Source organism: Periophthalmus magnuspinnatus, chromosome 5 (genome assembly GCF_009829125.3).
Source record: "Periophthalmus magnuspinnatus isolate fPerMag1 chromosome 5, fPerMag1.2.pri, whole genome shotgun sequence".
Classification (NCBI taxonomy): domain Eukaryota; kingdom Metazoa; phylum Chordata; class Actinopteri; order Gobiiformes; family Gobiidae; genus Periophthalmus; species Periophthalmus magnuspinnatus.
Genome location: NC_047130.1, coordinates 1398485 through 1470573, shown reverse-complemented (window position 1 = coordinate 1470573; position 72089 = coordinate 1398485). Strand labels below are relative to the sequence as shown.

The 72089-nt window shown below is 40.7% G+C and overlaps 1 protein-coding gene across 1 annotated transcript; it reads right to left on the bottom strand.

Moving 5' to 3' along the window:
- Positions 1-23607: 23607 nt before the first annotated feature.
- dag1 (dystroglycan 1) lies at positions 23608-66311 on the bottom strand. Its single transcript, XM_033966124.2, has 4 exons — positions 65897-66311; positions 43196-43915; positions 27362-27823; positions 23608-27251 (listed from the first exon to the last, which is right to left on the bottom strand). The coding sequence occupies exons 2-4, from the start codon at positions 43589-43591 to the stop codon at positions 25425-25427; spliced, it is 2685 nt and encodes an 894-aa protein (XP_033822015.1). The 5' UTR covers positions 43592-43915; positions 65897-66311; the 3' UTR covers positions 23608-25424.
- Positions 66312-72089: the final 5778 nt, after the last annotated feature.

Genomic DNA, 72089 nt, shown 5'->3' with positions numbered 1-72089 from the left:
TTTAAGAAGAGAAACAAGTCCATTTACAATTTGTTCAAAGCTGCAAAACTGATTTATTTATATCGAAGTTTCACAGTAACAAGCGGTTTATTTTTATTTACCAGTGTTTATATCATTGAAAACTGGATCCATGACATTTTTAGCTCTACAATTATGACCCAGAATCTGAATTATTGTATTTTCCGGACGATAAGTGTGACTTTTTCCACAGTTTGTCGTTGGTGCGACTTATACTCAGATGTGACTTATATGTGAAATGATTCAAATCTATAATGTCACATGTTGGTTCTTGTCACAGTGACAGTCGTGCGAGGGGCTCTAGACTTGGACCAGTATCTACTCCTCCTGAACCACTCAACATTTAAAATATCAACATTACACTCATTTAAAAGACAAAGACAAACACTGAACGCTTCATCTTCCTCTGGAGTTGGTGGATTTGTTCAGAAGCGACACCGAGGATGAAGAATTCAATGGATTTATTGATTTGGAGTGAGATCCAGAGTAAACTTGTTGTTTTTTCTGCTTTATTTATCTGATTAACTGTTAATATCTTACGTTAACAAACCAGACACGTGTTCAGTTCTGTCTGTGCTTCATGGAGCTGAATAAATATAAATGTGTTACGTTAGCGTGATGTACTGATATTCAGCCTGTTGGTCCACATTTTATTATTATTATTACAACTTGACTTTAAAGATAAAATGTCTGTTCTTGGTCTCGGATTTTGTAAAATAAATTTCCCCCAAAAATGCGACTTATATGTTTTTTTCTTCATTATTATGATTTTTTTTGGCTGGTGCGGCTGATACTCCAGAGCGACGTATAGTCCAGAAAATACAGTATAATCACAAATAAGCAGAAAGTGGGGGAAGATGGGAGTAGTTGAAAACATCACTTTTTTTTCTTTTTTTTTTTTAGCTCTCAAGCCTCAGATGTGGGACAATTTTGATTATTTTATTTTTTTATATTATTAAAATATTATGTACTATTTTATTATTATTATTATTATTATTATTATTATTATTATTATTATTATTATTTACATTGTATTATTTCTATATGTTTATTTTGTATTTATTGTGTATTTATTATTATTAATATTACTATCTTATTTTTCTATTCTGTGTATATGCCCATCGGGGGGAAAAATATAATTGGATTTTAATCTGTACAGCTGCAGTTCAGAACAATACTTGAATAAAAATTTGATTTAAAAAAAAAAGATGTGTGCTAATGCATGAATCAGTCAAAACCAGGAGTGCATTAATGATGAGATGGCGTCGTTATAACACGGTTAAAATCTCATAAAAGTCGGTTTTACATAACACGTCCCTTTAAACATATATTTAAAAAACACAAGCGCTCGCTCGTTTATTGTATCTGTCCTATTTTAAGATCTGCTAAAAACTCCTGCCTTCATGAAAGTTTTGAGATAATTTTAGACGTTTCGAGCTCTGGTGAATTACATAACGACTGTTGGATTGTTGGACTTTGGGTGGTATTTCTGCGGCTGTTTTAATTATAGATGTCGATGGCGGTGCTATATGTGAGCTGTCCTATGGCGCCGAGGGAGGAAACTATAACAATGACATGGATGATAAAACATTAGCCCCACTCCTTTTTAATCACACTGTATGAAATTTAATTACAATGAGGAATGATTTATACGCCGCTGAGAATGCCCCGTGGAGCCGCGGACTTCATAAAGGATTTGAAATTTCATCTATTAACGACAAAGTTGGAATATTCTTACAAAAACACACTGATATTACCGTTCGTACCGTGTCATTAAGCATAATATGACCTTGAATTTGAGGCGTGTTCGTGACGCCACTTCGCAAACCGTACAGAAGAAAACAAACAGAAGACGACGCCGCGCAGCAGATCAGACGTACAAATTAGCGCGGAATTACAAACGCACTTAAATAGATGATAAAGTGTTTGAGTTGACATGTTTTATTCAGCGTGGTGCCTCAGGGTTGCGCTTTGTTTACTCGAGACACGTTACAGTTTGTCATAAGACGAGATAACGGTGGAACAATGGATGAAAACGGAGCTCGGAGGGAACAGAAAAACCCGTAAATAAAACAGAACAGTCCCGGTTCGTTGGAGTTTTGGGTCGTTGAGTAATAAGCAACGCAAGACAAGTGCTTTACAGAATGAGAAAATAATGGACTTTTTTTTGCGCTTCTTTAAAGGTGTAAAGCGTTCCCTCGTTTATCGCACTGTCAGCTTTATTTTTTACATTATTCTCTATGTTTTTGTCTGTAAAACCCCTCACCACACACTTTATACACTTTTCTCACACAGGCGTTAACATTTTCTCACATTTCTCTCTCGTTTAAACTCTCTCAAAGTTCAAACCTTCGTAGGCGTCTTTGTCGGTGCAGAACGTTTCATCGACATTGTGGGTTTTGTCGGGGAGAAAACAAATTGCAAACGTACAGCACTTCAGAGTCACACTGAGATCCAACGTTTATGTAAATTTGACTCTAATATTTTGTTCTTGTCTCTTGAGGCTGTGGTTTGTCACATTTAGATTTAATTTGATGTATTTTCTTGCTTCTTCTTTGCTTAAATCGACCAACAGCAGGACAGTTACAGCTCGTGTGCGCTCCTCAAATGTGCTGTACCGGAACAATAAGTAGGAACCAATATTATTATGAAGAAAGAAAATAATGTGTCCAACATAATATAATAAATAATATTCATTGTTAATAAAATAAATACAAAATAATAAACAAAATACTAATGAGCCAAAGAAATGTTAATACATAAAATAAAATACGTCAAATAAATCAAAGGTTACATAAATTTGTCTGAACACATTCTGTACTGTACAGGAGACACGGCACGGAGGAGACTGATGGACAATGGTCTACAGTCCAACAGCCAATCAGGACGCACGACACAATGGTCTACAGTCCAACAGCCAATCAGGACGCACGACACAATGGTCTACAGTCCAACAGCCAATCAGGACGCACGACACAATGCACGTTCAGACGCTGTAAACTAAACATAACTCACATTAATTCAGTTGCAGGTGTATTTATCGCTCAAAACACCTCAAACATTTTTACTTTGAGTTTGCTCGCTTCTCCACAGATCTAACCAACTGCAACTTAGCCTCTTGGCGTCACCTGCTTGTGTTCTTTTTGTTCTTTTTGTTTTCTTTTTGTGATTATCATTTTATTTGCACAATAACAAAATCAAGAAGATAAAACAAGATTCTTCCCTTCCTTCCACACAAAAAAAAAGCTTTTTAAAATCTTAAAATTTAAAGCCACACTACGGAACTCCAGGCGACCAACAACATCTCCATGGAAACAACTGTCCACAGGAAAAAATCCCATAGTGCACGTTTAAATCCGGCCTCCGATGTCAGCTCTAAATTGGTCATCGTCTTCGCCAGGTCGCCAGGTGGATTCGACTTTAGGGAGTTCCCTGCGATGAGATAAGAGCGCCCCCTGTCGCCCGCACGCGCACGCACAGCCTCGTCCTTTAGTCTCGCATCGATAAGCCATTTCTCCGTCCCTCTGTGTCGTTTGTCTGGCCGCCACAAACAATAGGAATCCATTTTATCGAGCGGCGGCCTGATTTTAGCTGGAAGCCTGCGCTCTCTGTGGGCTGACAGTGACCAATGGCGCTCCGAGACACACTCCTCCGCCCGACGCTCCAAGGAGAAAGAGGGGAATGGGATTGTTAATCGCCAATAGACTCAGTTGCAGATTCGGCTCTTTATCACCTTTCTATCTCAGCCAAACACTTGTTGTTTAAGTCTCCGTGTTGGACGACGTTTGAACGATTCGATTCTCCAACGATCGCCTGCTGCTGGGGTCGAATAAACGTTTACTGATCTAAATCTGAATATACGTCGTGGATTTAAAGCGGATAAACGCCAACTTCAACGCGCTGTGCCGGATTGTTCTCTAAAAAAAAAACTTGGAAAACAACTAATGACAGTCCTTGGGCGACAGTAGCTCAACGTTTGTCCACAGATCTGAAGGTTAACGGTTCGAATCCCGCGCTCTCGACATGAACATTATTCCAAGTATTCTTCTATTATTATTATTATTATCATTATTATTATTCACCGTGATGAGTTCATAAATGCTTTTCACGACTCTCGGAAACCACGGAATTTTGGTGTGACAGTAAAGCTAACAACGACTAGTATGTTACCACGCACTTCCTGATTATCTGACACTATACAACATGGAGACAGTGACAGCGGATGTATCTGGACCTCAAGAGCGGCTTAAATTGTCCTTTTTTATTTATTTATTTTTTTTAAACACTACAAAATTCTCTATTAACTCACTTTTTTAACACTTTAAAGATTTTTATATTATACAAAAAAGCATCATGACAAAAGTTATCACCTTAACACAACGTAGAAGCTGACCCTCCCATGCAGAAGACCCCAAAAATAAAATAAAATAAAAAATAAAATAAAATAAAATAATAAAATAAAATAATAAAATAAAATAAAGTAATAAATAATAAAATAAAATAATAAAATAAAATAATACAATAAAATAAAATAAAATAATAAAATAAAATGAAATTAAATAAAATAGTAAGTAAATGAGTAAATTAAAAACTACAAAAAAATTAAAAAATATTATACAAAAACATAAAAAAATCAATAATAATAATAAAATGAAAAAAAAAAAATTACATGCATTCTCTGAACTGCACAGACACATCTGATCAAATACGTGGGAAATAATTGTGTACAGGACCTTTAATGATACTTAAAGGGAAGTATCTACATATTTCACCTCCTACAATCTTCATAATATCTGATTTCATATCTCCTAAATTATTTTTGACCTGCAATGTCTAAATGAATCCATGTAGATTTTAATTAAACTCATGATCTTTTCTCTCACAAAAAGAATGCAGCTAATTAGATTATAATTGATGCCACGCTGACATGTTTGAGAGTCAAGTCATGGTGTAAAAGTGATTAAATATGTGAATGTGGGAAAATGTACCTTATTGCAGTTTACTAAGAATTGTTTATTTACAAAAAAAAAAAAAAAAAAAAAAGGTAGGACAGAGCCAATTTTAAAATACATTCAGTTTTGTTTTAGTTTCTCCATATGTCCTGTTTACTGAGATACACATTTGCACTGGTAAAGAATAAAGTTATCGATGAGTTCTATGTAGGCCTGTTACGAGAAAATTAGAAAAATATTTAAAAAAAATATGAGAAATGAAAAATAGAAATAGAGGAATGTAACGATAAACAATAATATTGAAACTACTTTATACCAGTGACAGTGACAATCCCACTGAACCTATGTTTCTATTTACAGTCTCCTTAAAAGAGGGTGGCCGAGGTGGGTTTCTGACCAGGAGCTCAGTCGCACCGGATGAGCTCGGAGTAGAGCCGCTGCTCCACACGAAGCAGAAGCAGTTGTCCTTTTCGCTCGTGACGCCGCCGTGCGCCTGTGCCGAGCCGTCAGGACTAATGAGCAGAACTCCACGTGTCTCTTGACCTTATTTAGTGCATCATAAAAAAGTCAGAAAGCAAAACAAAACAAAAAAAAAACTCACAAAAACTGTAAGACGTCGGCGGCGGCTCCGTCGTTGCGTGGCCATCTTTGATATCCAAACAATCCGAACGCTCCGACTGACGGCACATCTGTACATTTACATCGTTCGTCCTGTTTTTGCTGTGGTTTTGAGTTATCGCTCCAGAGTAATTGTGTTTGTTAGTTTGTTTTGAAAGAATGCATCTTCGCTGCTATTCAAGTCGACAGGAGGAAAATAACACATTCTATATCAATATAAATGTCACCTGCTTTATAACTGTCTTTTTTCACTTTTCTCTCTCCGTTGCGGGATGTTTTTTTTTCCTCTTTTCTTCCCTGCGCTTTCATTCCCCTGGTTATGTTTTCATTTTGCTCCAACCTCTTGATACAGGAGCCAAGGGGCAAAAGAACCTTTCATAAGAGTTTGTCTGTTTGGCACCTGGAGGAAAGGATAAAGGAAGTTACTCTAAAAAAGACAAGACGGCGAAAATCACACGGCCGCCCTCCAACATCGTCGTTTGTAGAACACGACGCAGGACACGACTCTGAACACACCGCAGCTCCGTCCTACAGTTAAAAGAATCATTTAACAGGATGGTTTTGTATTTTTCAGCTGATGTTTCATGTCCACGCACAGTTTGTGACATTTAAATGAAAAATACAAATTAAAAAAATATGAATCATGTGAATTGGCCGTGTAATTGTCGTCTTGATCGTCAATGCCAGTGTATGTTTTTGGTCCAACCCTGGCAGAGCAAATCGGCACAATTCATTATAAATTCATTTATCACAAATGGCAGAGAATTATGTGTACCGTCTAAAGTACAAAGAACGCCTCATCTCCAACACTTTGGAAATTGGAAAACCTCGATTCATTGGCTCTTACACGACGTCCTGTGCCAACGACAAGGAACATTTTGTCTAATCAATTCATTTTATCACTAAGAACAAACTTGACATTACCACAGATTCTTTTTGGAAATCACTGACAAAGGAATAGTTTGGACAGCAGTGGAAACGTGACATTCTGACCAGTGAAAACACGACATTCTGACCATGGAAAACAGCAAACAGGTCGTCTCCTCCTGCAGTTGGTCCGGTCGAGGTCCAGCAGAGTGAGGTCAGCTGACACCTGAATATACTGAATGACCAGGTTATTCCATCAGTGGATTTTTGGGCATATTCCAAGACGACAATGTCAGGATTCATCGAGCTCAAACTGTGACAGAGGATCAGGAGCATGAGACGTCATTTTCACACATGGATCGTCCACCACAGAGTCCAGACCTTAACCCCAGTGAGAATCTTTGTGCTGGAGAAGCTTTGAGCAGCGTCAGACTCGACCATCATCAATGAAACGGGTGAAACATTAATGCAACAACTGGATGGAAATAAATCTGTGACGTGATCAAAGCGAAAAGGACGAACAGACAAATATTAGAGTGTGGGACCTTTTTTTGGGGGGTGGTGTTTATTATTTACAGTTTGGGACATAGTTTTATGTGGAAATTTCAGTTTGAGGCAAATTCACAGCAGGATGTAATTATAAAATAACAGCCTTAAGAACGGCGCAGAGTTCAGACACGACGTTATAATCGAGTGTAATTAACCGACTGGTCCGTGATTTAAACCTGAAGGGCTCATGACTCACTTTGTCTGACTCACGGAAAATAAAGCTGTGTCATAATAAAATGCTGAGTTGTAAAATGTGTTTATTCATTCCTGTTTATTCCAAAAAGTCCTCACACCTGTCGCCGCGGCGGCTCAGACCCTGAGCATAGATTAAGAGAGCGGCAGTGTGAAATCTCACACAGTCCAGTGAGGAAACACTTCAATTACAAACAGCCCACGTTTGAAAAGGTCACTGTTTTTCTGATAACACAATTACACTGATGACGCAGCCGCACGCCGACCTTGTGTCAGACACGGCGATACGTCTGTCCTTGTGGCACAGGCGACTCCATCACGTCCAAACACTTATATAACACACATTATGGAGCATTTCATTGTTTTATGTGACAAATGAACTGAACAGAAATGAGTCATGGGCAGATTCTTGATCATTTTGTTTCTAGAGTCTCAAAGTACTGAAGTATCACTGCAGTACTTCAGTGATCTGTCAGTTTGTTTGTTCAGAGTGAAGCTGCAGGTGAACTGTTTAAGCCCCTGTGTGTCCTGATCATTTATGAATGTCATGAATAATCTTAAACATATTAAAACTTGATATTTTTTGTGTAAAGTGCCGCACACCTCAGCAGACACATCCACGTCTCCACTGAGGCCGGGAGAGCGATGTGCGGCTTGGCATTCTGCAAATGTCACTGGGATAGTGTTCACAAATACAAGCCGGCACCTTGGAGATTACATTTTATCAACATACAAATGAGGTGGTTTGAGACTGCACCGGGCGCTCACTGTATGTATATGTATATGTATATGTATATGTGTACGTATATATGTGTATGTATATGAAGTACTGCCAGAGGAGCCTTGATGCTTCAGTTCGCTTCAAGAATAGATCGTTTAAAACTGACCCAGAGAACAGAATTTGCCGTTTCACCGTCAGATTGAAGGTGTTTTGTAATTACTGGCCCCGTCCACATGAAACAAAAACATGTTCAGTGTCTTTTCTGTCGACATAAATAACAAAAGGGACATTATTTTTCCACAGTAGCAACAAGAAAATGGTTTCATTATTCAAACATCCAAGATATTAGATTAATCACAGGGTCAATCCATAAGAAAAATGATAAGTTTAGTATTTGTGGGTCATACATTTGTGGTTGTAGAGTTCAGACTGAGTGCGAATCAACACAAAAACTGAAAACATCATCCTAAGTAGTGCTGGATGATACGGAAAAAAAATCATATATCACGATAACGATATATATCACGATAAAGTTTGTTTTCAGTTCGACAAAAATTTCATCGCTTACTTTTCTCCAACTTTATTTTGAAGCGACATTTAGCTGAACTGTCACAGATGAGAAACAGACGTCTTAGTGCAGTTGTGTAAATGTGCTGAGGCGTTTACGATCGGACGGGACGGACCTCGGATCAAGGACTTTGACGAGGTCCCAAAAACCGTCCTTCAACTGCAAACACGGGAGCCTTTAAATGTAACGTGAGGTGGCACATGTGGTTCGTTTATGGTTTTATCTTCGGCTGGATATCGTTTTTGCTCCCGCTGTTCCACAACTTGGTTTAGCGCAGATGTTTTAGATTATTATGTACAGTTTTCCGTCACTGTATCGCGGTTCGCCTTTCGCAGATTTTCCCAGTGCGATTCTACTCTTTTTTACAGAGTATGAACGTGCATTGTGTTGTGCGTCCGGACCGGCCAAGGCACTGCAGACCACCGGCAATTAAGCTCAGAATGTGTGGGAGACAAGTTTAATTCATATATAATAATGCTGCAAATTTAGTGTTGATATTTTGTTATAAATCCTGTTTTACGTTTACATGAATCATTTAATATTTGATTTATAAACATAAGATACATTTATTTAAGACCTGTTGTTATTTAAGTTTCACGTAAATATGTTACCGTCACTTTAAGAGCGACAGCACGCACGAGGAAAAGAGCACACGCCTGGGAAACGAGCTGAGGCGGCGCGTAAAGACGGAGACAAATGGTTTTTCTTACTGTAGTTTTGTTTATTTTTGAGACTTGGTTTGATTATTTCTGTAAAAAAGGATTTTGCAAAGCTGTGAGTTTAAATTTCGTAACTCTCTTTTCACGTCGGAGTCCAGTAACAACAACGGACGACACAAAACCAGACCTCAACCCAAACAAAATGCAACAAATTTACATAAATGTTTGATTGACACGAAGAGGCAACTGTGAAATACACCTGAGTCACTATTAATCAATTAAACGAGAGAGAAATGTGAGAAAATGTTAACGCCTGTGTGAGAAAAGTGTATAAAGTGTGTGGTGAGGGGTTTTACAGACAAAAACAGAGAGAATAATTCTAAAAAATAAAGCTGATACTTCATGGATTTCGCCTATTTTTGGGATGTGACCCCCGCGATAAACCAGGGACCAGTGTGTTCTTTTTCATGGACCTTTTTCAGACGATAGAAGAGGTTTGTTGTGTTGGCGTCGGGTGCGGGGAAACTCTTTGCATATGTTTGTCTTCTGCTCAATGTCGAACGTCTTGAACCCAAAATGAAACCAAATCACAAACTTCTTCTTCTTCTTCTTCTAATTCCAGCGCTCATGAGTTATTTTTTTTTAATGTTATGCATGTTCTTATTTGTATTTATTCAGTGTTTTGTCTTCTTCTTCTTCCTTCTTCTTCCTTCTTCTTCTTTCTTCCTTCTTCTTTCTTCTTCTTTCTTCCTTCTTCTTCCTTCTTTCCTTCTTCTTCCTTCGTCTTCTTCTTTCTTCTTCCTTCTTCTTCCTTCTTCTTCCTCCTCCTTCTTCTTCTTCTTCCTTCTTCTTCCTTCTTCTTCTTCTTCCAGCGCTCATGAGTTATTCTTTTTTAACGTTATGCATGTCCTTATTTGTATTTATTCAGTGTTTTATGTTGCACTTTATCAACAAAGAAAGTTCCTAGTTTGTGCTTTATGTTCACAGATATTTGAAAAGGCAATAAAATAAAATTCTGCTTCTGATTAAGTAACGTAAAAACAGCGTCATGTCATGAGTTTATTTTCTTTATTTCCATTTATATAAACTTAGAGCTATACATTGTGACGAGACAACACTAAAACAATCACCGCGGGCTGTTTAATGATGTATTTGCTGTAATAACTGATCAAATTTGGGTCGAAATGATAGAAACGATAGACGAGAAATGGCACGACGGACACTTTTCTATCCTAAACAGTCCCTGACCCGTCATCTCCAACTGAAAAAAGGCAAAATTATAACGTAGAAAGATCAATCACCTTCATAAAAACAATGCTCCATCTGCGTCGGTGTGTTCTGCAGTTGGACTTATATACATATTTATATACATATTTATATACATATTTATATCCTCCTGAGACCCGAGCTCTTGCAGGACATTTGCAAAAACTATTAAGTGGTTGAACACATATATTGTAAAAAGCAAAATGACAATAACAATGAAAAAAAATAATAATAATAATAATAAAACAAATAAAAATACAAAAATATAAAATCAAATAAAAATAAATAAATACAATAAGATAAATTAATTTAAATACAATAAAAAATAAAATGAAAAATAATAAAACAAATAAAAACACAAAAATATAAAATCTAATAAAAATAAATAAATAAAATAAAATAAATAAATTAAAATAAAATAAATTAAAAAACAAAAAAATCTAATCAAATAAATAATAATAATTTTTAAAAATCAAATCAAATAAAAATAAATAAAAAATAAAAATAAATATTCTAAACTCCTAGAAATATTCAAAATTGTTCAAAATGTTCTTGTTGCTGTTCTTCTAAAAATTTGCACTGTGGCCTAAACAACCCAAAAGGTGTTGTCCACAGACGAGGACACCAGGTCTCAGGAGGATATACATATTTATCAAGTGGAAGGGCCTGAGGTCATTTCATCTATACAATCTCATTAATTCCTCTTTTTGTAGCGCGGTGATAACTCGGCCGCTCTGTCCTTCATATAGGCCTTTGAATGGGTTATGAAACGACTCGTTATTTCCATACATAAATACTCTGAAGATGAAAGTGACGCTCCTTTTCTTTTAGATGTTCCCGTGAGCTGCACCTCTTTTCAATCGCTCACATTTACATACGATGGACCGATAGAAATCCGGTCATATGCATAAAAAAACGGGAGTCGTCGGGGGGAGGGACGTGACCGAGGAGAACCCCACCTGTGAAAAGAGCTCGGGCGTAAAGTAACATCAATATCTCATCTGTTTGCGGCGTCGCTCAACAATTCTCCACCGAGACATAAGCAGGATGCAGTTTCCTACAGACTCTGCTCTTGTAGTTACAAAAATCAATACATTAACTTCAGCAGAACGTGACCTTCAGCGGCGTAAGGATAATCGTCACGTCCCGGCGGTCACTCCCTCTGTGTATTTGGACTTTATTAGACTGGACTTTTCTTAAATCACCTGTGTGTATTTCATTTCTGGGTTTGTTTTTTCCAATTTGACAGTTTATTTGTGCGTTTGCAGCTAAAAAAAACACAAATAAACTGCTAAAATGCTCATAATCACAGATAATTCTTTAATACTTCCATTCTTTTTGCGTGATTTAGGTTATGGACGCACAAATAACACAATATTTGGCCTCTCTGGAACTTCTATAAGCTTTTAATGTTGTATTTGGACTTTATTAGACTGGACTTTTCTTAAATCACCTGTGCGTATTTCATTTCTGGGTTTGTTTTTTCCAATTTGACAGTTTGATTTGTGTTTTTTTAGCTGCAAACACACACAAATAAACTGTTAAAATGCTCATAATCACAGATAATTCCTTAATACTTCCGTTCTTTTTGCGTGATGTAGGTTATGGACGCACAAATAACACAATATTTGGCCTCTCTGGAACTTCTAGAAGCTTTTAATGTTGTGACGATGTTCAAAATCCATTATCCTCCTGAGACCCGAGCTCTTGCAGGACATTTGCAAAAACTATTAAGTGGTTGAACACATATATTGTAAAAAGCAAAATGACAATAACAATGAAAAAAAAAAAAAATAATAATAATAATAATAAAACAAATAAAAATACAAAAATATAAAATCAAATAAAAATAAATAAATACAATAAGATAAATTAATTTAAATACAATAAAAAAATAAAATGAAAAATAATAAAACAAATAAAAACACAAAAATATAAAATCTAATAAAAATAAATAAATAAAAAATAATAAAAAAAATAATTAAAAAACAAAAAAAATCGAATCAAATAAATAATAATAATTTAAAAAAATAAAATAAAATAAAATAAAATATAAAATAAAAATAAATATTCTAAACTCCTAGAAATATTCAAAATTGTTCAAAATGTTCTTGTTGCTGTTCTTCTAAAAATTTGCACTCTGGCCTAAACAACCCAAAAGGTGTTGTCCACAGATGAGGACACCAGGTCTCGGGAGGTTATTGTATCTGCATTGATTCGTGCGCACTTGAATAATCCTGCATTAGAGGCTTGATTATTCAGAAAATATCAGTTTCCACCTTGCCCCAATCCCCGCCCACTGCACCTCTCCACAAAAATCAGACTGTGGTTCATGCGCAGGGTTAAAAAAAATCCCACGTTGCCATCCATCCGTGTTGTTTCTCTCATCCGGGGCCGGGTCGCGCGGGGGTCAGCGGTCTAACCACGGACTCCCAGACTTCCCTCACCCCAGACGTGTCCTCCAGCTCCTCCAGTGGGACCTCAAGGCGTTCCCAGGCCAGACGAGAAACATAGTCCCTCCAAAATGTGTCTTGGGTCTTCTCCACATAGACATTTTTCATAAACAAAAACATGTAAAAAATTCAAGTATTTAGGTTTGACTTTGGATCCGACTTTGACATTTAAGAAACATAAAACAAATGACAAACACAATCAATTTTATCCTCCTGAGACCCGAGCTCTTGCAGGACTTTATTTGAAAAAACTATTAAGTGCTTGAACACATACATTGTAAAAAACAAAAACAAAATTAGACACAATTTTGCCTCTAGGAACAATGTGTCTCATTTGTGCTGCTGACAGGAGCAGGAAGACTTGTGCCTTTAAATAAAAATAAAATAAAAATAAATAAATAAAATACAATACAATAAAAAATAAAAGAATAAATAAAAGAATAAAAATATAAAATTAAATTAAAAAATACAAAAATAAAATTAAAATAAATGAAAGTAAAATAAAATTAAAATAATAAATTAAAATACAATAAAAAATCAAATCAAATCAAATCAAAATAAATAAAAAAAAATATATATTCTAAACTCTTAGAAATATTCAAAATTAAACATAATCTTGTTGCTGTTCTTCTAAAAATTTGCACTGTGGCCTAAACAACCCAAAATGTGTTGTCCACAGATGAGAACACCAGGTCTCAGGAGGTTAATGTGCGAAATTTTAGACACGTAAGGCCTTTTATGACACAGCACGTAGCTAAACGTTTTTTTACATTCAATGATTTTTTCTCATTTTGAATATTCCATAACCACCTGGTCACTTGCTGCTGGCACAACACAAAAAACAATGGAATCCCTCTTTAAAAAAGCCATAAAAATCTTTGACAAAAAACCCAGCTCCTTTCACCATTGTATTGTTTTAGAAAAATATAACTGGTTGAATTTTGATTATTTTACACAGTTTAAAAATGCTTGTTTTATATTTAAAGTTCTATACGGACTTGCTCCTCCTCCGCTGAAAGACTTTATCAAATTAAAGACAGTGACTGGGATGAACCAGGGCCACATCTGGAGGAGACTGTGATGTCCCACACAGACGCACTAAATGTGGACAAACCGTGCTCTGTTAAAGGGATTTATATTTGGAATCGTCGTCCTCTGACAATAAGAGAACGTTCATCTCTGTCCACATTCAAACTGCACCTTAAACTGTGGCTGAAGGAAAACCAGGTCTGTGAGAACTTTTAGCTGCTTTTATTGTATTTTTGTAATGTCTATGTTGTATTTGTTGTATTTGTCTGTGGACCTGCCAAGGGACAACAGATGGAAACGAGTATTTTTTGCTATAATCTGACATATTTACACTGTGTTTGCAGATGTTCATTAAGATGCGCGGTCCCTATCAAATAAATAAATAAAATAAGTAAATAAATGTAGATTAAAGTCGACGTTTGCTGCAGGTGTTACGGACGCGGGCCTCTAGCTCCTCCTACAGTCGTGCGTGTCGTCCCTGCGGTCTCTCTCTCTCTCGATATGCAAACTTTGACGCCACGTACGTCCTCAAACTGCCATGTGATTGACTCCTGGGCCTGGCGGGTGATTGGGGGCGACTTCCCAAAGCTTCAATCAATCAATCAATCAATCAATCAAACTTTAATTCTATAGCACCTTCTAACAACCCAGGCTGCCCAAAGTGCTGTACAACGTTAAAAAACACGATTAAAAACAATAAACTTCATACAAATCAACAAAGCATATTACATCATTAAAATAAAGATAAAGAATAAAGCTTTTAGCAACTCCCGGCTTTCCACCTGTGGCAGCCACGCCTTAAAAAGCCCCGCCCCCTGCCGCTCCTGGCTGCTGAGAGTTCTGTCAGTTACACGATTTTACAAGGATTAGCGTTGAGACCGAATAGTTTTGATCTTTTGTGTTTTACCTTAAACCTGTTTTGAACTCGCCGAGCCGTGTTTTGTTTATTTTTATTTGCTGTAATTCTAAGTTTGTCGCTATTGCCCCACCCCCATTTACCTCATTATAAAAAGAGCTGCTTATTATTTACCTTTTTACACCCGGGGTCGTGTTACTTCACCTGTGCACGTCCGACAATAACACCCTGAAAACTGAACTCACATTTCTCTGCTCCTGTTTTAAGATCGATTTTTAGGTCAGTATTGTGGTTTAAAATGGACAAAATGTAAAATAAGGATCTACGTTATTCTCTAATATTAAAACAGCCAAAAGAGTCTTATATGTCGCCTCAAATGGAATTAATTTGGACAATTGCAGGTTATTTTTAGAACATAACCCCAGCGATAAACGAGGGACCACTGTCTTACATTTTAGTGTTTAAAATGTCATTTCTGGATTTATTTTTCGTAATAGAAATCCTGCTGCTCATGTTGTCACGTTTTATAGACGTTAAAATGTAACTTGGTGATGTTCCACTCCACCCACGGCAAATATGTGAAATGACACGGTGGAGGGCAGGGTGGGGGTCTGTGACGGGAAAAACAAACTGCAGTGAATCGACCAGATGAACGATAAAAAGCACGGCGTTTATGCAGCTAGAAAAGTACGGAGCCCCACGTATGACGGAAAATAAAAATATATTATCTTGAGGGAACGAGACTTTATTTTGAGGGAACGAGATGATATTTTGAGGGAACAACATATTTCCTTGAGAGAATGAGATATTTTGATGGAACGATATAAATATCTTGAGGGAAAATAAAAATATATTATCTTGAGGGAACGAGACTTTATTTTGAGGGAATGAGATAATATCTTGAGGGAACAAGATATTATGTTGAGGGAATGAGGTAATATTTTGTTCCCTCAAAATAATATCTTGAGAAAATGAGATATTTTGAGGGAATGACATAATTATCTTGAGGGAACGAGATTTTTTTGAGAGAACGAGATATTTTTTTGAAAGAATGAGATATTATTTTGAGGGAACAACATATTATCCTGAGGGAACGAGACTTTATTTAGAGGGAACAAGATAATATTTTGTTCCCTCAAAATAGTATCTTGAGAGAATCAGATATTTTGAGAGAATGACATAATTATCTTGAGGGAATGAGATATTATTTTGAGGGAACGATATAAATATCTTGAGGGAACATAATCATTTCTAAACATATATTTTCATGAGCACACAAGATATTTAACTTAAAAGCCAAAAAAGAATCTCGTTCCCTTGTGATATTAATTTAATATTTTGCAGATGTCCTACGCCGGGCTCCGTACAAGGTGCAAACACACAGATAATAAAACATTCTCTAATCCATCACGTTAACACTTGAGTCCAGGGGTATTTTGCAGCTACTTAAGTGAAACCGTGATTACATAAGGTGTTAAGTATAAAGATGTTGACACGTCTTTTGAGCGCGTTAGCCGTGTTTAAGCGTGTGCACAGGCCGTACGTTGTATAATATTCTAATGAACCACGCGGGAACAGAAAGCATCTCACCTTAACTAAATTATGTTGAAAAAAACTCAAACTAAACACCCCTGAGGCAGCCGTGCAATTTGCTGAGAGAAATAATTTGTGAGAAATGACATTTGTTTACGAAGCTCTTCTGATTTAATTTATTTCCTGCTCGGCGCATTCCAAATAAGCCCTAAAATATGCGGCGGTGAAGAGGCTGTGGGAAACATAAGCGGATGTCCCATCAATATGTCAACGCACTAAGCCTCGCTCTACGAATAGGACCAGAGACTAAATATATATATATAAAAGGACATAGCTAAAGTGCTAGTTCCAGCTGGTGAGCAGGAAGTGAGCATAGGCGCACTTTTGGCTCCGCCCCTTTCTCCGTAACGTTTATTTTATCCCCGCTCTACATGATCCTGGTGTGTTTATTCTGCTATTTTATCCATAAATCAAGATATAAACATTAAAAATAGACAAATCAAGCGCCTTGTTTCTCTGAGTTTGCTCCCACTGGCGTTAGCAACAGGTTTGATTGACAGCGTTGCTAAGCTCCTGCTCCTGATTGGCTCTTTGGTTGCTATGATACTCGTGGTCGAAATTCCAAATATGGAACCAGTCCACTTCTTTATACTGTTTTTTCGCTTCACATTTGGGAGTGCGGTAAAAAAAATAAATTAAGAAAAGACGACTCAAGGTCAAGATCGCTGGAGGTGACGGGATGAACGGTTCAGTAGAGTTTGGATCTGAAGGAGGAGCGCGGTGAACGTCTCTGTATCACGCCGACAGCTCGCAGCGAGAGCACAGACACAGTGGGGTTTATCAATCACAGCGGGTGAAATATGCTCAGGAAGTTTAGGAACGTGTATGAAATCCCAGGAAAACGCTCCGAGAAAGTGTTTCATAAAATGTACGAATGTGATAATTCTGCTTTGTGTTAATGAGCAACGCAACAGTGGGAAAGTAAAGGGATTTTACCACGTTTTAATATCTCTGTAATCCCTCCGTCGTCCAGGTATGATCCAAAATCCAATCTATAAATAAATAAAAAAAATAAATAATAATTTTATCTGTCAACTGTCAACATTTTTTCCAGTCACAGATGTTATATTTTATTTTATTACACTTTACTGCACCATTTTATATTTTTTCTTTCACATTTTTCTTTTACTACACACATTTTAACGGAATAAAGTACAATATTTTTCGCTTCAGTACAGATACATCGTAAAATTAGCTCTTAAGGTCAAAATACGTCGGCTGTGTGCTGCCTTAATCGGACTCCTGTGTGTTCTGAAGTGTGCCGTTTGCATGCTAGTTGTTGGTCAGACAGAGAAACTCCACTTGACTTAACACAAAACTGGCCCCTAAACTTATAAACTCATTGCGGTGAATATTTCGTATTCTAGTAATGCATTAGGAAAATAAATATAGTAAATATAAATGGACGTCGCTAACCTGCTAGCCACCGCCGCGTTCCAAACAGGAAGTGATCGTTGGTGCGCGTCCGGATCCATCGACTCTGGCTCCAATTCACTTTATATTTTGGTTTTAAATGTTCGTATTAACCCTCTACATGATCCTGGGGTTTTTATTTCACTTTTGTGTCTGTAAATCAAAATATGAACATTAATAACAGACGAATAAAGCGTCTTCTTTCCCGACGTCACTCCCGCTAACGTTAAGTCCTTTACACATTTTCGCCCCCGCTCCAGAGGAATCCGTGTTTTTTTTTCCATTTTTCGCGACCGTTTGTCGTCTGTTGGGTTTGCACCACTGTCTCATTATCGCTGTCACTTCTTTTCACATCTACCAAATTCCATTTTGTTTCTCAATCGCGGCGATAACAAACCTGTTTTCTTGGACGTTTCCGCATTTGCCGCAGCCTCCAATGCGCCGTACAAACAGACCGGTTAAACTATGATTTCTGTTGGCGTTTTATTGCGACCAATGAACATGTAATTGTAAAAACAGTGTAAAACTCCCGATGCCAGGTCACTTCTACCGAGCAGCAAGGGTCTGGCTCAATTGTTTTCTAAATGGCTCTCCAAAGAACGGAGAGTCAATTTATTTTCAATTTGAAGCTTCTATTCTGGTGCAGAGAATGTCTATCCAAACGCCGCAGTTCGTAGCGCTGGTTTTATACAGGCGGCTCTGTGCGTTTTCAGTAGGTGCGGGTAATGTGCGGTCCGTGGTCTGGCTCTCTAGTGACGCAGGAGGCAATCACAAAACACTCCTCAAGTACTTCAGGTGCACGTCTAAAAGCGGTACGGCGGCGCGATCTTACAACAGTGAGCGTGTTGGGCGGCGGGGATGGGACGAGCGAGGATGGATCTTGTCTAAACACCTGAGTGAGGAGATAACGCGCAGAACTTGGCTTAGGCGCGGCCCGAGTCGAAGCTGAAGGCGTTTATGTATATTTCCTATAGGCTGATGTAATTTAGAAACACCGTGGATTATATTCTAGACTCCTCCGTTCATTGTGATTCCCAAACTGTGTTGCAAAATGGTATAGTCGACTCTCAACGTGTGGCATCATCCAGCGCCCGGGGCCACTCCATATGAGGCCAATGGTTTATAGGTTTTACAAGAGCATACATCACTTTCCTGCAGGGGCGGAGGGTTCAGGCTCTGGGTAATTTCCACTGTTAAAAACTGTACCTGGTTTGTCTCGCCCCAGTGCAGAAATATAAGCGGCACTTTTAGCATGCTAGTTGTTTGCGCTGGCCTTCAGAAGCTGTGAAGTGCTTAGAAAATTATTGTGGTGCTTGTTTTTCACATTTTTAAGTCAGAAAAATTCATGTACAGTGCACCTTTAGCATGCTAGTTGTTTGCGCTAGCCTGTGGAAGTTGTAAATTGCTTATAAAATCACTGTGGTACTTTTTTCCACGTTTAAAAATCAGTAAAAATCATGCACAGTGCACTTTTAGCATGCTAGTTGTTTGTTCTGGCCTTTGGAAGCCGTGAAGTGCTTAGAGAATCAATTTTTTTCATGTTTTTAAGTCAGAAAAAATCATGTACAGTGCACTTTTAGCATGCTAGTTGTTTGCGCTAGCCTTCAGAAGCTGTGAAGTGCTTAGAAAATTATTGTGGTGCTTGTTTTTCACATTTTTAAGTCAGAAAAATTCATGTACAGTGCACCTTTAGCATGCTAGTTGTTCGCTCTGGCCTTTTGGAAGTTTTGAAGTGCTTATAAAATCACTGTGGTACTTTTTTCCACGTTTAAAAATCAGTAAAAATCCTGCACAGTGCACTTTTAGCATGCTAGTTGTTTGCGCTGGCCTGTAGAAGTTGTAAATTGCTTATAAAATCATTATGGTACTTTTTCCCCCATGTTTTTAAGCCAGTAAAGTCAATAAAATTCATGTACAGTGCACTTTTAGCATGCTAGTTGTTTGTTCTGGCCTTTGGTAGCTGTGAAGTGCTTAGAAAATCCATTTTTTTCATGTTTTTGAGTCAGTAAAATTAATGTACAGTTCTCTTTTAGCATGCTAGTTATTGGTGTTGATCTTTGGAAGCTGTGGAGTGCTTTTAAAATCACTGTGGTACTTTTTTTCACATTTTAAGTCAGAAAAATTCATGTACAGTGCACCTTTAGCATGCTAGCTGTTCGCTCTGGCCTTTTAGAAGTTGTGAAGTGCTTAGAAAATCATTGTGGTGTTTTTTCACATTTTTAAGTCAGTAAAAATCATGCACAGTGCACTTTTAGCATGCTAGTTGTTTGCGCTGACCTTCAGAAGCTGTGAAGTGCTTAGAAAATTATTGTGGTGCTTGTTTTTCACATTTTTAAGTCAGAAAAATTTATGTACAGTGCACCTTTAGCATGCTAGTTGTTCGCTCTGGCCTTTTGGAAGTTTTGAAGTGCTTAGAAAATCATTATGGTACTTTTTTCCCCCATGTTTTTAAGCCAGTAAAGTCAATAAAATTCATGTACAGTGCACTTTTAGCATGCTAGTTATTGGTGTTGATCTTTGGAAGCTGTGAAGTGCTTTTAAAATCACTGTGGTACTTTTTTCACATTTTAAGTCAGTAAAAATCATGCGCAGTGCACCTTTAGCATGCTAGTTGTGCGCTCTGGCCTTTTAGAAGTTGTGAAGTACTTATAAAATCATTGTATTTATTTATTTATTTTTTTCCATGTTTTTAAGTCAGTAAAGTCAATACAATTCATGTACAGTGCACTTTTAGCATGCTAGTTGTTTGCGCTAGCCTTCAGAAGCTGTGAAGTGCTTAGAAAATAATTTTTTTTCACCTTTTTATGTCTGTGAAAATCATGTCCAGTGCCTTTTTCAGGATGAGTCAGGTCTCACACAAGCGTCAGACTTATTCATGTACCTCACACACCAACGCCATACGGTCCATCTGCTTCTGTTCACTGAGTAATGCGTCCCTCTGGTTTAAGTAACATCTTTGATATGTCTTACAAGTCAACGGTATATTTAAACCCCCCGGAGTGTAAATAATAACAAAGATATGAAGCACAAAAGTCTGAGCCGATGCATCTGGACGACAGGTCTATCGAGATACAGTCGTCTGTCGCTTTAATGCGGTTCACCTTTTGGGTCTCGCCGTTTCGTGGATTTTTTTTGGTCAAATTTCACATGCTTTCTTACAGCGTGTGAGCGTGCACTGTGTTCTGCATAAACGTTGGATCTCTGTGTGACTCTGAAGTGCTGTACGTTTGCGATTAGTTTTCTCCCCGACAAAACCCACAATGTCGATGAAACGTTCTGCACCGACAAAGACGCCTACGAAGGTTTGAACTTTGAGAGAGTTTAAACGAGAGAGAAATGTGAGAAAATGTTAACGCCTGTGTGAGAAAAGTGTATAAAGTGTGTGGTGAGGGGTTTTACAGACAAAAACAGAGAGAATAACTGTAAAAAAAAATAAAGCATAGCCCCACGATAAACGAGAGACCACTGTTCTGTCTTTTCAGGAGAATATTAACGTGACATATTATTGGAACAGAAGCAGTACATGATGTCTCTTGGATTTCTACTCTATATTTGGCGGATCGAGTTGTCCTCCAGCTATATTCACTTTGTTCAAATACAGATGATAAACAGGAAGCGCCGAACATCAAGAGCCCTTCCACATTTAGTCTCAGACGTTAAGATTTAACACTGCGCATAAAAGGCATCAAAGTCCTTCAGCTGCGATCGGTTTAAACCTTAAAACTCCGACGCCAACACCAGCAGAGAGGGACTCCGTTATGCTAACATGTGGTATAAAACCCCGCCAAGTCCCTGTGTAGTTGTTTTACCGTGACAACCTTTGATAAAAAGTTGATAACACATCCTAAACATATTAATCACTTCCCCACATTCTCCTACGCGAGCGACCTCAATCAATCGCTCATCCATCTCCGCCATCAGATCATCTCACCCCGGGGGGACGCATGCTATGGTCCCTCCTTATTTCTAAATTAAACTCCGTAATGAATTATTGCTGCTGTGTCATAATGGGAAACTGTTTACTTTTAATCAATATCCAGATAATTAGTGGAAATTATCTGTTTGCTGACTGTGTAATGAGAGATGAAGCTGCGCCGAATTATACAACATAACCTTTGAGCACACAAGGCTAAGAATAAACGGTTACGGAGAGATGTTTTGCAAAGGAGGGCGGTGGAAAAAGTGACAGCGGTTCGACTTATCAGGGCTGCGGAACTGTTGTGCGGAGGCGTGAAAGGGACGGTCACAACGGCGGGTAACAGCGAGATCTTACCTACTGCAGATTGAGTCTTTTCGGGGCAGATCTACAGTTTTGTTTGTGGTTCCTTTGCTCTTTGGTCTTGTCCATAGTGGAGTTTGGAGTCTGACTGTTTGAGGTTGTGGACAGGCGTCTTTTATTCTGATAACGAGTTCATTAATAAAGGTAACGAGTGGAGGACAGAGGAGCGTCTTAAAGAAGAAGTTACAGGTAGTGATGGGCAGATGAAGCTCCATGAAGCATCGTCCAATCGGTTCCCTCCAGCACAAAGCCTCTTGAAGCTTCATTTGCTCTTGTAGGACATTCATTGGACGCAAAAATATCACTTGGCATGAATTTGAAGTGTGTGGCATTTGGCAGAAAAGTAAAGAAGTTTGTAAAACATGTATATTGTAGTGATGGCAGTGTAATGTGTGTATATTTAATGGCAGAACGGAAAATGATTATCTGGAAATGATGAAAATGTAAATGATCCTTTACGGTGACGTGAGGGTTTGGACAATGATTGTGCTTTTGTAATGTTGAGGTATGGACTGTGATAATGATTTAGGGGAAAGATCATTGGTTCTTATTTAAAAAACAAATCTCCAAACTCTCCAAACTATCTCCAAACTCTCACTGACCCCATCTCTCCATCAAACCCACGTTTTGATTGGAGCCCGAGGGGTTTATATCCCTGTCAAAACTCGTGTCAAAATCCGAACCACTTCCTGAATCTTTTCCCGTCGTGCAGCCGGGCAGTGAGGCTTCGGACGTCATCATTTTCAGCTCCTCCCCTAAATGAAGCGAGCCTCGATACGCACGTAACGGAAACGCTCCCTCCCCTACTCGGCACACGCTTCCAAGCCTCGATACAGAACGTCAACACGAGAGACAAATCTTGCTCGTTTGTAGGTGACCAAATACTTATTTTACCGAGGAATTTACCAGTGAGTTCATTAAAAATCAGAAGACAATGTGATTTCCTGGATTCTCCTCATTCTGTCTCATGGTTTGAACTATAAATACGATGAAAATGACAAGCCTCTCATCTTTTTAAGTGGAAGAACCTGCAAAATCAGCTAAATTGGCCGACTGTACATCCCATTTCTTTGCATGTAAACAAATGTATTCTTAGACACACTTTGTACCATGTAACGTCGCTTTTTCGAGCAGCTTTCACCTCCATTTCTGCAAACTATATTTAGTGCATCCCCTTCTCTAAACCTGAGCTGAATGTTTACCTTCACTGGACTTATTCCCATCATTTCAGAGGTCGAGGTTGCACCGAAAAACATATGCTGCATTTTCCAGACACCTATATCATTTTAAGTTGTGCAGTGTCCCTTGAAACTGAAAAAAACAGTATAACGCACAATTTATGACCTTTAAAACACTGTCACTTGTTGACTACGATACTGTGATACTCAGCCAGAGCGTACAGCACCGTGTCTCCAAAGTACGGTCTTTTTTTACGTCTGCAGGAGGCTTGGAACGTGCCGGTTTTAACTTCATTATTTAAATAAACTTCCGCGTGAAACTGGATATATCTGCGTTAGTAAGAGTAGTGGCTGTAAACTAAAATTATCTTTATAAAACAGAAGAAATGCCGTCTATTTTCGTACCAGTTGGTTTTATTATGTCAATGCACACTTTAGAAGCAAAAAAAAAGCCTTGGCATCCTGCAAAAAACCAACATTTGAACAATACAAGTCATTCGCTCGAGCCCGCGTCCTCCAGTCGCCGAATGGACTGCATGTTACATATTATTGCAAAGGGTCACTTTTGTTAAAACTTATCAGCAAAAACAAAATAATGGAGCTAAAAATAAACTGTGTGGTTACATAAAATATGGGTCATTTCATTGTTGTATAGTGGAAGATACATTTTCATTTGCAAACACACGCAATAAAATAAAACAACTGAAATATGTGACCCAAAACAAAAAGGTGTACATAACTGAATCAAACTTCTACGCTAAGGGTATTCAAATCACAAAAGACTAATCATCTGTTGGTTTATTTTAATACTCAAACTATTTGAGGCTGTATCAAAAACTTTGTAAAAAATTAGGAGATTTATTGTTGATCATTTCCAGTGATTATGTAAGATGAGAGTTTAATAAAAGTCCTCCTCACCACCTGATCAGTAATTTTTGTTGCTTCGTTTTCCATCTGAGACATTGGCACAAAATAGAACTTGGGCAACTGGAGAGAAGAATTACCTCGATAAAATACAAAGTACAAAAATAAAATAATATCCCAAAATAAACTGTAGGGCTTTCATTTCCAAATATGTACATTTTTGGTGTTATTTTGCTACGGTTTGGATCTGTGCTGACCCGATTATTTAGTTTAGATTATTAAAATGCACGTCACTTTATCACACTGAAATACACGACTAATAAGTTAGTGAGATAATTTATTTATTTTAACCATATTTATATATTATTCCCAAGTGAATGGTGTTAGCTTACAGCCTTGAGGATCGCTCTGTCAAGGCTAAGAGTTAAATTCATGATCGGAAAAGCTCCTGCAGGTTATTTTAGTGAGGCAATCCTTTCCTTCAGGCTTTCCTCCCCTCGAAATGTAGATAATGCTACCTGAAGATCATCCATATACAGTGAACAGAAGACAAAATCATCAATAAAACAAACTAATTATTTATGTATTCGTTTCTAAAATCATCTTAGGCTACACCTTGTTACTCTCTTCAATACTAAACATCGTGAATAAAGACCAAAAGAGACAACAAGTGTTAAAAGGCAAACCATAATGAATCGGATAAAACACAAGCTCGTTCATTCACCCACGCGCAAGGCTCCCATTCTTTTGTCTTCTAGAGTTATTTGAGATCAGTGTGTAGCTTTTTTTTCTTTATTTTTAGCCAAACCCTCATCCCTCCTTTATAAAAAACATGACATATCGCCTGTAGTAGTCTGATGGCAGTTCACCGTTTTCTCAGATTAATCAAAAGCAAGACAAAAGAACAGTTGTTAGGCAAAATGATTCAGTTGAGAAAAAAAAAAAAAAAAAATAGAGATGTGAAATGCTATGATAAAATTATTGTATCCAAATCAGAAAAGTAATCAAATGCTGGGAAGGGAGAGCACACCTCCCCTTTGACCAAAACTGGCCTAGAATCGGAAATCCAACGTGACAAGCAGTTGTTTGTCTTAGGCCACAATAGAAGCCGGGCTACTACTAAAAACAGTAGTCCATCCCAGCTGTTTCAAGCAAACATCCCCTCGTCCGGCTGAAAATCCCCACCCAACTCCCTGACTCCAGACCCTATAGTTTTATATTTTTGTACTTTAGCACCTCTTGTCATTCCTCCAAGAAAATGTCCAGACAGACAACACCAGAAAGGAAACCGTCGCAGTTCTTCAGGCATCCGCTCCCTCCACCCTACAACGGGGAGGGATATACAAGTCTTAGGGGGGCACGTACGGGGGCGGGGATCTGTAGGGGGTCATGTTCTTGGGACGGGAGCCCTTTCCTTCCATGGGTGTAGAGAAGGGGGGAGGAGGCTGGTAGGGCGGTGCGTTGGGATCTTCGTCCCGCAAAGCCGTGTACTCCCCCAGCAGTTCTTGGTTTAGGGGAGTTGTCTCTGGGGTGGCCATGTTGGGGTATTCCGGGGGTGGGAGTGGGGGCTTTTCTTCTTGGAGAATCAGGGGCATACTCGAGGACGGAGGAGGTTTGGAATCGTCCAGTTCATCCGCAAAAATGATAGGCACACCTTTCTTGATGAAGGTGGCCTGGTCCTCGATCGTCAGCTTTCCCTTTCGTTTCTTCCTGTAGCAAATCATGGCAATAATCCCCGCAATGAGCAAGATGGCTGCCACCACCACTGCGGGGATGACCGTGTGCAAATACACATCATCCGTGCTTTGGCGGCCCGTTCCCAAAGCGGGGGTGACGGCCGGTGGCTCCGGTATATCGATCTCTCCGGGGGGAATAAAGGAATGTGTCCTGCAGCTGGCCCGGCCCTTCACTGTCACATCCAAAGGTCTGAACTCGGGCTCCATGGCGTAACGGAAGGTCTGGGACGGCCTCCCGTCTGCACTGGCCAGGGTCCGGCTCATGGTTATGAGCTGCTCCCTGGGACATGGGTGCTGCGGGAGGCTCGTGTTTGTCCATTCGACCACGATAGATCCTTTGCTGATGTTCCTGATGCTCACAGTACTGCTGTTGCGGTCTCCCAGGGCATACGCCAGCTTCTTCACCAGGAGGATTTTCTTATGAATGTCGTTAGTTATCGACTGTGGTTCACCATCAAATCGAGCAGTAAAGATGACGGGAGTTTTGTCATTTGTAGGCCAACGGTTTACACGTACTTCAAAAGCATCGATAGCATTAAGACCGCCCTTGTCTGTTGCCTGCATAAAGTACTCGTGTTTTCCGACATGTTTGACGTCCGGAATACCATAGAGAAGTTGGCTGGTCGTATTGAACTGAATCCAAGAACCTTCTCCAACAACCTCATTGTGATTCTGCCTCAGAGACAGGCGTAACTTGTCCGTTGTACCATCCTGATTATCAAAGAAAGTGTCTGAAGGAATCTTGACCTCAAAATAGGTACCGACCAGGGCATTTACCTGGTCTATCGGGTTACGCAGTTCAGGTTTCTCATTGAAAGGATCCGGGATGACGCCTGGTGATTGTGTGCTTATCGGCTTAGCAGTTGTAATCTTTGGTTCTTTTGGTACTGGGGTTGTTTTGGGCTTTTTTGGTTTTCCGGGTTTTTTAGTCTTGGGTGTAGTTGTGGTAGTAGCAGTGGGTTGCACCAAAGGAGGTCTGGTGAAAGATGGCTGGATAGATACAGAACTGGTGGTCTCCATAACCTTTGTTGGAGGAGGAAGTTCCTGCGTAGGCGTGTGGGCGATGGTGTCACGGAATCTGACGGTGGGTTTTCCAGGGAGAGGGACGGGGCCTCTGACGGGAGGGGCAGCACTTTCAGTTGGTCCGGCGATAGAAGGCGAGGAGAGAGTCGGGACAATCCTCACAGGGGGAGGCTCCACCGCTGACGTCGGGGGAAGAACAGCAAGAACAGGTGTCGGGGTGTTGTTTAATTGCCTCCTCACTCGTTTGGGGATATGCGGTTTCTTGTTGGCGATGTGCCAGCCGACGACAGGGTAGCCGAGTTTAGCCGACATCGTACCCTCTTTCGCGGGGCCCTGGACGCTGTCGATGTTTGGGACGCTGCTTTGGTCCAACGAGCAGCCTAGTTTCCACGATAACAGGGCTCCATTCTCCACAACCTGAAGAAAAACAAAACCACAGAATTTTAAGTTAAAAAGTAGACCGTCAAATGTGTTTTTTCACTGACTGACTTGCCAAAGATTAATCTCGCAATAGAACCATTACTGACCTTCTTGGCGTTTCCAGGACCTGCCATAAACGCAGTCATGTCAAACAGCCTGTTGTTGACGACCGGGAGCATCTTCATGTGCTCAAGTTCCACTCCTGAGAATTTCCTCATCTTATTCAGCAGCTCCACTCTCTCTGCTGAGCTCATTTTGGTCAAATCAGCGTCGAGAATGACGGTCAGGACTGTAACAGGATCCTCATTGTTACACGAGAACGGTTGGACTCCCTCCTGCCCGGAAGTTTGGCTGGATGCTACTTGGATTGACTCAATATCCATATGGTCCTCGGGATGTACCACGATGGAGAAGACCTCGGATGAAGAAGAGGACTGTTTGTCGTCTGCGATGGACACAGAGATGTAATGGACGCCTTTGTCCTCCTCCAGCGGCAAACCCTGAAGGATTCTGCTGTGGGCGTCCCAGTGCAACCACTCGGGGAGGGAGTCCTTACCCATCTCCGTGATCTACAACACAGAGAAAAAACACAGGATTATTATTTACGAAACGAGACAAAATTAGCAAAGTATTATCACATGTAAACTGGTCCCTAATATACATCACTGTCCTTCCTTAACTGGTGAGGCTGATACACACAAATGGATCAAATGTTTACACATAAATCCAAAATAAAGAACCAATATAAGCTGCTCCTCAGATTCTACCAGTTCATTTTGCGACTAATAAATCCTTGTTGATGAATTATGCAGAGGGCGTTTCTCACTAGACACATCATTAATGCTCCGAGCAGCACACGAGGCAGAGCTGAGGAACATAAACACTGACACTAAAGCACACAACACAAAAAACACAAGTGCTCAAGCGGTTTACAACAAATGGACAACACAAATGTAAAGACGAGATGGTGATTTAGTGTGTGGCGTCGAGGGATTCAAGAAAAACTCTGACATTTTAGTGCCATTTCAATCATTTCAGACTCTGTGGACTTCAGGGAGCGGCCTCCTGATGGTCAGAGTCAGGACTAAAGCGGGACTAAACCAGGACTAAACCAGGACTGAACCAAGACTGAACCAAGACTAAACCGGGACTGAACCAGGACTAAACCGGGACTGAACCGGGACTAAACCAGGACTAAACCAGGACTGAACCAGGACTGAACCAGGACTGAACCAGGGCTAAACCAGGGCTAAACCAGGGCTAAACCAGGGCTAAACCAGGGCTAAACCAGGACTAAACCAGGACTAAACCAGGACTAAACCAGGGCTAGACATGGGCTAGACATGGGCTAAACCAGGACTAAACCAGGACTAATCCAGGACTAAACCGGAGCTAAAGCAGAGCTAAACCAGGACTAAACCAGGACTGAACCAAGACTGAACCAAGACTGAACCAGGACTGAACCAGGACTAAACCAGGACTAAACCAGGGCTAAACCAGGGCTAAACCAGGACTAAACCAGGACTAAACCAGGACTAAACCAGGGCTAATCCAGGACTAAACCGGAGCTAAAGCAGAGCTAAAGCAGGACTAAAGCAGAGCTAAACCAGGACTAAACCAGGACTGAACCAAGACTGAACCAGGACTGAACCAGGACTAAACCAGGACTAAACCAGGGCTAAACCAGGGCTAAACCAGGACTAATCCAGGACTAAACCGGAGCTAAAGCAGAGCTAAAGCAGAGCTAAAGCAGAGCTAAACCAGGACTGAACCAGGACTGAACCAGGACTGAACCAGGAATAAACCAGGACTAAAACTGGGACTAAACCAGGACTAAACCAGGACTAAACGACCATCAAAAAAACAAAAAAACAAAAAAACAAAAAACAGTTACTTCTGAGTGAGATTCAGTCAGATTCACTCATCGATTAGAGACGAGTTCTGGAGATACACGGTTTTAGTGCTGCAGAAGTTCCAGCTCAACACAGAATATAATAATTCAAACTTTTATAACAATTAGACGTACAGTTTGGACTAGAAAACACGTCCAAATGTTATTTAACACTGTTCCCAAAAGCAGTGCACCAAAAAAGACATGAGATCTGAGCCGTGCAGAAGGTCAGGGATTCGGTAAGTGAAATAAATAATAAAAAAATAAAATACGACGCACATTACCCATGCTAATTCTGTACAGTGACAAACGGCTTTTCAGACAGAAGTGACACGTGACTTAAGAATAATTACGGTTCTTTAAGTCGCCCGGTTTTTCTGCCCCGTTATATAATACCTGTGTTAATTCTACACATTTTATTTCTCTTTATTCTTTCTTCTCATGTCACCTCAGCCCTCCTTCCCCACACGGAGCTTTAGTTCTTTTGCCACCGCTTTGAAATGTCATTATCAGAGTATGACGGGCCTTTCAACGTGCGGATAAAAAGCGCATTTCTGGTTTTAGCGCCGTCAGGGAGACATCTCACACTTTGCTCTGAATATTAATCCACGTTTGAAAATAATTACCGCATCATTTGCAATTAACTAAGAGCAAGTGAGAAGAAATTATCAAAAAAACATGCACCGCTGCCTCTTCTGGCATTTCGACAAAGTGGTGATTTCGTTCGATTTTGGCGTTTAATATGAGACAATGTGCAACTATAAAGTCAGGATTGCACACTCTTTGTCTGTACGTAATTATAATATCGATTTTTTTTGTGTTATGTGGCCTCCTGGTGCATTTTTCCTCTCACACACTGAATACTCCGCCTCTTGACGTGACAAATTAAATCACAGGAGGCACAATGAAAGGACACGTAGGTTGCCGGGCTGTAATCTCATCATAAATTATCTAATTGCCTGGTAAATTACCGAAGGGTATCTGAGGATGACTTAACGGGTGGGGACAGGGGTAGGTTGCGTCTTGTGTTAATGGTTTTTAATTTGTCTGAGTCCTCTGCCATGCCATTTCTTGTAACAGAATGAAAATAATAATCGTTTTACAAGTATTTGCGAACCACAGAGAGCAAAGAGGTAACGCTGAATTAGAAAAGCGAACATTCTCCATGGATTTTGCTTTGATTTAACGTCTAATTTTACAAAGAAACGTCATCAATATCTGGGAATATCTAAGTTCAAAACGGCTGGTGCTTGTGCGTTACTCGGAAATAAAGAACATTTCAAAATATTCATGTAACCGGTTCATACACGTGTAGTTTTGTTGGTGCTTGGCGTTTGTTTTTATGTGCAGCCTTGGTCCTCCAGACACTTCTTCTTCTGTGTTTTTGTTTCGTCTTCGTGTGTCCTTCGCCTAAATTCAGGGTTTGACCTCCGTCTTTTCACTTTACAAATCCAGTATTGGGGAAAAGTTGAGTATTCTATTATAATCCCAATATTAAAGCGTCCTTTCGTTGTTATTTTTGCTTTTATTTACACGTGTAATTATATTTTACTTGCGTTTTGTGTTCTGTCGTTTTCATTTATTCATGTAAACGAGTGCGGGGAGATGCTAACTTTGTCGTGTCATTGCGTTCTCTCGTGTCGCGTGGGCTGGATCGACAAATTGAAGAACATATTTACACAGTTTTATACTTTTGTGACCGTCTCTAAAAGTTCCCGCTGTGTCTCGTGGCTCCTTTGCGCTTCACAAAAACAACAACGCAAAAGTCCAGTGGTCACGTTCAGTCTTAATCTTGCATTTCTCCCAAAAGAACACAATAAAATACAATAAAAATCCCCCCGTGTCTTTGCGATCATCTCCATTCTACTATTGTATGACACATTTTTACACATCTACTGCCACTCTGCACAAAACTATAATTATAAAACGCAGCACACCGAACAATAAATCTTTCACTTTTCAGCTTTTTTGATTTCTTTCTGAAGCAAACTCATGTCCTGGTCGCCTCTGAACGAGACGAAAGTGACTTAAAAATCAAAGATGACTTGATTTTTTATGTAAGAAGCCGTGTAAAATAAATGCCAATACGACTCCTCTGCTGGAAAATGAGGTTTGACGTAAAGAACAACCCGAGAGGTCGATGCTAAAGCTGTCACAGTTTGCCCCTCCAACCAAAGACAGCTAATTAAAACACAAAGAAACGAAAATCTCATCAAAGTAAGAACTTGTTTGATCATCTTTTAACAGCGGCGCTCACATAACGGCAAAAGCGCCATGACTATCAGAGTCCTGAGCCGCCGTGATGGGCCCAAACCAGCGTGTTTTTATGAGCGACAGGCATGAAATATTATGTGACATTATCGCACATCACTGGCCTCATCCTTATTTTACTCTGCATCGCCGCTCTGCCGCCTCAGCTTTTCTGTACTTTAGAGTTACAGTCCCCGATAGAGGAGGAAGGGGATCTGCAATTTTAAGTTATGCAAGAAAAAAAATGCACTGGCACAGTCGACTTCAAGGGATTTCTGCAGATTGTGTTTAAAATTCGGATTGAGGAAAGACTCCACCAGCTGCATTTGTTTTATTCTGAACAAAATAGGTTCTTTTGCACAATTTTTAAGCATTTTCTATTAAAAAATGTGCTGAATGTTGGTGCAATTTCCGCACAAAACTCTAAGTTCTTCCAAAATGTCGCAAAAAGGTCATGAGAAATGGTCCCAAAAGGTTTATGGTTTGGTCAAATGAAGACAAAATCCTTCACTACAACTGGAACAAGGCAAGAAAAACCTTCTGAAATACTAAAATATGTTTCCTTTGTACAATTTCTAAGCAATTTCTATAAAAAAATGTGCTGAATTTTGGTCCAGTTTCCTCACAAAACTATAAGTTCTTCAAAAATTTGGCAAAAGGTCAAGAGAAATGGTCCTGGACAGTTTATGGTTTGGTCAAATTTAACAAAATCCTTCACTGCAACTGCAACAAAAAGTTATTAAGCTACTGTACGGCAACAAAAACCTTAAAAATTGTACAAAGGAAACATATTTTAGTATTTCAGAAGCATTTTCTATTACAAAATGTGCTGAATTTTGGTCCAGTTTCCTCACAAAACTATAAGTTCTTCCAAAATTTGGCAAAAGGTCAGTAAAAATGGCCCCAGACAACTTTTTGTTCCAGTTGTAGTGAAGGATTTTATTAAGCTACTGTACGACAAGACAAACCTTCTGAAATACTAAAACATGTTTCCTTTGTACAATTTCTAAGCATCTTCTATTAAAAAATGTGCTGAATTATGGTCCAGTTTTCTCATAAAACTAAAGATTCTTCAAAAATTTGGCGAAAAGGTCATGAAAAATGGTCCTGGACAGTTTATGGTTTGGTCAAATAAAGACAAAATCCTTCACTACAACTGGAACAAAAAGTTATCAAGCTACTGTACAGCAAGAAAAAACCTCTGAAATATTAAAATATGTTTCATTTGTACAATTTTTATGCATTTTATATTACAAAATGTGCTGAATTTTGGTCCAGTTTCCTCACAAAACTATAAGTTCTTCCAAAATTTGGCAAAAGGTCATAAGAAATTGTTCCAAAGGGTTTATGGTTTGGTCAAATAAAGACAAAATCCTTCACTACAACTGGAACAAGGCAAGAAAAACCTTCTGAAATACTAAAATATGTTTCCTTTGTACAATTTCTAAGCATTTTCTATTAAAAAATGTGCTGAATTTTGGTCCAGTTTCCTCACAAAACTATAAGTTCTTCAAAAATTTGGCAAAAGGTCAAGAGAAATGGTCCCGAAAGGTTTATGGTTTGGTCAAATTTAACAAAATCCTTCACTGCAACTGGAACAAAAAGTTATTAAGCTACTGTACGGCAACAAAAACCTTAAAAATTGTACAAAGGAAACATATTTTAGTATTTCAGAAGCATTTTCTATTACAAAAATGTGCGGAATTTTGGTCCAGTTTCCTCACAAAACTATAAGTTCTTCCAAAATTTGGCAAAAGGTCAGTAAAAATGGCCCCAGACAACTTTTTGTTCCAGTTGTAGTGAAGGATTTTATTAAACTACTGTACGACAAGACAAACCTTCTGAAATACTAAAATATGTTTCCTTTGTACAATTTCTAAGCATCTTCTATTAAAAAATGTGCTGAATTATGGTCCAGTTTTCTCATAAAACTAAAGATTCTTCAAAAATTTGGCGAAAAGGTCATGAAAAATGGTCCTGGACAGTTTATGGTTTGGTCAAATAAAGACAAAATCCTTCACTACAACTGGAACAAAAAGTTATTAAGCTACTGTACAGCAAGAAAAAACCTCTGAAATATTAAAATATGTTTCATTTGTACAATTTTTATGCATTTTATATTACAAAATGTGCTGAATTTTGGTCCAGTTTCCTCACAAAACTATAAGTTCTTCCAAAATTTGGCAAAAGGTCATAAGAAATTGTTCCAAAGGGTTTATGGTTTGGTCAAATAAAGACAAAATCCTTCACTACAACTGGAACAAGGCAAGAAAAACCTTCTGAAATACTAAAATATGTTTCCTTTGTTCAATTTCTAAGCATTTTCTATTAAAAAATGTGCCTAATTTTGGTCCAGTTTTCTCATAAAACTATAAGTTCTTCCAAAATTTGGCCAAAGGTCAAGAGAAATCACCCCGAAAGTTTTATGGTTGGGACAAATGAAGACAAAATCCTTCACTACAACTGGAACAAGGCAAGAAAAACCTTCTGAAAAACTAAAATATGTTTCATTTATTCTCTTGTAGAAAAGCCTGACATGAAATCAACTGTGGTTTATTCACAGCAACGCAACTTTTGACAGAACCCATCTATTTATCCTCACTTTCAAACACGCTCCCAGTGCATCCAACGCTTCTGACCTCGCACTTTTCAACCCGTTTTGAGTGCCTCCGTTTTACCCGCCGTGACACTTTGCACTGGCACTTGTTTCTTCCCCGGAGGCTTCGCGACGTAAAAGCCGTTTTTGCAGACGAAAAAAAACCACACGAGGCGAGGGGAAGCGAATATGTAGAAAAAAACACGAGTAGCGACAGAGACAAAGACGCAGAAGTGAACGCGCGAGATGAAAGAGAGGTCAAGCAAGAGGAACGGGCGCCAACCAAATCTCCAAACGCCAATATGATGAGGCGGAGAGAGTGTCTGCGGCCGTGGGAAGAAAGCCGATTATTGTAGCGGCGCGGGGGGACATGAAGAAAGGTGGCTATTGTTAACAGGGACCGGGCTGACAGCTCCACTGATAAGCCTCATATATTGGCAGACGACGGGATGAGGAGGACGAGATGGGGCATGCTGGGATATGGGCGAGCGGATAAGAAGCTTGATGTGGAGGAAGTGAAGATATATGGGCCGATGGGAGAGGGCAGCTGGGAGGGAGCGAGGAAGCGACGTAATGAGAAAAAATAGAACCGGGCTACGGCAGGAAGCAAGGAGATTTTTTTTTTTTTTTAGTGGAAGAACATGAGAGGGAGCGCGGGGGAATTGGCATCGTTGTAGTGGAAAAAAAAAGGAGCAACGGGCAGGATGGATGCCGCCGTTAGACGAGCGCACGAGCAGGGTGGGGGGCTTATGGGTGGCCAAGAGGCAGGCGGATGTTTACGAGGGGAAATCCATCTTACAGCCCATTTTCTACCGTTAAAAATTCATTTGCGGCACCGGGACCACAGCAGGCGCGTTCACTCTCTTAACAGTGCGATCTAGGAATGATAAAAATACTGTGCGAACGCGGAGTGACGCCAGCTCTGCAAATATCAACATATAAACCAAACACGACAAAGGGCGATTGTTTAAGTTGGCCCTCGTTTATATAAGCGCAACTTTTACTTTTATAGGCGTAAGCGAGCAACAAATCACGCTTTGTGCTTTAAAATGACGTACAAGTCCCGAATAACTAAGAGTAAGAACAGAAAAGCCAAAAGTGACAAAATGAAACAAAAACTGAACGCTCTAGGGATGGGAAAATACACAATATTATCATTGATCGTGATAAAAAGGGTAAAAGGATAATCGTCAACAAAGATGATCACCGTTATATCACCAGAATGTGCAGGAAAAAACAATTTATCCACAGGGGGGTTGACAAAAGGGCCCAGAATTGGAGCCTCTTCCTGTTAATTTGTCTTAAAGGGGGGGCCCGTGTGAGGTTTATCGCCCTGGGCCCCCAAATTTCAGGTGACGGCCCTGCTCATCTATAATATTTTCTGTTAAAATTGTGTTTTTTTTCACTGATAAAACTGTTTAAACATGGAACTTAGTCATTTTAGACTGTCAGCTTTAATAATTATCGTGACATAATCATTAATCGTAATTACTTTGGCCACGGTAATCGATATTGTGGACATGGGATGATACTGAAACGCAAAATTTAAATATCGTCCGACGTCTAAAACGCACAAACTCCACAGTAATCCCGATGTTTATTCCTGGATTTATAGGTCGCCCTGCAGGGACATTCTGAACAAACCCAGCGCAAAATGTTTAGAGGGAAAAACATTTTCATTCCTCTGACAAGAAATTTGAATCTTTATAAACCAATTATTGTACAAAATGTGTTTCCATAAAAAAGACGAACAATGATTTTCATCTTTTCATCAGCCATCGTCTCGGAAAATGGCGAGTGAAGAGTGAAGAATGCTGCACATTTCAATCAATTCTAAAGCTGAAGTCAATCGAGGAAAGTCATTGTCGATATTTCAAACAGAAGAAGCACGAAAGCAGAAATAGTAAAGGGTAAAAGTTCTTCTGTAGGTCGACTCTCTCTGTAAAACCGTCCCACTTTCTGTGTCATTAATCACATATGGAAAACATTTAAGTCTGTGGGATGGACACAAATATTTAAGAGTCCCTGATGTGGAAACTGATGAAACGAGCTGCACGTCCCCAGTTCATACAGAGGAGGTTCAGTTTTATTTGCCAAATGTTACCTCGGTGGATATTTTGTTGCTGCTGCTGCACAAATCCTCCCAAGATATATATTTTTGTGGTGAAATGACTACTGAGCAGCAAACAGAAGCTGGTCATTGTGTGCCTGCAGCAGTGTGGGTGAGAGCATGAATAAAAACATCAGTGTGTTTGAAAGGCAGAGATAGAGAGTAATTCTGGTCAGGGCTGCAGTATTAGTCAGAGCTAATGCTAAAAGTCTGCAGAAAACCAACCACATGCTCAGATACAGATGACACTCTGTACTCACAACTGTACTAAACCACGCTCCAATCAAAAACAAAACGTCCCAGCGTCGTATCGTGACATTATGCTCTGCTCGTCTTTACGTTTGACCTTCTAAACTACGCGATGCAGCTCTTCAAACGCTGGTAGCACTCAAAGAACGTCAAGATCTTTCATCAGTGGACTTCTGCAGACATTTAGCTTTTGTTTTTCAGAATTAGAACCAAAAAGAAGTGCAGTTTGTCCACGAGACGCAAATCCAACCCGGCCTCGTCGTCGTAACACCGCAAAGACTAAACTACACGACGCAGCACTTCAAACGCTGGTAGCACTCAAAGAACGTCAAGATCTTTCACCAGTGGAGTTTAGCTTTTGTTTTTCAGAATTAGAACCAAAAAAAGAAGTGCAGTTTGTCCACAAGATGCAAATCTAAATCTCCTCGTTGTCGTAACACTGTGCGTCCGCAAAGACTCTAAACTACACGACGCAGCACTGAAAGAACGTCAAGATCTTTCACCAGTGGACTTCTGCAGACATTTAGCTTTTGTTTTTCAGAATTAGAACCAAAAAAGAAGTGCAGTTTGTCCACGAAACGCAAATCTAAATCTGCTTGTCGTCGTAACACCGCAAAGACTCTAAACTACACAACGCAGCACTGAAAGAACGTCAAGATCTTTCACCAATGGACTTTAGCTTTTGTTTTTCAGAATTAGAACCAAAAAAAGAAGTGCACAGTTTGTCCACGAGACGCAAATCCAACCCGGCCTCGTCGTTGTAACACGGCGCGTCCGCAAAGACTCATTAGACGCCCGATGAACAGCAGGGATGAGCCCCATTTGTCGCTAGGTCAGCAATTACACCATCTTTTCTTTCTTTGATGCCACGTGAATAAAACATGAAGAATCATTATTGAGCTAACTAGCGCTAGCTGCAAACCATTAGCTGCTGGGACACGTCTGTGGGGTAATGGGAGCCTTGATGTCTGAATGAAGAGACGGGGAACGGTGGGAAAAGTTCAGCAGTAAAATAATGAAATAAAATCCAAACACAGCTTAAAATTGTTGGTTAGATCAATAGTTTTGTTAAGTGACTGCTCCTGTGCTATTGTGTTAGAATTTAAGGCAAAAAAATGAAAAAATATTGGTGCAAAATTCAAAATTCATAGTGCAAAAAATACAAATCATGATTATTTTCTTTGAATTATTCCTTTTTCTTGTCCTTCCTTGAAAATATAGGGTAAAAATATAAAAATATAAAGTGCATACATTAATAAACTGATATTTTCTTACTGAACACATGAAACTAGACCCACATTTCACAAACTAATAGGCCGCGGCGTAATTACCGAGTGCTACTGCTCTGCATCTAAATATAATCTGCTAATATAACATTCTCAAACCAAATACGGCTTGGCTCATAAAGACGGGAAAACCAATGAAAGCCGTTTGCTCCCGGGCACTTCCTCGTTGGGAGACGACCAAGCATCCAGAACAGAGCCCGGTCCAAAATCTGAAGTTGCCTGGATACACGACGACAAACTGCTAACACCATCTTTTTTATACAATCTTAAAAGTGCGGAAGAGCTTAAAAGACCGAAGCGAAACAAACTCAACATTATACTATGTAATCCCAACTGAAGAACCCGGTGAAACGTTAGATAAACAACCCGGAAAACAGGAAAAAGAACAATTTGTGGGTAAATTTGAAGGGGCATATAATTCAGGAGATGTAAATCAAACGTCTTGCCTGTTGTATGTTTAATTACATAGCAACACAGCCACTACCACACACTGCTGCTGTAAACCGACCCTGTACGAGAGCTCCCTGCCTGGGTTTGGGTGACTCATATGTTCTGCAGTGTGTTTTTATCTTCACATGGCCTCCTCCCTTTTTTTCTTCCTTAATACCACTTTTCCACTCCCGTCCTGCCAAGCGAGCAGTGCCAGAGCCGCACGGGCCGGAGAAGCGATCCCGGACGACGTAAAAAAAAGCGAACATGCTTCTGTCGACAGCGGCGTTACACTACGGGACTCTTAAGTAGAATTATTAATTGTTAAAATAAAAGAGCGTTTGTGTCGTAAGGTAATGGGGGCGATGGAGAGTGAATGACAGTGACAGAACGGCGAGTGCTTTTGGCGAATTGTAACAAGATTCTTGAAATACAGTGAAAGAGAGGGAGATGGCAGGAGCAGGAAATTGAAGAGGAGGAGGAGGAGGAGGAGGAGGAGAGGGAAAGTAATGAACTGAGAGGAAAAGAACAAACAGAAAAAAGGAGGAGAAGAAAAGTAAGTCCCCCCCTTCGCTAAAAATGGGCTCAAGGGGAAGGGCCATTTACAAGAGCGAGCTTCTGTCTCCATTCATCAAAAGACGAGCGATCCAAACTGCGACGTGTCCCGACCATCTCTCAGCTCGGACCCAAAAAAGACTTAAACGTGCGCCGTACGTAAACAATATTTATGTTTTAGACTTTTCATCCTTCGCAGCGGGAGTCGACTCTCTCCCAATATTGTTATCACGAGGTTTGCTTTGGGGGCAGACCAAAAAAAAACAAAAAAACGCTGAGCAAAGGAATGCTAATGAGAAGCAATTACAAAGCCGTTTGAAAATACCATTTCGTTTTTTAAAAATCCACAACGGAAAATAACATATGCTTCCAGGCACAACACACATCGACAACAAAGAGAAGCAACAAAAGAGAGAAGAATTTCAGCTCCGGTCTGTTTCAGCAACGGAACATGTGGAAAAAGAAATGGACAAGGAAAAGCCGCAGTGCGTGCCAGCCGGTCCATCAGCCGATCAGCTAATTATGCTGGTAATTGTGGTAATGAGGCTATTGAGAGCGCTCATCTGTTGGCCAGGAAAGCCCATTCTTGCCGCCACTTTCATTAATAACAGTATAGACCGTACAAGTCGCGTAGGGCGTCGGCGTCCCGGCAGCACCTGCATACAGATGATGCCTCTGCCGCAAAAGGTCCTGCCATTTCACCTGCGGCGCCTCTACTAAATTACCCCTGTAAGGACGGGCTTCCTGCTCCACAGACGACTGGTGTAGAAAACGCCAGAGCTGCACATTTTACAATCGAGTTTAGCTGCAAAAAAAAAACAAAAAAAAACAAAAAATTGCACAAAAAAACATAATCACACTCAAATAATTTAACATTAAACGGGGCTGCAGCTGATTGTTTTTTATTAATTTTTTCATGTAATAAAGCAAAATGTGATTTGCTCCAGTCACATATATTGCAGTAGTATCGTATCGTTCAGTCTGGATCTAATTATAAAGGTTTTTTATCGTCCGTGAACCAGGAAGTAACGCCGGTGTGCGTGCTAATTGTTGTTAGCATTACTGTGATGGCAAAATTCCACACTGGCCTCTGAGAAAAGTGTTTAAAAACTCGATTCAGTTGATAATTAGAACGTGAGGAATGAATCAAGAAAGTAAAAAAGGTACAACTTTGGTCTTGCCAAACGTGAAACGACCAAGATTATTTCAGATCAGAACGGTCAAAATCCAGTACAAGGCTATTGATTAAAGACGTGGTTGTGCAAAAACTTAAAGTACAAAGGGCTAATAATGTCAAATATTATCCTCCTTACGTAAATTAATGTTGATATTATATAGTTATCAACAAAAGTAAAGATTAACTGGTGAAATTTGCAACGCTGATGATGGGGATTTTGGATTTTTTTACCAACATACAGCTCAAAATGTCCAACTATCAACTGTATCCCGGGGAAATAACACACCCCCTCTTGTTTCTAAACCATCAGCATGTGTGTTAAACTATATTAACCGTATAAAACAACAAATAAACTAATAAATAGATGTAAATCCGCTGGTGCTGCTCCATTGCTAACCCACCGTTTGTGTTTGACTTCACACACTTCCTGCAAGACTTACTGCAGTTACAAGAACCATATTAGGTGTGTAAAAATCTGTCCTCTGAGGTCAATGTCCTGCACCTAGAAGCGAATCCTGCGTGCGTGAAGTGAATGAATAAACGCCGCCGCTCGCACTGATGGGCCCTGGTGCGCCGCTCTGCAAAAAGGTGAATGGGCAGTCAGGGCTGTCACCGCGCTGGGAGACCTCTGGCAGATTTTCATAAGAAAGGGCTATTAGTATGAGTGCAACGGCAAGCACAAAAAATTGATTTGGCCTTTCGCTCCGCAACCTTGAGCACCGCCAACCTTCGAAATACCTAAAGGGGGACTGACATCTGAAGAGACGAGGAGAGGAGGAGCGGAGCGCGTGACGGAGGACGGTTGAAATTCAATACACACCGTATACAAGGCAGCGGGAAGAAGCAGCGGGATTAAAAAGGTACGGCAAGACGTGAACGAGCGCGCGAGGGATGGGGCGGTGTGCGATGATGTTGTTAATCGTGGTAAAAAAAGGTCCAGAACTAATCGTTTAATCGTGGCGTTTTTTAATAATCGTGATCATAATCGACTTTACGGCTCCAGACTGACTCATGTTTCAGTTTCAATGCGATGTTTAGATGTTAGTTCTGGTGTTTGTCCACAAGGGGGCGCTCTGTCATAGCAGTGAAACTCATTAGCTTCTGTGCGTGTGGCTCGTGGGCAGTGGATCTGGATCCGGATGACTCCACACATTTATATCCTCCACTCAAGAAGGTGAAGTCTGATGTGTGGAATTATTATGGATTTGAAAAACAAGAGCAACAAGACGAGCCACCGATCTGCAGAGTCTGAAGGAGAAAAGATACGGCTCAGAGGAGAAACACGAGCGACTCGCACGAGCGACTCGCACGAGCGACTCGCACGAGCGACTCGCACGAGCGACTCGCACGAGCGACTCGCACGAGCGACTCGCACGAGCGACTCGCACGAGCGACTCGCACGAGCGACTCGCACGAGCGACTCGCACGAGCGACTCGCACGAGCGACTCGCACGAGCGACTCGCACGAGCGACTTACAGAGGCACATTTACAACACAAACATCCTGCATCATTTAACAAACTTGAGCTAAAAATCTCCATCGTAAGTAACAAATATAGTTTGTGTTAGTCTGGATTTGTGTGAATAATGTCACGTGTTTGTGTCGACTTTGCTATCGCTAGGTTAGCATTAGCTGAACAGCATTTTGCACAGACGATTGCACATCTTGCTAACAGCGACACATGGTTTTACAACAATCGTGAATTAATCTGAACACATAACCTCCGAGAACCTGGACAACACATAAGAGGACATTATACTGCCTTAGTTTAATAAATATTGTGATTATTTGTCAGAAAAAACCTGAATCAAAAGTTTAACATCGTCCATCCCTAAAACTCTCTTGAAGTTGTGTATTTAACAGATGAAGATGAAGGCCCCTGTATAAAGACAGACGGCTCCAGATGCTGCTTCACCTATAACTCACCTTTTATTTCAAACATTCTTGATAAATATTCAGTCTCGCCGCTTTATTCTTGCCTGTTTTGGTTTAGAAATCCACCGACTGCCCCCGTTTCTGAGATGTGGCTTCTGTTCTGTCATTTCGTGTTGATTTTGGGCCCCGAGCGCACAGTGTGACAAATGTAATCAGGTGAACGATAATGGAAAGAGTGATAATAAAACAGGAACGACGATTTAAAACTCAACCTTGAGCCTTTTTTTGAAAATCCCATACAGGTATTTTACATTTCCACAGACTAAAGTGGATCAAACATGAGCAGAAAACTTGCTCTGGTTGTAAAACGATACAGAAAAAGTCAGAAACATTTGGTCAGGATTAGACTTGATAAAAAATCCAGCTTTTCTAAAACACAATTTCAAAACTAGCTCCAAAACATAACTTTTCATTACAAGTTTTGAGCAGGAGGTTAGGGGGTTAGGAGGTCGTCATAAAAGCAGCAAGTTAACAAAAGAATAGCGAAAAGAAAAGGTGAACAATGGGTGAAAAATGGGACAGACGAAATGGAAATGGAAAAGAAGTTATCTGGGAAAAACTTGGGATGTGCCGCAGCTGAAAAAAACAGCAGTAAACAATAAGTACATCCATAAACTACCAGTGAAAATGGTTTGTTTAGTCGCACACGCTGGAAACTGACAATTATCCTTCAGAAAACACAAGCGCGTTCAAAACCTGGAGCGAAACTACAACTGCACGTGATCAGTTCTTACTAAACGTAGCGAAAGGAGTTTAAATTTCTGGTCTTTTCTTTTAAAAAAACGAGGATAAGATTGATTTGATCTGATGGGATTTGACTTGGGCGGAGAAACCGAACAAGGGATGAAGAGAAAATGGCAGAAACTATGATTGAGGGACGATGGAGACACTGCGAAAGCCAAAAGTGCGATATAGTTTTATGAAAGACGGGATGTAGGAGTAGAAAATGATGGTGCACCTTGGAGGAGGGCGAGCCGGGGAGAAAAAAAAACGTGGGCAGCTCGACAAAAAGGGGATGAAGAGGAATTATTTTTTGCATGTAAAGAGGGAAGGAGAAGAATCAGGCCAGACAGTAAAAGATAAATGGAATTAAGGAAAGTGGGCAGAGGTATGAATAGGCAGGATTAGGCTAACAAAAGAGCAAGCGAAGAACGCACAGGCTAATGAGGAAGAAGTGGAAACGGGCAAGTAATGGCCAGGAAGATTCCACTACAGTGTCCCAATTAACATACAAAACTCCATGTGTTCTACAAAATGGGCCCTTTGAGGCAATTAAAAAAGGGCATTTTGGGCGTATTGCTGTGTAGAATTTAATGCACTTGTATTTCCAGTTTTTAAATACTCAGGGTGCGCCTTACTTTTCCCTCATTCCTTTTTAACTCTTTTATGCTTAAACGTTGTCCGTGTCCATCCCAAAAAAACCAACAACTACACGCTTCCGTTTTAGTAAAATGTTAACCCACCTTGACGATATCCCCGAGGTAGACGCCCTCCATCTTATTGGGCACTTTCATTCTGAAGATCCGCCCCACGACCGCCGAGGAGTCCGGGAAGGCCGTGGCCGCAGCTCCGCTCTGCTGGGCCGCGGCAGGTTCCAGTGTCCTGACGTCTTCTGTTACTTCCTGGAAACCCCGTAGGAGCGAGGAGTGCATGGACGCCTCCAGCTCCAGGCCCAGTCTGCCCTGCTCTCCACCGGCGTCTATTATCACCATGTCATCCATCTGCACATCTGCCACCGCCGGGGTTAACCATCCCGTCACAGCCAGCAGAAAGCCCAACATCAAAGCTCTAGTCCTGGGTAGTGTCATGCTAAGGCCGCTCTTTGCCCACAGCCATTCAATACTTGCTTTATTGCGCATTCTTCTCCTTTTGTTAGCCCGTCACTAACAAATAAAAAAGTGGATGTCCACGTTGTGGGGGTGTTGAGAGGGTGCATGCACCCAAGGGAGGTAAAACAACACCCTCCTTTCAGTCCCCCCGCTCTTCCTTCTCCACCCCTTCTTCAGTTGAAAGGCTCTCCTGGTTTCTTGCCTGGCGCCGGGTTAGAATTGTTCCGCCTGCTCCTGTCCCACCTTCTCCTCCTCTTTTGTCCCTCGTTGGCTTTATACAGACTATTCCGTTTGGTCTTTTGTGCTCCACCCTCAGAGGCTTAGGGTTCCCATTGTGCCGTGCACCTCGCAGATCTGGAAAAAGAGAGAAAATACAGAGGGCATAGTTAGAATTATCTGAATATAAAAGTGGAAATAAAGGCAACAAAAGTCTGACCTGAAAAAGTCAATTGGAAAACCTGCTTAAACTGATTTGCCCAAATAAACGTCATTGTCAGATGCTCTTTGACCAGTGTTTTTCCCACGTCAATTTGAAATTGCTCATTGGTAAGCAAGTCCCCGACTTCATGCCACATAATGAAAACCAGAGGGAGAAGAGCGTGAGTGCGATTTAGTGACAGGATAGTGAAAAGACGGACTAAGATGGACGAGCGTAGGACGAAAGTGAAGGTGATATACGGTGGGACCTTGGATTAGCCAACAATGTCTAACCAGTGAAAGACTCCCTGGAAGCCATAATGAATGCATGCCTTTCCTTTGTGCGCGGGGTCAAACTGAGGGTGTGTAGGTGTGTGTGTAGATGTGTGTGTAGATGTGTGTGTTTGGGGGGTCACCGTTGGAACAGGACGGGGCAGGAGGCTACAGTCCAGAGCAGTGAGAGCTGAGGGTTGGACTTCGGGGTTTGTTATTCATACAGCTCTTTCATGAAAGAATGGATCCCCTTTTCGTGCAAGTGTGCGCACGTCACAAATGATTTCCCTTGAGGATTTAGCCGGAGACAATGAGATGGACAGAGAACATCAAAAAGGGCGAGAGAGAAAAGACGGAAGAAACACTCCATTTCGCCTGGCAGCAGAAAATAAAGTCACTGCAAGAATTCACAACATGAAAAGGGCTGGAGTGCCAAATTTTCAACTTTTACACCATTTTGCTGCACATGTTTATGCTAATTACGCAGACAAACACTGAATATAGTTTATAAGTTATCATTTCAGTCTGTGTTTGTACAAAATGCAACGTACTGTAACCATAATTTGTGTTTGCGTTTTGTTTTTATCCATTTTTATCCAACTTTACCCCGCTCAAACTTTCTGTCGATGTAATTTTAAGGCAAACAAAACGCCTAGATTACAGTGTGACTTTACAGCTTTGGAGATTGATAGTTGGATCTTTTTTTTCTCCTCACACTATTTGGAGTTACACCATGGAGTCCAAGAGATGCTGCCAGGGATAAGATTTATCCTTTTCATGTTGACTACCTTCAGCTGCAGCGCCGAGGGCAACATCTCTCCCAATTCACTTCCCCCTTATGGATATTTTTTGCCGTTCGCTGCACCTGTTTTTGAGTCAGGTTTGAGCTCACTTCTACCTCGTCCATAAACTCTGAGATACGGCTAATGTTTTGGTTTTTTGAGCGAATCTCTGGGCTACTTTTCCCCCCGCTGTCGGTCACATCAAAACCAGAGCGCGTCCTTTCGTGGAGTGACAGTAGGTGCGGTGATACTGAAGGAGTTTTGATACGAGACGACGCACTGAAGCGTTTTTTGCCGCGATGGGAGGGGGGGAAAAAGCAACGAAAACAAGACAATCTAAACACGCAGTCGGGTTTATAAAAATACAACTCGGGCCTCTGCGTGAGATTGGGAACTTGGATCTAGAACGGTAACGTCTCAAAACGGGTTGAGGCTGTTTTTTGACGCAGAAGGAGAACTGAAGGACGTTTGGCGGAAAAGGAAAACTGATAAAATACATCAAACTGTCCTCATAAAACTACTGGCTGCTGTCTATCCGAGTGACATCGTAAAGCGTTTATTCCGCATCGCCCCAAAGCAAAGCACCTCACCGCAGCGATATCGTTCTGCGTCCAGGCGGAGTGACCATTTTGTGTCGAGGATTGTACGCCGGTTGCGTCACTTGAAACATGGAAACTGCGGTGACACCTTTGTTTCTGAGCAGACACTGTACAATGCCCCAAGTGACTCGCTCGGTCAAAGCTTTTCAGGATCTTTTACTGCCGAGACGCTGTGATGGGGCCTTATGGGAATTCACCGCTTGACAATTTCCCACAAACTGAATGCACTTGGTTTTTGTGGGACAGAAGGGGGAGGATTTAAAATGCCACGAAAATAAGCTGCGAGTTTAGAAGTTTGCAGTTTAGGCCAAAGGTCGACAACACGTGACTTGGGAAAATAGTAATATTATTTAATTTAAGTGCATTTTATTTGCGTTATTTCGTTTTTTTTTATTGTCGTTCTAAACTGGAATATTATATGATCTTGAAATGTTAAAAAACAATTATATTTGATTATTTTTAATTGTTTAAAATAACCGTCACACGCTCAGAAGCTGGTGAACTCGCCAAAACGACGTGCATTTATGACATAAGGACGACACTCACGCCATTTTGTTTGCTGCACGGATAATTTAAGTTTAGCTTCTTAATTTGTTTGAAACAGACCTTCAACTTGGCATATTTTTTTTTTATTTTTAGGATTTTTTTTAGAAGTTCAGACTGTTCAAAATGTGTTCAAATCACTAAATAAAATGTATTTTTTTCTGCAGCACATACAGCGTCATCTTCATTTTCGATGTCTAAAAGTATTCGCAGTTGCCAGTGTTTTCTTTTTCTTGGAATCTAATGTTTTTTGGGGGTTTAAATGTCGCTGACCTCGGGTTTAGGCCTCGAAATGCTTGACAAATGTGTAGATGATAAAAAAAACACAACATTTATGAATAAAAGTTTTAAAAATCACTGTGGAAAGTTGGAATATCTTTGTTCCTGGTTTTGAAGGGCTGAAAAAACATCATCTTTCAGAATACAATTGATTTATTTCTTTGATTGCGCTCCTCTTTTGGTCATTTATTGAGTTTTAACATATTAATAAAAGCCAAATTTAATATATAAACTGGACAAAAGTCGTAAAAGTGAAGACATTTCGCCGCTTCTTCAGTTCTGTTCTGTTTTTACACGTTACAACTATCACTCCAAGCAACAACAGTCGAATATTTTCTATTTACGTATTTGGAAAAAGAGCCAAATCTCCAAAATACTGCGAGGACTGTTAAGTATCAACACGGGTATAAATACATTTGAAGGCATGACACCCTAAGCTGGGGTGGACTCGGGTTGCGGGGACATCTTTAAAAAGAACAGTGAGCTGGACGCCGTTTTTACTGCAGCTCATCCTCTGTAGATGAACAGACTGGAGGTGAGCGGCGGCGTCTGGCGGCGTGACAGAGGATGTTATGAGAGTAAAGGTGAGAGGCTGCTAGGGGATAAAATACTGTGCTAAAAATGGAAATGGAATGGGTTTAAAGCAGGGCTGGGCAATTACTCGTATTTTAACCGAGATTCAGTCACGTCTAATGGTCACTGATGTAGTTTTTATAGAGATCTGCAGCCAATTCTGAGTAAAATCATGAGGTTTTCAAGTATTTTCTGTGCTAAATGTCACTAATAGTCTTGTTTAGGTGCATAAAAAGTACAAAAAAGTGGTTTGATTTCTTCTTTTTAATGACAAATCAACACAATCGAGATCCATCAATATGAGAAATACAATTGTGCTACGTGTTTTTTACCACATCACCAGCCCTCGGATAAAGGATAAAAGGTATTTTCTGGGTATAATCTGCTTTTGAATTATTAAAAAGGTCCAGTTAAAAACATTTTCCAAGTATTTAGGCTTAACGAGGTGGATCCACGTCTTTAGTATCACCTTCAAACTTTAGAAATACTTCACAAAACTTCTCCCTGTACTCACTGTAGTACTTTGGTCGCCATTAAATCTGAGTAACGTTCTTGTGGTCGAAGTGTATTAAAGGAAACAGACGAGAGGAAGTGGTTGTTTCTAAATTTAGACACTCACGCGCTCGACAGGTGACGCTGACGCTTTGACGACTACAATGTGACCCGGGACAAACAGATTTGCACCGTTCGCACGACCTACCGCTGCCGTTTTTTATCGTAACCGTCCAAAAAAATAAAAGCTCCACTGGATCAACTCAACTGTGATGCCAATAAAGAAACGTTCCTCACTTAAGGCCAGTTTAATTAGCATCAAGAATCCAGTAACGCAACACTGAACAGTCAATAAAATGTCAGAATATCGCTTCACTCACTCGCGTCTGTCTGCTGAGCCGCTACGACACGAGAATGAGCCATATGTGCAACCATACGGCGGGAAAAAGAGGGTCTGTGTGTCATGCCAGAAGTACGACAGCTCTGCCTAAAATACCTACAACCACCCGCTAAGTTTGGAGCGATGCTAATAGTTACATTAGCACTGGAGTTGAAAACTACAATCCAATTTGACTGGGAACAACGGGGTCTAAGGAACACGATGTTTTAGGGACAGACCGATATATATCAGCCTTAAATCTGCAGCAAAGGATCATGTTTTTGTTTGGGTCGATCAGCTGCTTAAAAAAACACACACAAAGCTTTATATTAACACTTAAATATCAAGAGGGAGCTGCGCAAAACGTGACTGCTCAGTTTTCTAACAAGTCTGTGAGGGAGTGTAGTAAATTTAAACGACATAATTTGGGGAAAATGATCAAAATCAGCACAAAAAATATCAGCAGATTGTTTAGAATCCAGAGCAACAAAATCCATAACTTCCTCCATAAAAAGAAAACACCAAATCACATGACCCCGTTTATATCTCTGCAATAATGTTCTGAAGGTCATGAGAGTTTAGTTTCTTATTTACGTTTTAATTCCAAACATCTCACCCACTCAATCTTATTTTTACCGGAGGATATTTGAGGAAAAACTCAAATCTCCACCTACACAAACAGCTGAGCGAAAATAAGCCCCAGTGGACAGTTCCGGACACTCCTCAATCGCACTTTGATACGACGAGTTCAAATATCCACGTGGCGGCTGGAAGCAGATGTGAACCTGCCTCTTAAAACACCGAGGATTGTGGGAAACTAAAGGGAGTGGGGCAGAAACAACACACAGAGGGACAAGAAAATAGAACATCACCTCAGAGAAGACTCAGGGCACCTCCAGGAAAAGACACGATACAGAAAATACAGAAAATACAGATAATAGAGTCCATGCAGAATGTCAGGGCCACAGGGACATGTGTGTGTCCCTCACACCGCCCTGACACACATATGTGTGTATGTTCACTCACACCGCCCTGACACACACACACACACACACACACCCCTACACACTCGTGACACACATGTGTAAGACGTGTGCAGTGTGTGGGAGTCGTGCCAGTGGAATTCACCTGACATTAAATTCATTTTGGAGGAAAGTGCAACACCAAGAATTTGCATAGAAATTGTTCAAAAGGCCTCAAAGAATTCTAAGACCTTGAATTATTCTTATGAACAGTTTCATAAGCTGTGTCTCTTTTTTATGAAAAATCGTTAAAAAAAAAAGAAACTTTTTCCCCAAAGGTGGAGGCATCAAACCCCCTCCATAAAACACACGTTTCACAGCGTCATAAAAAAACATTATAAAATGTTTGTTTTCTGATCCTCTGAATATTAGTGATCTGATATTTTCAAAAGTATAAAAGAGACAAGCTTCATATTCTGTTAAAAAGGTTTGGACAATGACTCTTCAGTGTCTCCAGAGAGCACCAGGACCACCTCACTGCAGGACCACCTCACTGCAGGACCACCTCACTGCAGGACCACCTCACTGAAGGACCATCATGTCACATGTGTCCACTACAGTCACATTTTGGTCAGATCTGGCGTCTGGAGTGAAAATGTGCAAAATCACTGTAAGTGAAGCAGATGAAAGGACTTTACAGAGGACGAACCCCAGGTAAGACCAGAGGAGTAACAGAGGAGTAACAAGAGGAGTAACAGCAGAGTAACAGAGGAGTAACAGAGGAGTAACAGAGGAGTAACTGCACATTATGGAGTCATTTCATTCAATCAAAGCAAAACTGTTTAAGAAACAGCAGTAACTGAAACAAACATTAAACAGCAGGTTTGGAAAACACAGAGGCCTCAGTCACAAGAGAACAAACTGGGACCTGAAAGTCATTTCAGAATATTGTGGTCAGACACAGACAGACACACAACACACAGAGATACACACACACACACACACACACACATGTATTTGTATAAACCACATATGGATGAGTATTTAATCTTATAAATATTGCTACAATAAACCAAAGGAGTTTGATCATCTGGACTGAGTTTAAACTTGTACAAAGTGAAAACAGTAAAGACACACTCTGTAACATGACGTGACGTGGTCTTTCCGGACCGCCCAGTGCTCTGAAAACACCGCGGTTACTCTTCTGACAGCAGATGGAGTTACCTCAGACATGTCATTTATTATGTCCCAAAACAAGGAACTAATCCAAATATAAAGGCTCATAAACAAACTCAATAAAAGATCATCCCTCCACAAGTGAACACGGCAGATAAACAGAAAAATAACTTCCACTGCTTCAGCCTCGACATGAGAATAAACCAAACAACAGTGAAGAGATGGAGGAAGCACAACGTGGAGCTCAAAGGAGGAGCTTCAAACCAGACTTGATGTTTTGGTGTTTCCTGTCGAGTCACAAGTGTCTAACGACGCACAATAATATAAGACACTTTCAATGAGCTTTGTGAGGGACCGAACTTTGTGTAAATGCAGTTTTTTTTTTCAAAACGAGTATTTAATCAAAGATGAATGAAAAATATAAACGATCACAGTTGGGTGGGATCATGGGAAATGCAGTTTCTTTACAGTCGCAGCCAAACATGTGTCCACTTTGATTAGACTTGTGTTTTGAAACATTGGGGCGTCAGCGTTTTCACCAGTCGCTCTTATAAGGCTGTGGGAGAGTGTGCGGGGATGCTTTTGAGTGTGCGTTTGTGCGTTTGTGTGTGTTTGTATGCATTTGTGAGGTAACGGCTCATAAGGGGCAGAGCATTCACACGTCTCCGTTGGCTAATTATAACAGTGCAACTGCAGCAAAAACGAAACATGAAAGAATTACCAAACGCACCGAGACAAAGGGAATGAAAGAGGGAATACAATTATTGTTAAATACAGCGTAGGCGGTTGGAGTAATTACATTTCACCTTGCCATCGTCTCTATAGAAGGAAAAAAAATACAGATATATCCTCTGCAGATCCTATATCGTATACAGTTTCTAGTTTTCCGTCCATGCAGCGTGCTCCTGTCATTGTACGTATTTCCATGCATATACACACAGCCCCGCAGAGACCACCAGCCCGGCGTTTGGCGTTTGAGATGCAGTGACAGCTGGGGGCGAGCGGTCACATCATGTGCGTCTGCGGGAGAGAGAGAGACAGCTGGAGACAGTTGCCAGCGTGACGAGAAAATGACAACACGCGACCTTCGATACGCTCGGACGAACATACACGGAGCAAAGACGTGGCCCTCGTTTTCTCCTCGACTCGCGACCCCTTCTCTCCCCGCAGCTCCAGGGACTTGCTAATCTGAGCACTTTAATCGCGGGTGACGCTTCAGTCCGTGAACTTTTTACCCCAGGTATCGTCCTGTTCCCTCCGAGGCTGCCCCCTTCCCCCCCGTGCACTTCGCCTTTGACAGATCTTATGGGACAGAACAGTAATAGTGGAATCATTGAGGTCTGCGTTATTTATTAGCGTTCATGTGCGTCGCGTTCTCCATTAGTACAAAATTAAGGAAAAACATATAGGCCCATATTTAGAGCTGGGTTATCTGCAGTTACAGACGGTCAAAGAGTTTTCTGTAGACTCTAAATAGATTAAAGTTTATAATAAGAGTCATAACGAATAAACATATGGCAGAGCGTTAAGGCCAAACTAATTAGAAAAACCAAAACTAAAAGTATTTCTCATTTTGATACTGAAAAAACATCCAATACCAATCAAAATCGCTATTAAAAAACAGTCAATTTTGTCCATCTCTCAAGTCGTTTGCAGCATCTGAGGCGAAAAAACAAGGTCAAAAGTTCAGCGTGAGCACAGAGGTTCCACAGTCGTACAAACTTTACGCAGTCGTGAATCTATTTCCTCCCCAAATAATCACAAATTATGCCAAAAAATGATGCCTCAGGTGCTTTTCCTGCAGATGTACTTCCCCACCGGCCTTTGAGAGTTCCATTTACCTGCACCGTGCTTCCCGTTTCACACCCGGGCGTTTCAGATAAGCCCGACTAATCGAGGGCGGCCATATTGTCAGAGCCGCTCCGATAATACGCCGCGGTTCATGCGAGTTTACCGCAGTGACCTGGAAAGATCTACAGGCAACGAGCAACACGTGGATTGTTATTTTTGCTGGAATCGACCCCGCTGTGTGCGACGGGTTCAGGTTTGGCGTGTTCGTTCTGTGGATGCGTCTCTGCGCTGATGAGGCAGCAGTGATACCCATCTCCTTCCATTCCCCAGGTGGCGCAGGTCATCAATTTTCATCTGCGCATGTCCTATCTGGTCACCAGGTTTATAGACATCCTGGATGCAAAAGCCGCCAGTCAGCAGGCGAAAAACGAACAGAAAGAAACAGCCAAGCACACAGAAATATGCAGTAAAACTTTAACTACACAAATAACTACATCGTCAGTAGAAATCTGACCAGCGTTCCGAGACCAGACTTAAAAGGAACGAGTGAGCTGCTGACGCACAGATTCTCTTCTCCAAAACGACGAGAGCTTCATTGACTGATATGACGGACGGACTGGTGCTGTGTGTGGTTTGGAAAGAAGTTACTGTAAATACTTCAATGGATACAGTCAGTTTAGTCAAATTAAACTGGCCACACTGTTATAAACTTAGACCATGTTGGTATTATAAAAAAAGTGTCCGGGTGCAGTCAGGGGTCAGCGTGTCCGTCGTGCTCAGAATTATAAAAAAAACACGAGGAGCATTTAAATTAAAAACACGATCTGGCGTCGGTTTAACCTCTGCATGTCTCTACATTTGTGCGTTTTCTCCTACAATCATCAAACACAGCAACTATCCCCATGTTCCAGAGTATAAACCTTTAGCGCGTATGCTAACGCTCATGTAGCAGGTTCTCTTCCCCCTCCCCTCACGTTACTCCGCCTCCCGGTCGCTCCGTGGTCACCGCAGACGTCTCATCAGCGGCACACATTTCTTTATCTGGCCGTGATAATAGCGGACCAGCTGATAGCCTTCAGCCGCAGCAGAGTGACCTCCAGCTCGCCGGCCGGGTTTTAAAAGGCCGTCCCCCATCGGCTAAATTTATCACAGTTAAATAGACCAGTCCAGGCCGGCGCTGGCGATACTTTAAACCGTGTCCTTATTCTGATATTTATCACCAGATTATTTCACCCACCTCGGCTCTGAGTGCTACTTTGTTCTGCTGTAAATAGATTTTGGTAAATGTCAAGAGAAATCAAAGTCGAATATTTCCTAAATTACAGAAAATGAAAACGCGAGGGATACTCAGACGGGTTTGCCCGAGTGTGTCCCAAAATGGCTCCTCAATTTCCCCGATAAAGAAAATGACATCTGTGGATTAGAAGCATCTGAGGAGGTTTAAGTTTTGTTTTTGGTTTGAACACGAACAGAAATGAAGACTGACAGAAATGGAGTCTTAAATTAGAAGCAGAAGAGAATATGACATTGTTGTTATAGGAAAAATTAGAATAAATATACGGATTATTAGAAAGCTCTTAAACGAAGACAGAACGGAGAATGAACGTGAGGCGAAACACGACAGACGGACAGGAAAAAGATTAAATTTAGACTTAAACTACAGAGGTTTCAAAGTGTTTTCTGCATAAATGTAATAAATGTATTAAAGTTTTTCATGGTGTAATGTCTTCATAGAAAAATATGTCATTTAATGTGGAATAATTACCACAGTGACGAGTTTTTGGTCCATTCAGAACTGAAACATGAACAGATCGAGGTTTAAACGTCTTGTCTTTGGAGTAAACAAACTCCCACTGAAAAATTGCCCCAAAAACTCAAATTCTGCCTTATTTTTAGGAGTTAAAACTTTAATAAACCAGACTTTGAATGAGATCTCAAAAAAACCTTGTGTCAAAATGTTTTAAGGGGTGATTCTTACGTCGCTGAGGGGGAAATGCATCTGGAGAAAACAGCCTCGGAATTTACAATGTATAGAACTTTATGGCTGCAAGTCGATTAAATGAAGTCTTAAAAACATCTTTGAGTGGAGAGTGGACTATTTCACCATTTCCACATGAGAACCTGAACGAGAGACAAAAGAAACACCCTAAAAAAGTAAAAGAACGGACAAATGTATAGTTCATAGTAAAGCATAAAGGCTCTGGCAGCTGCGGCGAGCGTCAGTGGATTAAACGAGTATCTGTGCGACTGAAAGGTTGAACGCTGTGAGTGAATATGTGCTGCCTACAAGATCCACACAGGAGCTGGAAAACAGGGAGTGAAGAGCAGACTGTAATGCAGAGTTTGCTCTTGGAGGCCTGTCAGTCTGTATCGGGCTGTCAATGGTGAAACTGGGAGCAGATAAACACAAACAGACAGACACGGGCGGATTTAGAGAGTGTTTAATGCTGTGGTAATGTTATTTAAAGCAGCGATCGGGAGGTTTGCATGGACAGAGATTAGAAAGAACACAAAAGTGGACAAAGTTTGCATTTGCACAGATACAAGTTGCACAATTTAACCTCCTAGGACGTGGAATTCACATATTTGACGACACATTTTGGGTCGTCCAGGCCACAATGCACATTTTTTTAGAACAAAAACAACAGCAACAATGCAAAAATGTTAAAGTTCTTGTTTTATTGCAGCACTCTGATTCTATGGAATAAAGCATGCGTTATAAATAAAATCTGTTATTATTTATTATTAAAAATATTCAATTTGGAATATTTTAAGAGTTTAGAATGTTAGGAATATTTTTTATTTGTTGATTTATTTATTTTTTTGGTAAAGGCACATGTCTCCTGCTCCTGTCTGCAGCTCTTCGCATGAGACACATTGATCCAAGAGGCACAATTGTTGTTTCTCATTTTGTTTTTACGTCAGGACGAATGTTGCTCTGTTCAGGAACTTAATAAATAGTTTTTGCAAATCATTATTAAACGTTATATCAAAATGATCAAAGCCTAGACCCAATGTCCTCATACGTGGACATCATTTTTCTCATAATTTAAAAAGATTATCCTTTATTTTTTACACCCATCAGGTCCAAATCAGCCCAAATAACAAAGATAAACAACTAAATCCATGCAAAATTCAAGTCTTAGGAGGTTAAGAAAGTTCAAGCTAGACTAAGTATTTCAAAAATGTGCACATTCGAATGCAATTTAGATCATTTACAGTGACCAGAACCAAAAAACCCTACGACATAACTCAACACGGTCACACTCCCACATCAGAACAGGCTGTGTAAGCGTTTCTCATGATGTTTAGTCTAAATGTAATTAGCAGGACACAAACTTGGAGCTCCTCAGTCAGACACAGACGCAGTTACTCCCACAGTGACCACGCCTCCTTCTGAGGGACCAGAGGCGGACTCCAAACTCACTGCCACATAACGACACAGCTCGCTCGCCTCGACTTTCAAGCTCTGTCCGCCCTGATGACTCTCTCAGCTTCTCCTCCCTCCCACTTCTCTCTTGGGTAAGTGGGTGACAGTCTCTTAAAGTGCAGCCCTGTATTTTGTGATAGTGTCCAGCAAACAATGAGCACGGAGGCTGCGCTAGAGCGACCCCCGCTGCAGAATAACAACCAACCGGGGGAGGAACTTGCCTTTTCTGCGTCTCTTTTCCATACACAAACCAGCAGAACGCAAACGCCGCATCACAGTCCACGGGAAAATTACACACAGTCACCAATTTCCCTCTGATTTGATTGGATAATTTAAAACAGTAACGACTTGAATAGGCTGTAAAATCTGATTACACCAAACAATAACATTATTTTTCTTGGCTTTGTAAACGCGGTACAACATTTACACACCGCAGCCAAACTGAATTCATATCATTCCTCTGGATCGCGGCTGATTAAAGACCAAAGCTCGCAGAGGCTGAACACCTGGTTTGAGGTGGACTTCAAGAGCAGTCTGAGCCGAGCAGCAAATCCATCATCTGCGCCGCGTTTAAGGTTTGTATCGTCAGTTGGAAGAGCGCCTTTGGCTTGTGCGTGTCCTGTTATTTGTTTCTTGCCTCCCTCTTTTACCCTCTGAAGTCGTCCTGCAGATTTCACAAAAGCTTTCCGAATATAAACATCTACAAATCTGACTTTTGAAGGGTTAATCATCAGCAGAAGACAAAAACGCAAAAGTATTCAACTAAAACTACCAGGATACGGCTGCGGTTTGATTGGAAAAAACCCAAGACGAAGCAGTTTCACGCAGTAATTTGCACGTTCGATAATAAAATATAGACCAAAGTGGCCTCCTGTAAGTTTAAAATGCTCCAACACGTTTCATCGTACGAGTTTACATCAGGGACATCAAGACCGAAACGTGTCGGGGTTCAACTCGATTAAAACGTGCCATAATCAATCTAAGAAAATGCTTTGTTTTGTGCGTTTTTTGTACTATTTTTACTGCTTTTCATCACCGTCTGGACGTCCACGACTCGCTCCGTGGTTCGTTTGTTCATTTGTTCGTTTCACAATGTCTGAATGCAAATTACGACCAAACACCAACCGCAGACAAACACATTTGGACTCACAAGTCAAATATGAAATTCATGAACAGTGCTAAATATAAACTGTGCAAATATAGATACCTGAAGGACACTGGGGGAAGGTTATATTTCACCGCCGCCGCCGCCATCCGCCTCTTATGCTTTCTCACTTTCCATTAACCTGGTTTCTCTCTCACCTAGCTCCCCATTCCTCCTCATCTCAGAGTTTTTCCGCAGCCACCAAGTCCAATCAATCAAGACCATCCCATTACTACCACCCCTGTCAGTCCCTGAAATCCTCCTCCGTCCTCTTTCTACGCCGCACATATCCGGAAATACACACACACGCACGCACAAAATGACCAATCTTCATACAAATATGCTCATGAACCGCACTACATTTCACAGGCGGCGCGTCGTCATGGCGATGTGAATCATCAACGGGCACTGGCAGACGACAGCTCTTGTCCCTTTGAATGACTGCCCATCATAAAAAGGGGAGATTGACGGATGAATGGGCGGGGTGAAAAAGCAGCTCGATGGTGTGCGGATGGGTGGGTGGATGGGTGGGTGGATGGGTGGGCGGGTGCAGAATCGAGGAGTAAATGGGAGGGTGCGTAACGACGATGAACGCGTGACTCATGACGTCCTCGTTCGTTCAACCGTTTCACAAATGACACTTGGAGATTTTCATTTTTGCCTCGTGATGCGTTCGAGTGTTTACTTCCCGCTGCGTTCGTCTGTTTGAGAATTAATTTTTTAGCGGATTGAATCGTAGAAAACCCCCTCTTATTACTGACCAAAATGTGCACGCGGCGTTTTATTCTCAGGCTCACCAGCTTCAAGAGCAAACTCCAATCACAGGTTTCACTCGAGTCAAGTGCTCTTAAAACTAATTAATGACTAACTAACGATTAACCATTTCAGGCCAAGAATATCTGAGTGTTCACCAACCGACACTCTTTTAATTTGAATTAGCACAGTACGTATTAATCAATGCGCCTACAAAAAAGTTTACACATAAATATGCCGGAGTTAGTTACATTTAGACATTACACCAGACAGACAGAAACGCACAACAACATGATATTAAACTATTTACAATCAACAAAAGTGCCTCAGTCTAGAGCAGGGACGTCAAACTCATTTTCACCAACAGCAAAATGGTCGCCCTCAAATGGCCACATGTAAAATAAACGCAACTACTTTTTTAACTCGTTCATTAACTGTCTCGGTGTTTATTTCTTATTTATGTTACAAATATCACATATACATTTCCATAGATGTAAAAAAATGGCTGTACAACTGTATCTCCTGATAAACTCACATTTTAAGACAGTCAAGACAGTTAATTTATCTTGTTGTGGGCCACATAAAATGACATGGAGGGCCACATTTTGCCCGGGGGCCTTGAGTTTGACACATGTGGTCTAGAGTATAAAGAGCCCAAGACAAAAGGATATTCATCATTCATTCATTTCGTTCTGCGCCTTTGTATATCGCAGTCTCCTCTTGTTCATGCTCTGGTGTTTATCCCAGTATTATTTTTTTTATTTTATCAATAAAATCCTTTAAAGTTGGAGGAGAAACTTGTGCGTTCTGATTCTGCCGCGCTGCCTGTGAGCAACGTGAAACCACCTCGTATTTGTGTCAAACTCTAGTGTATGTGCGATTGTTTACACTGAGTATACATCCCGTTTTGTGTGTGGAAGGGGCCGTGTGTGCGACCCCATCACGAACAATGTCACAAAGCTCACACACACATTAGGACACACACACATTAGGACACACACACGGCGCTGGTGTGAAGTGGCTCTGCTGCTGTTTGGCTGTTACATTTAACATGTCAGCTTCTCTCAGTCTCATTTCCTGCGCCTGCTGTATTTGTCTTCTCCCAGTGTTTGAAAAAGCCCCGGGCCAGGTGGACGGGGCGACCCGTTAGCCCGAGTCAACAGAGCGCACAAACTGAAAGAAAAGCCCATTTTCTAAACTGTGACAATCCTTTGAAAAATCACTGGTTTGTTTCTTCTTTAAAGCTTTTCTCTAAAATGTCATTTTTCCTGCACTTGAGTGTTCCGTCTCTTTGAGCTGAGCTGCAATGCGTTTGTCAAGTTAATTATTAATTACAAGCCATACAAATATTCTCTAAAGCAGAAACGCCACATGACAGATAGAATTTGCTTTTTAAATGTGTCTCAGTGTTGGATCCACACGCCAAAACAACTGCTGAGCTTTTCAATTTTAAAGCGACTCACTATCAAAGTCACTGTCAACCCATAACCCATATAAGTAAAGTGGAATAATATTAAATCTCGTGCAAGTGTCTTGTGGTTTTATCTGAGCCAGGAAGCACCACTTCATGCTTCTAAAGGGCCCCTGACTAACTCCCCCATTCAAAGAGTCTCCATGGCGACTGCTCCACGACGCTTTGACATTCTGTGGTTGTTTTGGCTGTTGTGCTAGAGCCGAATTCCTTCATGGATGACCAAGCAACATGTGCCGACATGTGGGCCCGTTTCCACTGCCTGAAAAAAACAATGTCACGAAAGCGTAAATCTGAACGGAAAGTGCTTATTTAGTGCGTTTTTGCGAGCGCCGCGGCTTTGGACAGAACAGAACTACACTGTGAATCGAGAACATATGACACAGATACTGGATAATCCTTTACAAGCAAAACAGTTGTAAAGTGCGCGGTCGCTGGCAAAACACGTTTCCGATTAAGTCTTCATTTTCACATTTTATAGAGATGCTCACAGATGATCTTTGGGATTATAAAGCCTCTGCTTAATGACCACGCGATGCAATGTGTTTAAATTTCACAGCATGTGGCTACTGTGGTGCCATTGAAATCAAATCCCAATTAGGTCCTCTCAAAGCAATAAGACTGTTGGCGTGGCTCTGGAATTCTTTTATGGTTGACCAGGCAACTCGAAGCACCATTTTGGCTCTATGTTCAGAAGGCTAACCAGGCAAAACAAGGGGGCTAATAAAACTGTCCACTGATAAGCAGTTAATGCCCCAGAACTAATTACTGCAGTGCCACCACTTTTTCTCTTCAGTGTGAAATACTTGCACACACTTGGACTGCTGATATCTTCTTCTTCCTTGGACTTTGCAGTGACTAAGGCGATAAATATGTTTAAATGTCGTCGTGATGGACTTCTTTTGTGAGGTGGACACGTTTCGAGACACGGAGTGACTAAAGTACGCTTATTATAGACCGTCACTGTCGGAAAATAAAGAAAATAACCACATTATCGCCTAGAAACTTGCTCGACGAGGCCATGTTCTTGTCCAAGTTCGGACTTTCCATCACCGTAACTCCGCAACCAATCGCGCCATCGTGTAAACTCAAACGCCGTCTCGAAGCAGAGGCATGAGGCTCTTTGAATACGTCACTGTCATTACGGTAATGTGCTTACGTCGCCCTCGAAGACGACCAATCAGAGCACAGGTGTCACCCGGATTTTCGTTGTTAGTTATTCGATGCGTCAACGGAAAACTACCGGCTGATATCATCTTCTTTGGATTTTGGAGTGACTAAGGCGATAAATTTGTTTAAATGTCGTCATGATGGACTTCTTTTGTGAGGTGGACACATTTCGAGACACGGTGTGACTAAAGTACACTTATTATGGACCGTCACTGTCGGAAAATAAAGAAAAACGACTAAATTAGCACCTAGAAATTTGCTTTACGAGGCCTGGTTCTTCGCCGATAAACTCGAGATTGCGGACTTTCCATCACCGTAACTCCGCAACCAATCGCGCCATCGTGTAAACTCAAACGCCGTCTCAAAGCAGAGGCATGAGGCTCTTTGAATACGTCACTGTCATTACGGTAATGCGCTTACATCGCCCTCGAAGACGACCAATCAGAGCGCAGGTGTCACCCGGATTTTCGTTGTTAGTTATTCGATGCGTCAACGGAAAAACTCCAGGCTGATACTTCCTTTAACGTGATTTTAATGGCTAAAAAAGGCTAAAAAAGGCTAAAAGTCGAAGCGATACTGGTCTATAATGTGCTCACTCTTTCGTCACTGCTTTTGCTCTTCAAATCTTTATTTAAAAACGAGTAAATACGAGCTATAACCGTAATCGCAAACTGCCTGTAAACAAAGACGAAATTCAGTTACCTAAAGCCCTGAGTGCAAAGAAAGCTCCGAGACTCGCCATTGGTTCTCCTGAGACGGGCACTAAAACAAGCCCAGTATCAGTGACATACAGGCCTGGGCAGTTAGCTCCACTGATCGCTCATAATGGCGCTACCGACTCGCCGCGCCATCTCCCTGTGCAGTCATACACAGCTATGTCAGCCGCAATTATACCGCCAACTGCCACTCGGAGCAATGCACAGAGCTATAAAAACATGGCAGCAATGTTTTCCCGCTCTCAACTGCTCTGTTTGAAAGCATTTACTTATCTATTGCATTATTTAAAGCGTAATCGTTTCTCTTCATTGTCCGGAGTGAATTTGGTTTAAAGGAAACTGAATTTGCAGCAGAAAAGATGTTTATATTACAGCACGAAGCCGCACTTTTGGGTCAAATCTAATTAAAAACCAACAATAATTGAGGAGATTTACTAAAACAGATGGCAAATAGACGTAACATTTACCCACACGCGCTTTTCCGAGCAGAGTTAACCCGTTTTCGCCGGTTTTATCGCTAAAAACAAGCGTCACTCGACTAAATCACTTCCAACTTCCTCATTGCGACTCTCCAGCTCTTGGTTTTTAGTGCAGTGCATCTGTGTGGGATCTTAAACGTGGGCGGTTGTTGTGTCTTGTTTACAGAGTCTTGTACGTTTTTATTCGCCATGACGGAAAACAAAACAGTCGACTAATAGAGGTGACAGCTGGGGAAACGCCATTACGACCAAAGTGCTGAAGGAGCACTTTGAATGTCAGTCCCGTGAATGTTACAGCCGCTGGCCACATTATGGATTCATATTCTTTAAAAATACATGTACATTTAAGGATACGAGCTCTTTTTTTAACTCTCATTTTGACAATTGCAAATGGTTCCTTCACTGCAGACGTGACCCACAAATATCAACTTTTACTTCAAAATGGCAGAACAAACAAAAACAATAAACCAGATAATATATTTGAGGATTAATTCATGTTTTGTTTTGGTTTTTTTAGTTTTTATCATGTGTTTTTTTACAGGAAAATGCTGCCTCAGTGGGTCAAAAAAGCCAAATGTAGAGGTAATATAATAGATTTTGAAGTGTGATGTATTTCTGAAGTAAATATAGATGATAAATAATAATACTGAAACTAAACTATAACGGAGAAATCTACAAAAAAAAGTTTCTACATGGACAATATTGTTAAAAAAATATGGGCTGCAGGTTTGGTGTGTCCTCAGTTACTGCAAATCGTCAGAATGAATAAAAAACATTTGTCAAATTTGTTTAACATTATTGGCTTAGATTTATCTTATTGAATTGGAAACAAAAAAAAAATCCTCCCTTTTACATTAATCTATTGTGTGACAAAATGAAACATGTCCAACTACAAAAAAAAAATAAATTTGTACTTAGAGGGAAAGTGGACATTTTTCACTTGACGTGGGATGTGTTTCTGCAGCACTTTGACAAACAGGTGAATATGAAAGTACAGAGTGTGTTACCTGAGCCCCGCCCACCTCCCTAGATTTTTTATATTTTTTATTGAATTTCTTTATTTATTATTGAATGTATTTATTTATTTATACATTTTATTGAATTTATTTATTGTATTGAATTTATAAATTGTATTGAAATTATTTATTTTTAATTGAATTTCTTTATTTATTAATTATTGAATGTATTTATATATTTTATTGAATGTATTTATTTTTTGTATTGAATTTATGTATTTATTTTTATTTAATTTATGTATTTATTTAATTTATGCATTTATTAAAATCATTATTATTATTATTTATTTTTTTACTACACCTATTAAAAACTTTAATTAAAAAAACAACAACATGGGCTACAATAAATAAATAAATAAATATCTAAATGCAACACTTAAGTAATTTATTTATCATTTTAGTTCATAATTCAACATTCTTCTGATTAAATAATAAAAAAATAAACCAAAAATGTCCCACTCAAAGAAAATCTTTCCACGATAAACACCGATCCCTTAAAGTGACTGTTCATGTGCCACGTCCTGAACGATAAGTCGATATCGTAATTATCACAATCCGCCGAAACATGGAGCACGTTTCAATAAAGTACAAGTACTACAACAAGTACTACAACATTTACACACTTTACAAACGTCTAAAACACTTTTCATTTCAAAGTTTGTGAAGGTGAAGCATCATGAGGGTTGAATTTAATGCTCTTTTTCATGAGGGTTGAAATTAATGCTCTTTACCTCCTAAATAATCCAGACCGTGCTGTTTGTTTAAGTTCGTTGGGCAGTTCGTTGTTGGTTCCCGCCCCCAAACCACAACGCCGCCGTGTCATTGGTTGGATCCGTCCGTGGATTCAAATTAGTGGTAGTGGGTGAACTCTGCTGCCAACGCCTTAAACTGTGGCTCCAGTGTGTATGATTCAACAGTATATTTAATTTAATATGCCTCTTAAGTACGCCATTAAGTAATTGGGGTAAATATTGTGCACTTAGCTAAAGAAAAGAGCTTAATAATGTCGAGATAAAGTTGACAGTCACCTTGAAAACTGAGCATAACCTTCCTCCCCGTTTAAAGCTCTTACACGTGGAAACAGCCCTTTTCTGCTAAACACCTCAAGTGTCTTCTGAGGAGAAATACACCGTCGACTCCTTTGATGCATAAATAAACAAACAGATGTTACTGCTGCAAAACAAGTACACAAAGTACACAACCAGACGCCGTAACACTCGTTTATATGTTAAAAGAGTAGATTTCTCTGGCCCAAAAGGCAGATTATTCAGTTTGAGTCAAGATGTCACCAATAAAACGGCAACTAATCCTTATTTTTGCAATGGATTCATCTGATTTTTAGTTGTTTCGTTTGTGAATGACTCAGTTTCACTCAGTTAGACCCACATCAAGTTAAACTGATGCTACTTGAAGCGTCTTGATAAAGTATATTTATAGACAAAATCTGTTTTTCATCACTAAACGCAGGATTACAATCATTCTGCTCCGTGTACTTTTGTCCAGACACATGCCATGGAGTAAATCTACTGTCTACAAATGTCAGATTATTTCATCGTTTAGTCGTGATTAACAGGAGTGACCTCTTCAGCCTGTTGTTTTTACTCACATTGTGCCTCTTTGTTCTTTCAGCTCAAACCTCAGTGAAGGTTGATAAAGTGCTGCACATCCAGACCAACACACAGAGAATTCAAATCCGTCTCCACAACAAAAACACCAGAGCAGCTGTACCTCCTGACGTTCTGATTCACCACTAAATAAACCTGTGATCAGCCGGAGTCACGGAGAGGACGGAGCTACTGTAATTTTCATACATCTGAGCCTCTGCACAGTCTCACACACACACAACACGAGACTGTGAGAAGAACACACACATATTCACCAAAGTGTGCGACATTTGTGCGACGACAGACCAAACTTATGTGCAAAGAAACTGACAGTCTGCTTCAAAGGAAACAGACTGTGGAGTGTTTCTGCAGCTTCATGAGAAAGAAACTACGATCTGTGCAGAGGATGTGTGTTAAAGTGCACATGACACACACAACACACACTCAAACACACACAACACACACTCAAACACACACTCAAACACAGGGTAGGCCGCAGAACGTCTGTATTTACTTCACTGACGACACCACAGAGCAGAGACACAAAAGAAGCTCTGGAGCTGCTGAGATGGTTTTGGTCTAAATCCACTGGACGTCCCGTGGAAATGGACGGCCTTCTAAACCTCCTCTATCAGCTGCTCACACAGAAGAATGGCCCCCACGGGAGCACTCAAAAACCTCCAAATTACCCATTACTTAACAGCTGAGTCCTTGATTTGTTTGGCCTGTATGGGAGGCTGAGCATGTTACAAAAATAATAGACAAAAAGATAAAGAGTCTCATTTTTAAAGCTTTGGAGCTTCACAATCTGTGATTTCATGTAAAACTGAACATGGACTGAATAAATATGAGGCCTTCAAAGGTCAGATTCAAACTCAACAGTGTAAAAAAAAACAGAGTCTGTGTGGACAAAGTACTGGGTATAGTATAAAGGTGATAGTTCACTTAAGTTCAGGTTTTCAAAAAGCAAATCCAGACAAATAAACATGATGATTTCCACTGTAGCTTAAAACGTCTGTGCTCTTAACTCAAACAAACAACAGGCCTGTGACTAAAATAACTGTGACCAATTAAAGCCAGGAGGTAATTTCCCCTCTCGTCTGTCTCACTCATCAGTTTGTATTATTATTATTTTGTGTTGTCCCTCGGTCAAAGGAGACATACCCAGACCCCGGCAGGCCGTCAAACGTCTCCATGGCAAAGCAGACGTGAGAGGAATCCAGAGGAGCTGGGCAAAAACATCCCTGGTACGCTCTTCACCTCTAAAGAGGTTAACCTTATTTAGACTGGCTGTTCCAATCACCCACACACAAGGCACCAGAGAAAGTGATGGAGTGCAGTGGGTTTACAGCGCAGAGCTGCATGGAATTAAAGCCCTGCTCAATCAAGAGGCAAAAGTAACTAAACACATTTGAGACTGACCTCCAAATAGAGTTCACCTGCAGGATTTTCTGTCAGTTTAAGGAGTTTCAGTTGATGCTTAAAATACTCCCTAAAGCTGTGACATACAGAGTGTGAGCTGGTTATGACAGGGACATTCTCACTGAGGCTCCTGGAGCTCAGCCGGCCCTGGCCTGGCTTTAAAATGCACCTGTTCAGTTTAGAAGCCAGAGGAATGAGCCTCTGTGGAGCTGAGACAAATGTGAGCTGCTTGGAGCTGTTTGGGTTCCTATTTGGTTCCATTTGGTTCCATTTGGGTCTGGTTTGGTTCTATTTGGGTCAGTTTGGGTCTGTTTTGGTTGCATTTGGGTCTCTTTGGGTGTGTTTTAGCTCTATTTGGGTCTATTTGGTCTGTTTGGTTCCATTTCACTCTGTTTGGTTCTGTTTGGCACAGGGGGAAGCACATCCGCGGTACAGCTCGGGCAGAAAGCAGGATGTCAGCTCTGGGGACGACAGAACAGGGCACAGACTCCACAGAGGAGGCAGTGGTTTAGATAAGTAGCCCTGAGAGCCGCTAATAACGCAGCCACAGCCTAAAAATATCCTCCACCGCGGACACGGCCACCTCTCCAGCGCCGCTCCTGCGAATCACAGGAGCCCCGCACAACAAACCCGGATGTACCGAGCCATCGAGCTTCCCCGTTCACGCCAGACTACACAAAAGACCGAGACACTTATCACAAAACAGCCGCTGCTTCCGTTTTGCAGTTTGTGTTGTGCGTAAAGCTCTTTTAACGCACCAAAGCGGCACGTTTCACCGCCGCGTCTACTGCGCCACGGGCTCCACACACACACACAAAACACACAACACACACTCAGGACAGGTTCATTCAACACTGTACTGACCGTCAGATCTCCAGATATATCCCCCCACGTCAGGTAAATCCTCTCCTCTAAAGGAAACAGGCGGCGGAGGCGACACAGCCACAGGATTCTCGTTCCCAGTAGGAGATTCTCGTTCCTTTTTGCGCCACGGACAAATATAGGCTCTGTGCTCGGTGTCAAATCTCCTGTATTCGCCCCTTTGGCTCGCGACAGGCTGTCTTCTGCTGCTCCAAAGTTAGCAGGGAAGTATTCACATCGGTATTCAGTGCAGGACCGAGGACGAGGACCGAGGACGAGGACCGAGGAGACGCAGCAGCGGCGCGCACCTCCAAAACAGAAGCTTTAAAAGGCACCGCGTCCTCCTCAGACTCTGTAGACTCCTGTAGACAAAGCACACGTCCGTATCCTCCAGTGTTCCTCTTCTCTAATGTCCGCCACTGAGCCTGAGGATGAAGAGTGGAAAGAGAGAGAGAGAGGAGGGGTCTGCCTGGATACTCCACCCCCAAAACTAACAGCCAGCCCCCTGCTTTTTTCAAACCCTTCCCTTTCATTCACTATATTTGTCTCCTTCCTAGTGTCCTGCCCTGGTGTCTTCTTCTTCTTCTTCTTCTTCTTCTTCTTCTTTTTAGTCCATGAGGTTTTTCTTCTGCTGGTGTCAGGCTCCTCAAGGCCACACACTCTAATCAAAAGCAAATAAATCAATATGTTTACTCCACACCTCCTCCCATAGAGTTATGATGATGGCATTGATCCAGACGATCATCATCCTGCCGATGTCGTTTATGTCGTGGAGGGAGACGCTCTGGACCGTCCCGATTCAGGACGAGAAGCAAAAACATGAGCCACGTTTGGACTAAAATGAGCCACTGAGCTGCAGCTGTGGAATGTCACGTGGAGATGGTTTTCTCAAGGACTTCAGGTGTGAAACATAAACATCCTCAACGCCTTTTTGGCTAATATTAAGGAAAAACATCTTTATTGCCAACATGTTGATAAGTTACAGCCCGTCCTGATTAAACAAACGGTCACGAGATACAGTTGGTGCTTTTTTAACTCAGAATCAGAATCAGAACAAACCAGGAACGTTCTTTGCTGATAAAGTGCAACATAAAACACTGAATAAGCACAAATAAAAACGTGCGTAAAGTTAAAAAAGATATGCTTAAAAGTCAAATAAAACACATAGAGGCAGAAATTTACAACAACAACGTCATAACAACAGAGCAAACGTGGATTTTTAAGGTGATCGATGTCGTAAAGTGTCCAGTTTAGTGCAGATATTATAAAGCACATGTGTCAAACTCAAGGCCCACAGGCCAAATGTTGCCCTCCACATCATTGTATATGGCCCTCGACAGGGTAAATTAAAAGGTATGATAGTCTTAACATGTCATTTTATCAAGAGATACGCAGTAATACTTTCATAGATGCTTAAAAAAGTCATAAATAATAAATATAGAAACAGTAAATTCAAAAGTTTAAAAAAAAAGTAGCTACATTTATTTTACATTTGGCCCTTTGACGGCAACCATTTTGATGATGTGAAAATGTGTTTGACGCTCATGGTCTAAAGCAGAGGCGTCAAACTCATTTTCACCGAGGGCCACGTCACCAAAATGGCCGCCATCAAGGGCCAGATGTGACTGTGGCAGGATAAATGTCACTAAATGTAAACAAATGTCATGTAAAATAAATGTAACTACTTTTAAACTTGTTAAATAATGTTTCTGTGTTTATTATTTATTCAAGTTGTAAATATTACGTGTCTGTGTAACTGTGTATTTCCTGATAAACTCACATTTTTAAAAGTGTGGATCTGGTCAGAACCTTCAGCTCTGCTTCAAAAACAGACTTTTTTAGCCTTTTAATTATTGGACAGTTTGTTGTTTTTCTTGCAGTCTAACTTTTTCACACTTAGCTCCGTGTTTTGTGTCAAAATGTCGACGTAGATTGGACCGACCGCCTCATAACACAAAAAACATACAGATTTTCTCCTTAAAGCACAAACTTTATTCACCTTTAGCGTCTTTCTTGAAACTTCCTTCCACGCCCACAATTTTCCTCTTCATGAACAATTTGGGATGATTATTTGCAAATATTTCTCAGTGTCACTTGTTGGGAAAATCTCATTAGTTTATTGTCAATACACACATTAAATCAGTATAGACTTATTTTAAAATGACAGTCAAGCCTTAATTTACCTTCTCACGGGCCACATAAAATGACATGGCGGGCCGCATTTGGCCCCTGGGCCTTGAGTTTGACACATGTGGTCTAAAGTGTCAATGGTACAGATATTATAAAGTGTTTATGAGACAAACAGGTTGAAGACAGGGTTCGTTTTATCTTTTTATGCAGGTTTAATGCACTTTTAAAACAGCGGCAAAGGCATAAATTCATGTACAGCAACACTTTGTCGCCCAATAAACACAAATAAAATCAACATTTGCGCAAAAAATATCGTTTTTACAGGACAAAAAGTGATTATTAATTTAAATAGTGGCACATTTGTTCATTAAACGTCATATTTTAGGCCAATTTTCAAGAGCAACAATGGCAAAACAAGTGCTAGCTTCATTTTTCAGGGAGACACATGTGCTACAGGGTGTGTCACATCAATTACAGTCCCCCCCGCAACAGGTGCAAAGTGGAACCCTCGAACATGGTGATAAATATTAATGCCAAAATAGAAAATATAACAAAATAGAATGTTTTTTATCACTAACAGGTTTTGAGAATGTTAAAAAAAAAAAAAAAAAAATGCTGCACTTTTTTAGAATGAATGAAACAATAAACACAAAATAAACCCCAAAAGTGGACGCATGTTGCAGAGCTGCTCGTGTAAAGGTCAGGTCCTCACATGTGCTAATGTCACGGAGCATTAGTGAAGTGCAGGTGAGTTGTTCTAGGAGCTCTACGCCGTCGTCTCGCTGAAAGAGGGTCATTGTAAATGCTTAATGGATTACATTTGTATAGCTGTCTTCCTCCGAGAGCCCGGCAGAGTACATCATTGTGCACTTATTTATCTGTCCTCACACAAACAAACTGTTAATGGCCCCGCCGCCGTGCAAAGCGCTGACCTGTTTGTCACTAGAAAACACGCGGCGTCAGGGTGTGTTGTTTTTTTCTGTTTCCTTTTAAAGTAATGAATTAGTCGCCCTGAACTTGAACTGATTCATTTGAATATTTATCCCTCGTCACCGTTGAGGTCAATGTAACGTGAAGTATAAGTCAGAACAACTCAAAGGTAAAACGCCTCTCCACCGTTTGTATGTGTTTCATTTTGGTTTAGTTTAATCACAGGATAAATTCTATAAAAAGTTCTACGGGATGGGTCAAACGCTTCCCAAAATGAACAAACAAAAAGAAAAAGTATGTCAAATTTAACTCCAAAAGCCCAGCGTGCCACTTCTGACCCCTGCAGAGTAACACCTAGTGGATGAATATTGAACTAAAATGAGCCAGAGTGATAGTGACAAGATGGACGACCACAATGACCCAAACAAAATTGTCTTTTCAGCAAAATTGTGTCTTTTTTTTGTTAATCTTTTTAGTAAGAGCTTGTAGAATGTCTAGGAATATGTTCTATATTCTTTTTTGGATAAATTATATTCTTTAAAGGTCAGATTTATTAGGGAATAAAGGGTTAAAATTGAAAAAGTGGATATTTCAGTGAATTTACAGCAGTAATTTAATGCATTGTTCATCATTTCTTGGGCTCTCCTGGGTTAAAATAAAAACGCTGCAGTGTAACTTTACTGTATCCTGCGTTCGTTTGTCTACGTGTTACTGTTTTACCTAAAGCCTGAATAAACACATCTATTTAACGGGCATTCAATTACAGTTTGTTTAATTGCAAAAAAAAATCTAAATCAGTGATGAACAGCTCCACGGTGCAGGTCTGAGGTCATGTTTGAGGCTTATGTGTGATGTTATATGACAATTTTAGAGAAAAAAAACTAAAACTCCAGCTCTTTGTTTTGTCTTAAACTTGGAAAAAGACTATTTCATTCCAATCCAAGCCATAATTAGTCCTTTCTGAGACTCGCCGCTTTCCCGTGTTCCACAGTCGGCCTAATCAAAGCCGTTTCCTTATGGAGGACGGTTGACAACTGCATATTAAACCAAACACTGTTTTATTTCACACAGGTTGGGATAGTATCACTAAATGCAGCGTATATTGGCTGTAAATGGTTTTATCCACTCTCCTGACGTCGGAAAGCGTCGAACACGGTCATATTTAAACAGAAACCTTCCACCTGACGACCGTCTTTGAGGTTTTACCACAAACGTCGCTGATATGCGTCTGTTCTGTGAGATTTCCATCGTTTTATCGTTAAAGGACAAGGTCGTGGTGCATCCTGCTCCAAACATCTTCAGACTTCAGGCTTTACTTCAGGGAGTTTCCGTTTCAATATTCATGAATGTACAAGACAGAAGTGTGAGTTAAAGTCGAGGCAGAAGTAAAACTACTGCGAGCCCGAGTCTTTAAACTTTGTATTGATAAACCAAGAAAGTCCGGACGACGCAGAGTAAATACTAAAAGAGAAGTGAGGATATTATTGCATGATATTATGGAGAAAGACGAGGTGAAAATGTCTGACCCGCTGCAGGAAATCAAAGCTTTAACACGACAGACACTTGTAATCGAAGTTGAAGTATTGAGTAAAGTAAATAGCAGCGAAATCTGGAGAAAATCTGACGCAATGTTTATGTTTCGACAGTGACGTCCAGCGAGACAACGGTAACAGAAGAGAACACAAATACAGACGGATACAGGGCGGCCCAAAAGTCACTGACAGTTAAAAAACACTCATAACTCTTTTGTTTCTAAATCTTTTTCTTTTATTTTTCCCGAGCGTTTAGATCGACTCTTCCCACATTAATCTGAGCAAATCCAGCACCGAGGAACGAACCCTCATTGTCCAGTGGAACTTTGAGTCACAGGGGTCAAATTCGACATTTTAACACCAGAGACGCTCCGAGCGTAAACGCCATTAAAGGAATAATAAGTGTTTTTCAAAGACAGGGGGCAGTATCTCCACAGACCTGACTCGTCCTGATTTCTTCCTGTGGGTCGATCTTAAAGAAAAGGTGTTTGTGAATAAACCTCAGACGATAAACGACTTAAAACGTGATATCGAGGCTCAAATAAGAGACATAAGCCGGAAATGATTTAAATGTGACGCAAAGTGAGTTGGATCGGGCTGTTCAGGGAGAAAAAACAAAATGGAGGACACTTAAGTTGTGATAAGTTCAAGTTTAAGTGAACAATTATAACTGTATATATTCCCAAAAATCTCAGAATGTTCAGTTTATCTACGGCTAAAATTTGGTGAGTAAAACTTAAGAATTATAGGAGCGACTGAAGATTTAAAAGTGTCAGTGACTTTTGGGCTGTATATATGTGCTGTAGCGAGACCATTTTCGCTCAAATACTCGGTAAAAAGGAGGTAGAGGTTGTTTAAATTCATAAACACACATGTGGAGAAGTGCACGGATGCTGCGCGCTGCCGGGTCACGCGCACGATGACAAACGTGCGAGTCATTTACACGCACGCACTATTAAGACTAGGCTAAGAAATGACTAGCTTCAACTCCAGCTGCTGCGCTTTATCTGGCAGTGTGAGCGCGAGGGCGGGGAGGCGAGTGAGCCCGGGCCCGTCCCTGTAACTGTATCTAATGAAAAGTGACAACTCCCTTCTCCCGGAGAGCCTTCCTGTTTTGCTAGGTTTCAAATCCTATTTGCCTGTCCCCGCCACCATCGCCGCCACCACCGCTGCTCAGCTTTCATTCTGTCTTCTCGTCGCTGTTCTGACTTTCTCTGCGCTCTCCCGTATTTTCTCAAAGAAGCCACAGTCTATACGGTCTTATTATATTTTGAATTCCGTAATTGTCCCGCGGCGTAGAGAGAGAGCTGGTGTGTTTTGAGGGAGTAATAATGTGGAAAATTTTACAGAATGACATATGGCGTGGAAGCGGAGGGAAGCTGCAGAACGGGCTTGAAAGCGAAGACAAAAATGAATATTGAGTGGCAGGTATTTACAGCTTGTCGTGGATGGGACTTTGCAGCACGCTCACGGATATTGCGGCGGCTTCATCTCCAGTGAAGATGAAGTGATCTTGTTTGTGATAAGATGACTCCCGGTATCGCTGTATCTTCAGGAGTGTTTTTCCCGTCCCGTGCCCATTAAAGCGTCACTTAAATTGGCAG

Coding starts and splice junctions, on each gene's coding strand:
- dag1 (XM_033966124.2), bottom strand. CDS start 43,591: ATGCGCAATAAAGCAAGTATTGAATGGCTGTGGGCAAAGAGCGGCCTT. Junction 27,824..43,195: donor ACCTCGGGGATATCGTCAAG/GTGGGTTAACAT, acceptor TCTGTGTTGTAG/ATCACGGAGATGGGTAAGGA. Junction 27,252..27,361: donor GTCCTGGAAACGCCAAGAAG/GTCAGTAATGGT, acceptor GTTTTTCTTCAG/GTTGTGGAGAATGGAGCCCT.